The sequence below is a fragment of the Lepidochelys kempii genome, chromosome 2 (assembly GCF_965140265.1).
Source record: "Lepidochelys kempii isolate rLepKem1 chromosome 2, rLepKem1.hap2, whole genome shotgun sequence".
In the NCBI taxonomy this organism is placed as follows: Eukaryota; Metazoa; Chordata; order Testudines; family Cheloniidae; genus Lepidochelys; species Lepidochelys kempii.
This window is the reverse complement of record NC_133257.1, coordinates 208,061,083-208,133,171: the sequence shown is the minus strand read 5'-3', so window position 1 is coordinate 208,133,171 and position 72,089 is coordinate 208,061,083. Positions and strand designations below refer to the sequence as shown.

Sequence of the window (72,089 nt, the reverse complement as noted above, 5' to 3'; positions counted from 1 at the left end):
TGTGATCACAGGTGTGGAGCCTTGGACTGGGGTTTCCCATGTGTAAAGCCCAGGGGTTGAGACAGGAACAAGGATCTGTGGGGAAATTCTGGCCTCAGTGAAGCCAAAGGCAAAACTTCCATTGATTTCAGTGGAACTGGGATTTCACCCTCTGTTTTTGGAGGATAGATTCCAGAAAAGGCTGGGAAAGACAGAGGCCCAGCAGAGATTTTTCTTGGTGAAAGGGCTTTCCCTGAGGTTTCTGCAAGAAGGTAGTTGCCTGCATGCTGTTTGTGACTGCCTCTGGTCACGGAAGAGCGACCTCTGCTCAGGATTTGTGTCCATTTTGTAAATAAACAAATTACACTAAAAATGCCTGCTTCTGCGTCACTTATTTCTCTTCCGAAGGGAAAGACCCTAAATTTGGCTACTGTTTACTAAAAGGCCAACAATACAAGATGCACTTAAAAAAATAGTTCTCTTGTAACAAATATCCACTGAATTCTTGTTACTTGGACCAGTGGTGCATTTAATCCAGCATTTTGTTTCCGATAATAACAAATACCATTGGTTCCAGAGAAAGGTGCTAGAATCCCCTTAAGTGTCCCCAGCTGGCCCCAGGACCAGGAGATGGTAAATATTACTTCAAACCACCTTTGCTTCCTCCTCCCCCTCACTTGGCACTGGTCATAGCTTGGCCAGACAGAGTATCTGGCTCTTTATTAGAAAATCTCACCAGGTAAAAAACATTACAATTCTTCCCCACACACCTCCATCATGTTATAGCAGCAGATGCCCTCAGCCAAAGGGTCAATGAATCCACAAAGCAACACCCATTCTCAAGAAGCAAGTCGGAGGATCATGGTGTCCCAAAACACCTTAATATCTGGTTTCATGTTCTGTGACAGTAGGCACAATGGTGGGCTTTAAGGCGGAGGGTGATGATGACACAAGCTACAGTTATCAGTGTGCTGAGATGGTGGAAACATCCTCTATTAATAGTTACATGAGAGTTCAGGTCATTTGAAATCTCTCCCTGTTTCAAGGGGAAAGTGGCTAAAGGAATGCAGGAATTAATGGAATGCAGGGACACAGCTGGGATTTACAAGACACAGTGGATCTCCCTAAGCTGTCCAATTTGTTGTTTTCTTCCAGCTCCCACTTTGCCCATTGCCATTTTTTTCCAAGAGAGCCCCCTGACCCTATCCTCTGATGTTTTTTGTTTTGTTCGTACAATTACTATGTGGCTGAAGCAGTAAAATGATGAGTCCTGCAGCACGGCCCTTGAGCAAGGTGGGGGGGGGGGGTTGGAGGGGGCGGAAGAGAATGGAAGAGTTCGCTTGTCACCGCTAGCTAACTAAGGGCCCTAGCTCCCTGGCATTCACATCTGCTTGTGTTCCTACTCCTTCTTGAACACGTTACTTTATGTCACTCCTGGAAAATGTTATATAGTTCTATGGATCAGCCCCTGGCTACTTCTCCCATGTATAAGTGAGTCTAATCAGCCTCTTCGCTGATTGGAGAGACTCAGGAGGTGCGCTCATCCTTGAGGCCCCTTCCAAGCACTGGGACGAAGTCTGTACATACCGTCACTTCCACACTGGTGGGACTGCTCATCTGTCCTGGGCTAAACTGGTCTCAGTCTAGACTCAGAGTTGGTATGCTCCTAGTTCAGTTCTCCCAAGAATAGGATGATGATGAGATGGCTAGGGACAGGGGTCCCTTTATGTTTCTTTGACAATGACACCCTTTTGTAAATGGTGACTTTTGTGACATACAGAATGGTGGAGGAGGAGATTTACAAAGTACGGGTAGCCAGACATCTCCCTAGTGAATATAGATATATGGAGGCTAGACATAACAGGCCTACAAAATTCATTTACATATTCACCTATTTTGGATAGTTTAATGCAATTTAATGTTGGCTGTTGGCAAATATCAACCACTTTGGGTCAAACCACTTCCTGTTTTATGAACCTCCCACATCACAAACACCGATGACATGGGCATCTGAATAGTCACAGCTCCTGGCCAGCAGCTGCCACCATCCAGATGCCCAGCTCTGAAGGCAGCGTTGCCGCCAGCAGCAGCCCAGAAGTAAGGGTAGCAGTACCGCAACCCAACCTACAATAATCTTGTGACCCACCCCCACAACTCCTTTTTGGGTCAGGTCCCCTACAGTTACAACACTGTGAAATGTCAGATTTACATAGCTGAAATTTATGATTTTTAAAATCCTTTGACTGTGAAATTGACCAAAATGGACCATGAATTTGGTAGGGCCCTCCTTATGCATTTCACCATTAGGTGACAAGATGGCGGCATGCACACACATAGAGACAGACACATACATCATCCTCCATTTTAAGTATATTCTACACAGAGCCCAATAAATATTAATGTCAAAAATACATGAAGAGACTTAGAAGAAACTTTAACTATTTAGTGAAGAAAACTAGGCAAACAGTGGGAAAATATATTCAAACCATGACCATTTCAGTGAATTAGAAACCAAATTTCAGTTTGCCTTATTTGCATTGTTCTTGTGCACAAATACACCAAGACCATAATTATGATGATAACTAGAGGGAATAGTGATCAGCTACAGAGAAAGGGAGACCAGTAAATTAAATAATATTGTTGTGTGTTTGGTATATACAGTACACAAAAGATAATTCCAATATTAATACATTCAATCTAGTGAGCGTTCCATATGTACACAGAACTTTCAGCTGCATCTTGTAGTACCTAGAAATGATTATTTAAAAGAGGGTCATCTTTCATTACCAGCTCTATCAAAGCATTGCACTTTCTTCCTGTTGGTTAAGTTCTCCCCATGAACTATACACGTAACTTTGACTAACTTTAATGAGTGAAATGTATGCACATGATAAGAAAAATAGACGTATACTTCTTCAAATTAATCATGATCCAATCCTGCCAAGTATAAAATGAAGTTTGTTTTAATCAGAATGGTTAAACAGTGAGTTACCTCAAAGGTACATCTTTGTTCTAAATAATCAAAGGGTATTATTGTGTCTCTTTACAATTTGGCGTAATGATAGTCACTTACATTTATATAGCAGCTTTCATCGAGAAGAATCCCAGAAAGGTTTTCGAGTCTAGCAGCTGACTGACAAACTATCCAGGAATCATTTTGTCTAGTGCTGATGTGCAGCCACCCCTGGGGTGGAGCACAGTAGCTGTTCACATCAGTACACTGCAACAACAACAGTTTAGGGTAGGAAGTGAAGATTATATTATCCAAGTGAAATTAGGGCTGCAGTATTAGGTAGTCAAAATATAGTTACCCTAGGTGGAAACTGACTAGGGCATTATCTATTCTTGCATGAAGATCCATGGCATATTTAATGGCAGCCAAGTGGTCAAGACTTCTGCTGTCTATCACATCCTAAACATGGCACCTCCTGCAGCACACTCATTTCCTGAACAGCATTTTGGGACATTGGTTTGGTACTAATGCAGTGGGCAGAATGCTGCCTATTTGAATCACCAATGCTTTCTTACTGTAGCAAATGAGCTAATACTGGTGGTCTCCCATCCAGACACTGACCAGGCCCCCCATGGTAATGTATTAAATCAGACACGGTCACAGCCCAGAATGCTATTGCCACATAGTATACTGTTGTATACAGATTAGGAGTATTTCAGCAATAAAATAGACCAGTGCTTTTATGAAATGAAGACCTATTTTCCATGTCTCCAGTCAGAGAACCCTCATTAACATGAGAACACCAGTGAACTATCACGGGAAAGGCTGCAGAGTTACAGGAAAATTTCCCTAAGCTAGCTGGAGAGGGGGGTCCACTGGGGTTGAGCTAAGAAGAGATGGAACATCTGAGTTATAAACCATTACAATACAATATAACAGCAATACCTTAACAGTATACTGAAATACTAAGGGACTGATCCAAAGCCCATTATAGTCAATGAAACGATTTCCATTGATTTCAATGGGCTTTGGATCAGGCCCACTTTTCGGAGTGAGGAAGAATCAAAGCTGTAACTGAGGAGTGAGGATGAAACTTGTTCAGGAAACAGCCATTTGCAGGTGATGTTATTACTCATTACTAAAATTCTTCAGAGCTAGATGTTGTATGAACTGGATGCGGCTCCTTATTTGTACATGGGTAACTTATACAAAAGATCAACAACATGCACCCTTTCTAAAGAATACTTGAACAGGTAAACATCCTTTACAACAGGTTTCAGAGTAACAGCCGTGTTAGTCTGTATTCGCAAAAAGAAAAGGAGGACTTGTGGCACCTTAGAGACTAACCAATTTATTTGAGCATGAGCTTTCGTGAGATATAGATATATTCACATATCTATTCAGGGGACACCATCACAGGGCCTAATAACATCAGCCACACTATCAGAGGCTCGTTCACCTGCACATCCACCAATGTGATATATGCCATCATGTGCCAGCAATGCCCCTCTGCCATGTACATTGGTCAAACTGGACAGTCTCTACGTAAAAGAATAAATGGACACAAATCAGATGTCAAGAATTATAACATTCATAAACCAGTCGGAGAACACTTCAATCTCTCTGGTCACGCAATCACAGACATGAAGGTCGCTATCTTAAAACAAAAAAACTTCAAATCCAGACTCCAGTGAGAAACTGCTGAATTGGAATTCATTTGCAAATTGGATACTATTAATTTAGGCTTAAATAGAGACTGGGAGTGGCTAAGTCATTATGCAAGGTAGCCTATTTCCCCTTGTTTTTTCCTACCCCCCCCCCCAGATGTTCTGGTTTAACTTGGATTTAAACTTGGAGAGTGGTCAGTTTGGATGAGCTATTACCAGCAGGAGAGTGAGTTTGTGTGTGTATGGGGGTGGGGGGGGTGTGAGAAAACCTGGATTTGTGCTGGAAATGGCCCACCTTGATTATCATGCACATTGTAGGGAGAGTGGTCACTTTGGATGAGCTATTACCAGCAGGATAGTGAGTTTGTGTGTGTGGTTTTTGGGAGGGGGGTGAGGGGGTGAGAGAACCTGGATTTGTGCAGGAAATGGCCCAACTTGATTATCATGCACATTGTGTAAAGAGTTGTCACTTTGGATGGGCTATCACCAGCAGGAGAGTGAATTTGTGTGGGGGGGTGGAGGGTGAGAAAACCTGGATTTGTGCTGGAAATGGCCCAACCTGATGATCACTTTAGATAAGCTATTACCAGCAGGACAGTGGGGTGGGAGGAGGTATTGTTTCATATTCTCTTTGTGTATATAAAGTCTGCTGCAGTTTCCACAGTATGCATCCGATGAAGTGAGCTGTAGCTCACGAAAGCTCATGCTCAAATAAATTGGTTAGTCTCTAAGGTGCCACAAGTACTCCTATCCTTTACAACCTGATCAAAAGCATCTCTCCGTTCTACAATTTATGATGTTTCTAAGGAGGTTTATTTTAAGAAAACTTACAAATGAAAATTTAATTGCGGCATTCTTGTAGGTTTAATCTTAACCAAGACTAACATTCAGTCTTTATGTTTCTAAAATAATGTGTTAAAGAAGCAGAAGTGAAATAATTATCATACAAGTTGCTTCACCAAACATATGGCAATTGGGAAGAAATATGGACTAACTTTTCAGGCTGTATCCTTTCCTTCACAGTTGCCAGTTGCAAGGTGTTTCTGGAAATGCTGTCATTTTTAATCATGGCACACAATATGTGTCAAGTTTGTTAAGATAACCTATTGAATGACAAGAAAAGAGGTAGTAATTTAAGACTATATTTGAAACATCTGAGGCTCACAAAAATGATTAATAATTTTTAAAAATGACATACGAGTTACAGATTCCATAAACTAGCACCTATTAAATTGGTGGGCCAAACTTTTCCATGGTATAACGCCAATGAGTTCAACATGAATTCATCTGGCCCATTGTTTTAATGCTGCTTCAGGACATTAATCTAACTGAAAATGAACATTCAGAGGTTAAATAGGCAAAAACCAAGGTATGTTTCTTGTGAAAATACACTAGCAGCCAGTTCACAGGTCAGATTAAGGGCTCTTCTCCAAATCCAATAGAGTTTTTTCTGACCCAGAGGCCCACTGGTGGTGAACTACTCTTGTGTCAGCAACTTTTATCAGATCTGACATGCTCATAGACTCATAGACTTTAAGGCCAGAAGGGACCATCATGATCATCTAATCTGACCTCCTGCACTTTGCAGGCCACAAAACCTCACCCATCCATTCCTGCTCACTACACCTAATATATTGTCATGATATATGCCCAAAATTGGCATGTACTATATCATTAGAAAACTAATAAATCACTGATCATTAATATTTGTGTGTGATGTATGTACAAGGTGTGTACAAAGAGTTATGGATATGTGCTAGAATTAAGTTCTGAAAATGTGTTTGGCAAGCAATGCATAATCCCAGACTCCCCTAGACAAAGGAATGTGTATTTGCTTGTCATCAGGCACAGATAATGAAGGCATATTTACATAAAAGGTAAACAAAGCCATCAATCTAGTGAGTGGGAGAGTATCATAGAATCATAGAATATCAGAGTTGGAAGGGACCTCAGGAGGTCATCTAGTCCAACCCCCTGCTCAAAGCAGGACCAATCCCCAATTTTTGGCCCAGATCCCTAAATGGCCCCCTCAAGGATTGAACTCACAACCCTGGGTTTAACAGGCCAATGCTCAAACCACTGAGCTATCCCTCCCCCTATCTTGCAAGGGTCTGCACTTCAAATGATAATTAATTGAATCAACCGATTGTATATAAAATTACCATACTATACAAGTGTATCAAGGACTTTTCTGAAATCTAACGGCACACAGGTGATTGAAATCAATGTGAAATGTATGTATTCATACTAAATCTGGAAAGATGGATATTTAATTATATTATGCTTTACAGTCTCTGAGTAAACACAGGGAGAAACAGGTTTCTTCCAGACATGAGGGAAGGGAGCTATCTACGCATCTCCAATGAAATTAAGCAGAAAGTGTGACCAAAAACAATGGAAGCCCCATTTATATACGAATCAACAAAGGAATGGGAAATCCACAGGAAGGGAAGAAAAGTATTAGGTCATCCTGCGTCTGCGGACAAAAGAGTGAGTTTGGGAAGATATAAGGAGACAGAAGCAGTCATCTTGGCATCCACCACTGGACAAACACAAGGGGCCAGAGCTCTTGCAAGCTGAGAAAGATGGGTCCTTCAAACAACGGGGCTGAAGTCTTTGGGAACTGAATATAGTGAGAAACCTAGTTAGGCAAAGATCTTTCACCTAGGAAGACAAGGGAACCCAGGACCTTGTGATTCCATGGAAGGTCCTGTCAGAGAGATGGAACGAAAAAGATTAGTAAGAAATCTACCTTGAACCAAGTCTGTAAGTCTTAGCCCCTAGAAAGCATAGTCTACTTTTATTTGCTTGTAACCATTTTGTCTTTATCTCTTATACTTGAACTCGCTTAAAACCCCTCTCTTTTTGGTTATATAACTTGTTTTACTTTTGAATTGAAGTGATTATTAACTGTGTTTGAATTGAAGTGATTATTAACTCCAGCGAAAGCAACAAGCTGCTGTGCTTTTGAGCAATGGACCTCATGACTCTTCTGAATGTTTCAGGAGAGGGCTGGACATTTTAGGGCAGATAGTATCGGGGACATTCAGAACTGTGGGGGAGGGGTGGAGGGGGTTGCTGAGGTCACTTGGCTAGGAGTAACCTGGGCTGTTGGAGACCAGAGTGTGGCTGTGGTGTAACAACCAGGCTGCTGGAGTCAGTATTGCTGAACCAGGGCTGAGACAGACAGACAGGGCTTGTCTACACTATGCAGCTTTTAGTGACAAGGCGGTGTCAACACAGCCTTGTGGCTAAAAGTCAGCAAGAGTAAACGCTGTTTTTCGGTACTTTGTCGGCGCTTTTGCCAACAAAATACTTCCAACCCCGCAAGCGGCATTAGTTTTGTCGGCAGGAGAGTGCTCCTGCCGACAAAGCAACGTTCACACTGACACTTGCGTCGGCAAAACTTTTGTTTTTTGCGGGGAGGCTTTTTTAAATACCCGTGAAAGACAAAAGTTTTGTCTAAAACTTAGTGTAGTGTAGTGTAGTGTAGACAAGCCCACACTCAGCACATGGGCTTATATGCTGGCTGGGAGCGTCCAGACAGGAAGCTAGAGCAGCAGAGCATTTTAAGGCACTCAGGGCTACAGGACATTGAGGACAAGCAGTGACACAATCTCTCACTGGTCTGAATTGCACCCCAAACCGTGACAGTTTTTCACTCATCTGATCAAATGTGTATACTGATTAATGCCCTTGAAATTAAGTGGCAGATATTATGTATCATTAAAATAATGGCCAACATTTAATAAAACCATACTATAGCAACTAAATGGATGGCATGATTTTCAATGGTGCTCAGTACTCAAGGCTCTCATTGACGATCAGATAAACTGCAGGTGCTCAGGACCTCTGAATATCTGAGCACTTACTCAGGTTCCTAAATGTGGATTTAGGTGCCTATCCTTAGCCCCAGGTGGATTCTACAGAGTAGTCCTCCATGGTAGCTGTCTCTGTGACTTTTGGGGTGAGACAGAGGGTAGGCTGGTGGAGGAATGAGATCATGATCGGTGGGTCAGCAACAACGTAGAACCACTAGCTAAGCCCCCTCTCATCCCAAGAAGGCGAGTGCAGGGCCATGAACACCGCTATTGCCCTGACATTTCAGTAACAGCTGTGGAGTAACTCCACAGGGAGGGGGGGTTACATAGACAAAATACGGACAAAGGGCGCAATATGAAAAACAAGGTGACTGGTCACTTTTCCTTCCTTTTTAGCAATTTTGTTTCCTTTGTCTTACATTTTTAATGTAGACTACAAACACTGCCATTTCCTGACTTACTTTTTTTTTCTAAAATGAACACATCCCGTAACACGTCTGACTAGTTTGCTTTTCCAACTGCTCTGCTCAGGTGCATTTAAATTCGTGTGTGTTATCTTATACCCCCACAAAATTAGTTCAGTTTTTGCTTTCACCTATTGGGTGTGAAACTCAATACCAAAAAGTCAAAACATCCACAACACTGCTTTTCTTCTGATCTCTATGGGCAATCAGTAGACACCTCCAGAGAAGGGTAGGTTTTATTATAGTTATCAGTGCAAACCGCACAATTCAGGGGCACTTTGCTATAGAGCTTATATTCCCAAGTGATAACTATATTGCCATAGAAAGCAAGATCCTTTGCAGTCAAGCATGCCTGACATTGTTGAAGTTAATTTTAGCCATTTGCTCTCTCCATAAATCTGTAGTTAAGATTCTAAATCAAGCAATCTGGATTAAATCGATAACTGCTTTATTTCTCAAGTTGAAATAAGACTCACCACACCAGCAATCTCTATTGTAACTTTATAGCTGATTATCATCATTCATATTCACACTGAAGTTAGATATTCCCAGTTTGCATTTATGACCAAGCACGCTTCAGAGTGATGTATATAAATTGAGTTTTATTGATTATAGAACATCTGCTGGCACTTAAATATGTGAACATATAAGCATGAACATAAGATTTGCAAGTTCGCATTTTTTGATGCTCATAAAATTATAATTTATAATCTAGTACATTGTGTTATGTTTTCTTTATCACCTTCATAAAGATAAAGTAATGTAAGCAGAGGTTTTGGATTACAAAACCATTACAAGATTGCAAAGTCTTAAGGTTTTTATGATTTATGGAAGAAAAACTTCATTATTTTTCCCTTACATCTGACACCATTTAATTGCATTTTGCCTGCTGTGGAAGAAGAGATCTGCCAAACCATAACTATTGAAATCAGATCTGGAAATGTTATGAATACTGTTTTCTTACAGTACATTTATTGCTAAAGTTGGTGAGCAAACCGATTTTTGAAGATTTCAGAATCTGGTCAAATAGTTTTGGCCCCAGACTTCAAACAGATTGATTAGTTGATTTAGACTACAAGCACCTAGCCAGGATTCTAGGTGGAGGTGTGAATCCATGTATAGTCACATGCACTTTGGCACACATCTGACATGGGCAACTAACCCCTTCAGTGAAGGCATGAAGCTCAGGGAGTTGTTCACACCTACAGCATGAACAAAAATAGGTACCCTGACTTGCACATGCACATCAAAGGAGGCAACATGCATAAGGTGAGTGTTCATAATAAGGCATGAGCAATTATGCATCTGCTTGAAAATTTGGGTGTAAGTAACAAAAAATGTACCTGGAGATGAAAGGCCTTGTATCTAATTACAATTCTCCAGAGCTATCAAGTTCCCTCCCATCCACCAAAATTATAAAATGATCTCTCTTTCATTGCACAGTCAACACTGAGCTAAGACAATTACCCTGGCTGAATGTCAAGTTCTCTAAGGCAGTCATTTGAGCACCTCCGGGTTTATGGGCCAGACCTTTAGCTGGTGTAAATCAGCATAACTCCATTGATTTCCACAAGACTGCTAATGTAAAAACATTAATAATACCTAGTTCTTTTCATCAGTAGATCTCAAAGCACTTTACAAAGGAGATCAATATCATTGTTCCTATTTTACAGATGGAGAAACTGAGGCACAGAGCAGTGAAATGACTTGCCCTGGGTCACGCACCAGACAGAGCCAAGAACTGAACCCAGCACTCCTGAATACCATTCTACCAAAAAGCACTACCTTGATTAAGCATGTGCTTAAGTGCCATGTTAAATCAGGACCACAAGAGTGCTGAAAAATATTAACAACTTTGCAGTAAGGCCCTGAAAAACACACCAGTTGTGTGCAGCCTTGGGGTACTGGAAGTAAAAAAGGCAGAGGAGGTGTAGGGAAGGAGGGTCAGGAAATAAATGTAGGAAGCTGGAAGAGGACAGTTCACTGAAATGAAAATTAAACCTAAACACTTGGGGGGGGGCACCTGATCTCCAATAGTGAGCACAACTCTATCCTTGATTTGCAGACGTACAATAATTATGAAAACCTAGCCTATGCTGGTGCCCAAAGTATTAAAGAACTGAGTTTTTACTTTCAGTCAATATCATGACTATGCTAACAAATCCCTTCCCTCGCCCTCCCCCCTTACATCCAGAGCCTAGCCACTATTTACTGGGAATTAAAGACTGCACCTTTATTTACAATAAAACAAGCTAGACAAGTTAAAAAGCGTACAGGTGTGGACTCATGCACCAAGGTTACAGAGTGCATCACTAAATTATCTCACCAGAGGGCAGCCTTATTGACTTTAGGGAATAATATTTCCCAAGGAGATTGCCTCATTCCACTATGGGGAGTGGTGGCGAGATATAGGGTATAGTCTTCTGAAATTGCTCTCAATATCTATTTCCCCAATCCCCATTCATAATAACACCACCTTGTAAAGGGAGGTCAGTATCATTATCCTCATTTTACAGCTGGGGAAACTGAGGCACAGAGCAGGGAAGTAACACTTGCCCGAGGTCAACCGGCAGCAGCGCTAGTAATTGAACCTAGGTCTCTTGAGTCTCAGTCCAGTGCCCTATTCACTAGCTTTACTCACCTATTCCTGGATTACTTAGGGCTTGGCTCCAAGCAAAAACTGAAGTAGTGACTGAAGCCTTTGGATCAGCTCACCCTGCACATGCATAGACCCTGAACCTATGGTGGAGTTAGAGAAATCTCAGTCTCCTTTGGAAAATATAAAGGTGTGCACATGATCCTAAACAGGAGTCAGAGTCAAAACTTTGCTTCCTTTGTTTCTCTTTCTGACCATATCAGAAAGCATCCCAGCAATTTACAATATTTATTTCATGTCCATATTTTGTTGTATTCTCAGTTATTAGCCATAAAATAACTTTTTAAATAGTTATAAGCACTCAAATGTTCCACAAATCCTTCCATTTTTTTTCTGCAGCTCCTAAAATAAATAATAATCCCACATGTCTTCAGGTTCTATCATCTCCAGGTTCATAAATGCCTTGCATGTCCTGTTAAGCCAAAAATGTGCTAAATTTCTGACAGAAAAACAAGAGAGCAAGATCACAAGAACTTCCAGTCTAAATAAATTCCTTAAATTCCATATGCTCATCATGTAATTTTTTGTAAGGCCAGAAATACTCTTTCACCATTTTGTAGGGCTGTGAGTTGAGGTACAGTCTCTATCCACATATAAATGTCCTATTTACATGGCAGTTTATTGCACTGGCATACAAACAGGGTTTAGGCACACATTTTGAACAGACAAGTCCTATCTTTCATGTCTATCAAAACTAGTGCTTGAAAACAAACAGGTTCAGAACCAAATACCACTTGGATGTTTGTAAGGTACATTCCTCTGACTGTGACTGCTAAACCTTTTGCGTGATGGAAGCATTCATACGTTAAATAGTTTTGATTTTACAAGGCAACTGTATTAAGTCTGGTGTAATATCCCGTGCCCAAAGCAATATTTATGCTCTCAAAATTCCCATTGTTTTCAAAGAGAATGATGGCTATACAAAGAATGCAGGGCTGAGCCCCTGACAGGTCAACGTTCAGCTGAAAATCTTGTTGATGAAACAGAACTATCTGTAGATGTTAATCACAGAATCATAGAATATCAGGGTTGGAAGGGACCTCAGAAGGTCATCTAGTCCAACCCCCTGCTCAAAGCAGGACCAATCCCCAACTACATCATCCCAGCCAGGGCTTTGTCAAGCCTGACCTTCTAAGGAAGGAAATTCCACCACCTCCCTAGGTAACGCATTCCAGTGTTTCACCACCCTCCTAGTGAAAAAGTTTTTCCTAATATCCAACCTAAACCTCCCCCACTGCAACTTGAGACCATTACTCCTCGTTCTGTCATCAGCTACCACTGAGAACAGCCTAGATCCATCCTCTTTGGAACCCCCTTTCAGGTAGTTGAAAGCAGCTATCAAATCCACCCTCATTCTTCTCTTCCGCAGACTAAACAATCCCAGTTCCCTCAGCTTCTCCTCATAAGTCATGTGTTCCAGTCCCCTAATCATTTTTGTTGCCCTCCGCTGGACTCTTTCCAATTTTTCCACATCCTTCTTGTAGTGTGGGGCCCAAAACTGGACACAGTACTCCAGATGAGGCCTCACCAATGTCGAATAGAGGGGACAATCACATCCCTCGATCTGCTGGCAATGCCCCTACATATACATCCCAAAATGCCATTGGCCTTCTTGGCAACAAGGGCACACTGTTGACTCATATCCAGCTTCTCGTCCACTGTAACCCCTAGGTCCTTTTCTGCAGAACTTCTGCCGAGCCATTCGGTCCCTAGTCTGTAGCGATGCATGGGATTCTTCCGTCCTAAGTGCAGGACTCTGCACTTGTCCTTGTTGAACCTCATCAGATTTCTTTTGGCCCAATCCTCTAATTTGTCTAGGACCCTCTGTATCCTATCCCTACCCTCCATCGTATCTACCTCTCCTCCCAGTTTAGTGTCATCTGCAAACTTGCTGAGGTTGCAATCCACACCATCCTCCAGATCATTTATGAAGATATTGAACAAAAGCGGCCCGAGGACTGACCCTTGGGGCACTCTACTTGATACCGGCTGCCAACTAGACATGGAGCCATTGGTCACTACCCATTGAGCCCGACAATCTAGCCAACTTTCTATCCACCTTATAGTCTATTCATCCAGCCCATACATCCAGCCCTTGGTGAATCCATGCTGACTGTTCCTGATCACCTTCCTCTCCTCTAAGTGCTTCAGAATTGACTCCTTGAGGACCTGCTCCATGATTTTTCCAGGGACTGAGGTGAGGCTGACTGGCCTGTAGTTCCCGGAACTTCCTTCTTCCCTTTTTTAAAGATGGGCACTACATTAGCCTTTTTCCAGTCGTATGTGCTGTTCAGTAACAGCTAATAGAATCGAGTGGGAATCATTCACCATCAATTTATTCAGTGCATCAGGGGTTTTTTTATGCTTGCATAATGTCTGCATGCCAATTGTGATTTCATCAGATATATCATTACCTATATTTACTTACTGAATGTTTGTTTTTGAGGGTTTTTTTCCTTTTTTAACTGATTTGGAAAAATTCACTGCAAGCATTTGAGAGTATATATATATTTGAAATTCAAACTGTGCTGATTACTTGTAAGTTGTGATTAGGCAAAAGAGTAACATGGTATTATTTCTGTTCCCTGATTGTAGGAACATAACTTGTAGGCAAGAGGATGGCCTGAAGAAACCATTAAGGCTTCGAATCTCTCAGCAAGAGGGAGCAGTTTATGGAGCAGTAGCAAATAAAACATGATCAGGGAGCTTTAGAAAACTATATGCTTCCCCCCACCACCCTTTCTGAGTCCACAGACCTTCTTCAAAGCATCATCCTCAGTCAAATCAGACAACCAGAAGATTTGTTGGCTGGAAAAAAAGACAAATTCCATTTTTACTTCTTTTTTGCAGTCACACAAAATTATTGAGAGTCTGATTCTGAGGGGTAGATTCAGACCCTTACCTGGTTCATTCAGCTGCTTCTGTGATAGGGCACTGGCAATGTGTTTTGAAAACCTTGTACCTGCGCTTATGTCAAGCAGTGTTCCATCCCCAGGCCAGGTGGAGTCACGGGGGAAGGGTTAAGATTGTGGAATGTACAATGTGATATTTTACATGTGTGTGTTTATGAGACTGTAAAATTGAGGGCATTTGAATACTGTAATCATTTATTTTCATATTTTAAATGCTCAGGTTCTTGCTAACTGTAACATTCCTTTGGTAATACATCTATTTCAGATTTAATGTTAACTAGAAACTGTAACTTAAAGGAAATGGAGATGCTTATGTCCCTTTCATTTTAACAGGAGTACTTAAAGTTAAGTATGGGCTAAGGTACTTGTGACAAGAGTGCTGGGCAAAGGGTTGCTGATTCAGCCCTCTGTGTCATGCCAGTTCCCATTTAGGGGGATAGTTTAGAGCTGGCTGGAGATAACCTGACCCTAATTGGGGAAGCTGAGACAGTTGCTGCCTAATTAGCCTGGGCTGTATAAAAGCCTCAGAAGAAGGAAGCCAAAGGGGGAGCAGCAAGAAAGGGAAAAGGAAGGGGGGGGGAAGCAGCACTCCCCTCCTGCTGACAGTGAAGGGCCAGCTGTACATGGTGAAACAGTGGTAGGAACAAGCCTATGAATAAGCTGCACCAATGGTTACTAACAGTGGTGAGCTGGAGCCGGTTCACAGTGGTTCGTTGGAACCGGTTGTTAAATTTAGAAGCCCTTTTAGAACCGGTTGTTCCGGACAACCAATTCTAAAAGGGCTTCTAAATTTAACAACTGGCCAAAAGTAGCGCCTTAGGTGCCAACTCTCTGGGTGCTCCAGGGCTGGAGCACCCATGGGGAAAATTTGGTGGGTGCAGACCACCCACCGGCAGCTCCCCACCCAGCCTCACCTCACCTCTGCCTCCTCCCCTGAATGCACCGCCCCGCTCTGCTTCTCCGACGCCCCACCCCACCCCAGGTTTCTCGCAAATCAGCTGTTCATGGGGGAAACCAGAGAGGGCTGAGAAGCAAGCGGCGGCTTTGCGCTCGGGCCCAGGGAGGCGGAGGCGGAGGCAAGCTGGGGCAGGGAGCGGTTCCCCTGTGCCCTCCCTCCCCCCCCCCGGGTTACCTGCTGTGGTGCGGGCGGCCCTCCTCACGCCCCCAGGCCCCAGCTTGTCTCCGCGGGCCTGAGTGCAAAGCTGCTGCTTGCTTCTCAGCCCTCCCTGGCTTCCTGTGTGAACAGCTGATTCGCAGGAAACCTGGGGAGGGGCGGTGGGGCGGAGAAGCAGAGCGGGGCGGCGCATTCAGGGGAGGAGGCGGAGGCGGAGCAAAGGTGAGCTGGGGCTGGGTGCGAGGCGGGGAGCTGCTAGTGGGTGCTCTGCACCCTCCAAATTTTCCCCGTGGGTGCTCCAGCCCCGGAGCTCCCAGGGTGTCGGTGACTAAGGCGCCACTTTTGATGTGATTGGTGGGGGGAGCAGCCGCTCCCCTTGCTCCCTGCCAGCTATGCTACCCTGCCCCTAGGAGCCAGAGGGACCTGCCAGATGCTTCCTGGGAGCTGCCCCAGGTAAGCACCACTGGGACTCCCCACTTCGCCCCCCTGCAGGACCCTCTGGCTCTTTGGGGCGGGACTATTATGGTGGTCCACGAGACCCTTCTTCCCGGTTCTGGGGGAAGTCAGGGGACAGGGGAGTGGGGTGGATGGGGCAGGAGTCCCAGGGGGGCAGGCCACAACCTCCTCGTGGGGTGAGGAGGGAACCGGTTGCTAAGATTTTGGCCGGTCATCACTGATTACTAACCCCAGGGTCTCAGAGTGACTTTGTGGATTTAGCAGAGGCAGGAGGCAAGGGGGCCCTGCCATGCTCTGTTGCAGTACTGCATCAAGGTCAAAAGCCAAACCTTCCTGCCATTGAAATCACAGTAAATCTCCCAAGCATTAGGACCTAATCAATCTCCAGGACTATTTGTAACCTTTTTCCTTTCTGCCAACCAGCGCTGATTGTGGTGGGCTTTGTAATTTGGACACACATCCATTAGGAACTGAATAGAGACTCCCAAACTAATTTCACAGAGAACACTGAACCACCATCCCATGGTAATAATTTTAAACCAACTGCTTGCCGGAATTGGATTTGAACAGGTAACATAGAGATGAAAGGCCATACAATCTATTACCAATTCCCTGATTATTACAGTCCCCCAGACTTTATTTTTGAGATGTTGAATTGTGCTGCTGCTTATGTGCCTATGCTACACTCCAGTGAGAAATTAGCTACATACAATGCTACAGGTTGGAAAGTGTGAGATCATGAATAGAAGACCAGTGGTCAAATCCAGAGCCAGGAGGTGCAATGGCTTGAACCCACTGATCCCAGGTCTGCATCTGGTTCCAGGGGCTACATGAAACTTTTTCTCACTTTTATAAAATATTTACCATTAATTTCCATCCTTTGCTCAACAATCATTTATCTACAAATATCAGATTAAAACTAAAATTAGGAAAAGAGCCCGTGGTTAATGAGATAGGCTGCAATTCCTCAGTATCTAACTCAGGGCAAGCTGAAGGGAAACTAAACTGGGAAAGCTCTAATTAAAGGATTGCAGTCCAGATTCTCCTTTACTCTGCACCGTATGTGGTCATTTACAGCAGTGCGCCAGAGTTCTCATCTAGTTGAGTTTTGTAGGGGCATAAAAGATTACACAAAGCCTAAGGCCAGAGAATCTTGCCCAAGAGGTTTTTAAAACCTGTTTAAAAAAAAAAAAATCAAGAGAATTACTCCATGACATGACTTTATTTTTCTAGCCGACTTCATAAAACACCTGGCTAGAACAGAGCCACTGTCATAAATTGCATTTGTTACCAAATAAAAGTTAATAGCTGCCATATATTTGAAATCAATCCCCTATTATCATTATAGATTATTTACATAATGCTATAAGCATACATGTTGCTATATTAGGTTGCCAACCCTCCAGGAATGTCCTGGAGTCCCCAGGAATTAAAGATTAATCTTTAATTAAAGTAAAGATTATGTCATGTAATGAAATCTCCAGGAATTTGTCCAACCAAAGCTGGAAACCCTATATATAGTAGGCTAACGATGTTGTACAAAGTACCAGTCCTAAAGAGCTTACAGACTAAAGGCACAAATGGGTACACTACAACAGAGGACAAATACAAAGAGGGTGTGGTCATTATTGCTAGAATCCAGACCTGGACTGACAGATAAAGAGGCCCAGGCAACATATTTTGATGAGCCTACACAAAATGGTCCCATTCAAGTTTTCTGACCACTCTTTGTCCAGTCTGAACTAGGAATCCAGAGCTGCCTCCTGAGTCTTAATCATCCTTTCCTCGGCCCCCCAGCCCAACCTCCCTTCTTTTCAGGCCCTGTGTTTTGTGCCGTTCCACAAAATTCTACCCAGAATCCCCTACATTTAGCAGAACATTGGGGTATAATATACAAGGTCAAAAAAAAAGGGAAAAGTTACCCTGGAAAGTGAGACATGTCAGATTCCATGAAGTCCACAGGGACTTCACTGTTGCTATCATGGAAGGCACTCAGGTGATGGGCAGTAGTATACACTCTAAGACAGACAATTCTACACCAGCGGCGGTGGTAAATTAAGGGGAGTTATGGCAGAATGTTGTGGGCCACTCCCAAGATTGATGTACACGTGTACAAATGTTTGCTTTTTGTTGCAACGTTTTGGCATCTGACTTTACTAAATAAGAATATCAAATCATTTTCCCCAGTATCCCTTGCTTTTCTTCCTCCTCCTTTCTCTTTTCTGTTCCTGTCCACCAGCCTTCCTTCCTTCCTACTATAAGTGGCGTTGCTTTTCCTTCACTAGTTTCCATGTTCATTCCTCTCCTGCCTCTTCTTCATTATCCCCAGTCTCTTTCCCTGTCTCCCCCTGTACCTCTCCTTCTTCCTCAAACTCTAACACTGTCCCACCAGTCACCCCTATCCACCGGCACTGTGAGCTCACATTCTCAGTATCACAACCTCTGTTACCCACACACTGGTAATGCCAGAACTTCTCGCCCATACTTACACTGGTGCCCACATACTCACCCGTCATTTACAGGCCTAAGGACCTTCTCACCCCTCCTCAGCCCTGGATGGTCATTTCCTCCCCCCTCAGGCCACTGTGTGTCAGGAAGGGGTTCTGACCTGGGCTCCACTTGTTCTGCTTGATCTGAGATCAGAGCAATCAGGGCTCAGATCAAAGCTCCCACTCTGTACCAGTGCAACTGGCCCTGTAGATCATGAATGAGCCTGGTCCATTAGGCAAATGCCTGGTTGCCCAGCAACCCAGTCCAGGCCTGCTGGGGTGCTTCATGAAACAAGAGTGCTTACAGTTTTAGGGAGAAGATTGGTAGCTCGCACCTGTTAACTAGGAGGTCATGGGCAGCCACAGGACGCCCAGGTGCAGGTTTGTCGGGGGAAGATTTTGCTTTATTATGCTCCATGTAGGTTCCAGGGTGGCTGAGGAGGTGGTATGTGGTATTCAGCTTCCTGGGTTCATCAGTAATCTCCCTGGAGTCCAGAGAGATTACTGAAGAACCCAGGAAGCTGAGTAATACATACCACCTCCTCAGCCACCCCAGAACTTGCATGGGGCATATCAAAGGCTCAGGTTCTTCTTTGGGAAGAGATGCTGTCACACTGTGGCTTTTCCCAGGCGGTGTGGGGTCTGGGGCGGGGAGGTACGGCGCAGCTGTGGGTGGCCCAGGGCTCCTCCGGGCAGGTTGGAGGGGGCTCCTCCGGCTGAAGGGGGGCACTCAGGGCTCTGGCCTCTGGGGAGCGCAGGCAGAAGGGGCAGAGCCACGGGGTAGCCTCCCCAAAGGGGGGCTCCACCTGCCGTCCATGCAGGAAGTGATTTCAAGCAGAAGGGTTGGCCTGAAAGAAGGTATGAAGCCAGGAGTGGGCAAAGGAAACAAAAGGCATGGTCATGGAAATTTGAGGCAGAGCACAGGGAGTGGAAGGGATGAAGGCAGAGAGGAGGGCAGAAATGTAGGCAGGTGACGAGGTAGAGAGAACTTGGAGAGTGACACATGCCAGTTCTCTTGTTTTTCATTATAGTCTTCGTGTTGAGAAAGGAAATGTAACATTTCCTAAGAGGTGAGCACGAATGTCAAACTTTGATTGCGAGTGCTGAAACACTACAAATTCATGCATCTGGAGGCATGTCAAACCAGATTTGTTTTGTATCCACTGTAAGGGTTGTCCCCTTACTAACATTCACTGGGGGTGTTTTGGTTGGCTAGCTCCCCATACCAAAAGGGGAGAGGCTAATGCTCCAGATCAGCCTGATTGACCGGGTGGGCAGGCTAATCAGGGAGTCAGGAGGCCAGGGAGGTCCCGTCCTCCATATGAACTGGAATTGCCTGGGTCAGACAGAGTGGGGCCGAGCTAAGGAGAAAGCAGGGGCCCAAGCTGAGCTGGGGAGCAGAGCTGTGCCAGATCCAGAGAGAGCAGTCCCTGTTGCTGGGAGCAGAGCTGCAGCCCCAAAGCCAGAGACACAGCCCAGAGAGAGCAGACCTGCCCTGGGAGGAGAACTGTAGCAACCAGAGCCAGAGAAGCCAGAGAAGCAGCCCAGGGAGCTGGAGGCAGAGCAGCAGCAGTGCTGAGGCAGAGTGGAGCTGGGACTGGAACAGTATGGAGCCAGGTATGGTGAGCAGCTGGGAAGAGCGAGGGGGACCCTGGACAGCGGGCCCAGCGCAGGGAGATGCCCCGAGCCAAGAGGTCCTGCAGGCCAGACTTGGAGGGGGATCGTAACCCCGACAGAGTGGGGGCGACACTGGGAAGAAAGGTCCTGTCACCTAGAGCCTGAGGCCACTGCCAGAGCAAGTGTCCAACCCGCAGCATCCCTGCAGTACAGCCAGGGCCTGAGAAGGAGGCCGGGGACCTACAAGGAACAGACTGAACTGCCCTGACATTCCAGAGACACTGTTTGTAATGTTTCCTGCCACAGAGCGGGGTGATGTGTTTTCCTTTAACCTTTTCCATTTTTCCTTATTCCTTTTTAAACTAATTGCTGATTAAAGAAATTGTATTTGCTTTAAATTGCACGAAATGATCAGTGGGTCAGGGAAGTGCCCAGTGCAAACAGAGTACCCCAGAGTGGGGACACCCTAGCCCCTGTCCTAGGTGACCACAGCAAGGTTGGGGGTCGAGTCCCTGCAGAATCCTGGGCCCAGCCTTGTTGGGGTTACAAGGACTCTGCCAGACAGGAGAGTGGAAGGGGAGTCCTCAAGGACAGGGAGGCCTCTGGGTAAAGGAAGTGGGAGTGAGGACTCAGATTTTTCTGCTAGCCCATTTCAGCGGGGTAGTGCAGAAGCCAGGAAAGTTCTCCGCAATAGCGGGACCATTCCCCCACGTACATAATTGGCATCACGAACAGGATCCTATCCACAGGGTCCACCTCATTGGTTTACTGGTTGAGTTCTGGTTGCACTGTCCAGGCCTGGTCAAGAACCCTACCATGGCTGGAATTGAAGAACTATGGGCCCAGTTTGCTGAACTTCAGCACAGATTATCAGACCAAGCTGAAGCATTACAACAAGCTAGAACAGAACAGAGAGAAGCCTTATCACTGGCTAAGGCAGTAATAGACCAACAGGCAGCAGAAGCTAAGAAACCCACTACTATTTATGTCCCATGGGAGCAGAAGGTCATGGAGTTTGGTGGCTTCCCGACAAGACCAAGAGACATTACGGTAATGGAGTGGGTGAAGTCTGTGAAGGCAGCTCTGCGTGTGCTAGAGTACCTGAAGAAGATTGTGTAGACTTCACAGAGGAATACCTCAAGGGCCAAGCCAAGGTCACAGTAAAGTTCATGGCAGTGGCAGACAAGAAAGATGTGGAAAAGGTATTTGAACTCCTCCTAGAAGTGTATGGAGACAAGGTACCTATCGGAACTCGACTAAAGGAGTTCTTTGAGAGAAAGCAGGAGCCTGGTGAAACTATCCAGGCATATGCATATGACCTCCAGGAGAGAATGAGCAAAGCAGAACGGCGAGACCCTCAACGAGTTCCAGACCCAGATAGGGTTCTAAAAGAGCAGCTGGTGCTGGGGCTCTGGGACAACTCCCTCAGACGTGAAATGAAAAGGAGGTTTAAAGAAGAGCCCAGTAAGAAGTTCCATGAACTCATGCAGGCTGCCATTATGTGGTCCGAAGAAGAGGAAGTCCCCGTGGAAGAGAGAGCCAAGCCTAACCACTGTACAAGAAGTGGGGGCCACTGAATACAACTACTGGGGAAAAGACCCTGCTCCAAACACAGTTAATATTGGAAGGTTTAAGTGAAGCTGTCCAAAAACTGGCAGTCCAACAGGGGGAGATGCTGCAAGTGACGACCGAGTTGATGAAAGAAGAAAATCCAGTTAGTATGCCAAAGTATCCAAGGAGATTGGGATCCTGAAGAGCCCCACTGAAGGATGAGCTGGGAAGGTACCTCTGTTACACTTGTGAAAGGCCAGGGCATACTAGCTGAGAATGTCCACTGAGAAGGAGAGCAGAGTCCCAGGCACTGAAAACCAATGGGGTACCACAAGCGAGTGGTCCATCTACAGTAGAAGGTCAAGCAGTGGCAGAATGATTCCTAGGCCTGTCCTTGGTGGAAAATCACTCTGCATAAGGTGTTGAGAGGAATGTAGGCAGCACCAGCATATCTAGCAACTTCTGTAAGCGAGCATTTGGAGACTGTCTAACGGCTGACGTATGTATAGCAGAGGTGAGGACCAGATGTTTGTTAGATACTGGCTCAAAAGTCACCACCATTACGGAGTCACATTTTCAAAAATATTTGAAGGACCAGGAGCTTACCATGCACAGCACACGGTTTGTATGTCTAACAGCAGTTAATGGACTGGCAATCCCACTGGTGGGGTGCCTTGAAGCAGACAGAGTATATGGTCCAGACACTGCCAGGAAAATGCATCTTCATCCTGAAAGACAAAGTCTCAGAAGGGAGCCATATGGGAGAAGGAGTCCCAGGAATTCTAGGAATGAACATCATTGGTGAGCTGAAGAGGAGAAGGAATCAGGAGGATGAGCAGTCATGAGCACTCTATGAAGAATGCTGTGCTGAGTTGAGTATTGGCTTGAGCAGAAAGGCAGAGTCATTCCCTGGGCCCCACAAGGCGGAGTGGATATGTTAAAGTGGGAAGAAAACAGAAGACCATTATTCCTTCTTGGAGAGGGAAAATCCTTAATGAACGCTGCTGGATGCCAGGAAATACCAATGAATATTGAGTGCTGATAGAGCCTACATCTGGGTCAAGCCTGTGTAATGGACTTCAGTTAGCCAATGTACTGACTAGTGCCATCAAAGGAAGTGAGTCTTCTAAACTCAAGCGTGAAGGCTATGGAGTTGTAGCCTGAGGAGGTGATCCCTCAGGTGAAGGTAACATTTTCGGGAGAATGGAAATGAGCTTCAGGTGACAAGGAGGGAGAAGGGAGAAAGTTACCTTTTCTCAGAAAAGATGTGGTGGGAGACTACCAATTTCAGTTCCACCAACTTCCCAACTCACTTTCCTCTCCTGAACTTAGTCCAGAGAGTTCTTACCAATCTGGTCAAGATTTTCAAAGCAGCATAGGAAGACACGTATCTATATCCAGTGATGAGCTGCCAAAATCTTAACAACCGGTTCCCTCCTCACCCCACAAGGGGGTCGTAGCCTGCCCCACCCCCCAAGACTCCTGCCCCATCCAACCCCCTCCCCTGTCCCCTGACTGCCCCCAGAACCAGGCAGGAGGGTCTCGTGGGCCACCGTAGTCGGTGCCCACCCTGCCCCGCCCCAAGAACCAGAGGGACCTGCCGGGGGGCAAGGTGGGGAGTCCCGGCGGTGCTTACCTGGGGCGGCTCCCAGGAAGCATCCAGCAGGTCCCTCTGGCTCCTAGAGGTGGGGTAGTGGCTGCTCCCCCCACCAATCACATCAAAAGTGGCGCCTTAGGCACCAACTCCCTGGGAGCTCTGGGGCTGGAGCACCCATGGGAAAATTCCCTGCCCTGCGCCCAGCACCAGCTCACCTCCGCTCTGCCTCCTCCCCTGAACGCGCCGCCCCGCTCTGCTTCTCAACCCCCCCTCCCCCAGCATTCCGTGAATCAGCTGTTCGCGCAGGAAGCCTGGGAGGGCTGAGAAGCAAGTGGCGGCTTCGCCCGCAGGCCTGCGGAGATGAGCTGGGGCCTGGGGGCGCGAGGAGGGCCGCCGGCACTGCAGCAGGTAACCCGGGGGGAGAGAGGGTGCAGGAGAACCGCTCCCGGCCCCAGCTTGCCTCCGCCTCCCTGGGCCCGAGCGCTTGCTTCTCAGCCCTCCCTGGCTTCCCACATGAACAGCTGATTTGCAGGAAACCTGGGGTGGGGGAGCGTCGGAGAAGCAGAGCGGGGCGGCGCATTCAGGGGAGGAGGTGGAGGCAGAGCAGAGGTGAGCTGGGGCCGGACGGGGAGCTGCCGGTGGGTGCTCTGCACCCACCAAATTTTCCCCATGGGTGCTCCAGCACCTAAGGCGCCACTTTTGGCCGGTTGTTAAATTTAGAAGCCCTTTTAGAACCGGTTGTCCAAGACAACCGGTTCTAAAAGGGCTTCTAAATTTAACAACTGGTTCCAGCGAACCGGTGCGAACTGGCTCCAGCTCACCACTATCTATGTCCCTGAGACTGCTCTGAAAAATCTCAACCATCTATAGATCATCTCAGGCATTTTGATGTGCCCATCACAGTATCTAGGTGCCAGCCCAGTAAAAAGCACTAGACGATCATGACTGGAATGAGGAAATCTGTGTTAGAAGGACACTGATTTAGCATCCCAACCCAACCCCATGACAGTCTGTACTCTGGAGGAGTTAACGCTCAGAGATGGAAGAACCTTGTGGGTTGCAGGCATGAAATGATGAGGCCAAGCATTACACTTTACTTTTGGAATTCCTCTGTCCGTGAAGCATTCCAGCAGACCTGGACTGAAGACTGCTACAAACAGCTTTTAAACCTGTAGTAGAGTTCATCCAGGCCAGAGGCCATAATCAGCTCTTATTTACATCATGGTAAATCTGGATTAATTCCAGTAAACTCAAATGAGTTATTCTTATGTACACCATGGTACCTGAGAGCAGAATCAGGGCTCAGGGATGCAACCATGAACAGCTGTTACTCCCTGCTAAGGTTTATCATCATAATAAAGCAAATTTACTCTGAAGCACTAGAGTAGATGCACCCAGAGCTGGTACTGAGCCCATTCAACATGTGCATTGCCTTGTTGTCCTCTTCATGGCTTGCCATAAAGAAATTGCTCACTACTTTGCCAACAAACTTTAGGCACTTTTCACAAAGCTTTGGTTGAAACTAGGTATGCAGCATAATCCCTACTCACTGAAGCACAGAAGCCAGAAGAGGTAAAAGGCTTGTGCGTTTTTGGCTCACAAAGCAAACAGGGAAAAACTTTGTGTACCTGCAAATGTGCCCAAACCTTTGTTCCCAGAGCTCAATCATCACACTTGCTAGGATGTAGCACTCAAGTGGAAACATGTAAATGTTTCTCAAAGCTTGAATGAAAACTGCAACGTGGCTAAAACACTATATTCTGCTCATACAGACAACTGAGTGCTCTAACTACCACCGAAACACCACCCCTGGAACACACAAATGACTACAGGAAGCTGTTACTCAATGACATCTTTTTTGTAGTTGTCAGTGCTGAGTAGTCAGGGCACTGGATCCCAAGAGGCAGGTTATTTGTCTTTCATTAGAGAATATAAACTAGATCTAATCTGTCTGATCAGTCATGATCAGCATTGGGTTCATTAACTTCATGTTCTGACATGATACAATGTATTGAAGACAAGTTCTAAGACTCAGAGCCTGAAAGGGATTTAGCGGCCTAATTCCCGCTGATTTCAGTGGACGTGAGGTACCTAAATCCTTTCAGGATATGGGCCTAAATCACTTGCCCAAGATCACAGAATGATTCATTTGAAGAGCAGGGATTACAACTCAGAATTAGCCCCTGGGACCAGAAATTCCTGTGCACAGAGAAGCCTCACAGTCAGACCTCAAGTAATCAATATTTCCATCGGAGTCTTTATTCTATAATTCATTCTGCGTTTATGTGACCCAAGAACCTCTTAATGCCAGCTGAAAAGGGGTACAGAGGGATACAGGTATCTCCTGATTCTGATATGTACACTCTGGTTCTCCAAGGAATGTCATGTAAGGTATCAAATGAAAGCTGGTGTTACACAGGTCATCAGTATCATTGTGAAATGTATAAACATGTATTATGGAAGGAGTTACATATCTGTGGCAGAAAATTATGTTCTTTAAGCATGTAAGGAAAAAGTAAGTCACCAAAAAGTGACAACACCTTAGACCAATTCCTCCGAACAGGAGGTGAGAATCATATCGTTCTGTCAGGATGTAAATTAAGCATTGTAACATTGTAACAAACAGTGTTAACAGAGAGGTGTGATATCAACAGGAAAGGAGCACACAGGAAAAAACAAGCCACAGGGGATTATCCTGTCTAGGAGTAAAGACAATGAATTTGGGGGGGGGAGGGGGTATTTCTAGAAGGCAAAGACAACACCCTGTCACCTGCACTTAGGTAGTAAACAGACAGCGTGTCCATTCATGAAAATGGAGTCTCACCCAACCTTGGTTGAAAAGTCTGAAGAGGCCTTTGGGTGAGATAAAATATTTAACCTGTTTGTTAAGTTTAGCCTCTGGAAAGCACGTTATGATTTTATTTTATATGTAACCATTTGTTTCCAATATTCTTACTCACTATCTCCTGAATCTCTAGTCTTAGATAATAAACTTATTCTCAATTTCACCATAAATATATCTCGGTGTTGTGGGATTGAGCAAAATGTTAATCCTGGCTTGAGTTTTACAAGCCGCTGTGTACTGTGCCTTTGGGAACAGCAGGCCTGGTAATTCTATGGGGGTTCAGTGGCTAAGGAGCTGGACGCTGCAGGGAACACTCCAAGGACTTGGGGTTAGCATGTGTGTGTGTGAATCACTATCTGAAGAGAGAAAGGGAGCCTGTGCAGGCCTGGAAGGTAGTGCTTGTGCGGCCAAAGGCCTGTGGCTTTGGGGGGATAATCACAGCAGGCATAGAGAAGACAGATTCACACTAAGGACAGGTCGTGGTGAGGTGCCTCACTACTCTGGGTACTGTCCCAGGTTAATATTTTTATTCTGCTAGTCTGTATTTATTTATGTAATTTTGGAGAGATTTTCAACTAAGAACCAACTTAAATGGAAAAAATATTTTGGGTGCCTCCATTTTTCAGCATCTAACTTGATACACTTTAAAGGGGCCTGACTTTCAAAAAGACCTGAGCACCCACCTTCTGAAAATCAGGCCCTTCAAAAACCTGAGTCACCCAAAATCACAAGTCCCTTTTAAAAATCTTGGCCTGAATTCTTAATGTAAAAAAAACACCTTCTAAAAAAAATAAAAATCTTTCAGGCTGTCTTTCTGATAAAAAGCAAGAAAGGGAACAAATACTTTTTTTTCCCCTTTGGAGATCACCGGCCTGAGGGTTTTCCCCTCCTTAGCATGGTGTGCAGCAGCAGAGCTGCTCGTTTCCGAGATGTTTATTTTTGGAGCAACAGCAGTTTCTCTGAGTTTTATTCTGCACATTTTAGTTTCATTGGCTATATAATCTGAATAAATTAATCAACCAAAAAAAAAAAAACCCCAAAACACAGTCAATGTTTAAAAAAAGAAAATCATAATAATTTAGAAGGTTCCTATTTTCTGTTACATTTTTACTATTAAAAGTTTAATTTTTCACCAGCATTTTTCTTCTTGCAGTCTGTTGAAAACAGTAGTGAGCCATGAACAGACTCATATACTGCTGTTCCCATGTTCACTGATTCCGCTGCTTCAGAGGAGATCTGTGGTTGTGGAAGAGAAGCTCAAATTTATACACACACACACCCCTTACTAAATCACTTAGGAACAACATCTGTGCTAGTATGACCACTGTTTGTTACAAGCCATAAATAATATTTTAAATAAAGCTAAAATCTGCTTCTTTCACCCCATATTTACTATCTTAGACCACCTGTTTCCTTGCACCTGTTTTTGTTTTGAATAGTTTGCACGCCAGTCATCCATTAGTTGAAGAAACCTCTCCCCTTTGGAAAAAAAAGTAATCATTTTGACAACCTGTGTTCACAGGCTGATATCTCACATTCAATAGTGTTTTATTGGTATCTCCAGCAAAAGTTACAGAGAACATGGCAGGTACTTAGATTCATAGATATTTAGGCCAGAAGGGACCATTATGATCATCTAGTCCGACCTCCTGCACAATGCAGGCCACAGAATTTCACCCACCACTCCTAAAAAAGACCTCACACCTATATCTGTGCTACTGAAGTCCTCAAATTGTAGTTTGAAGACCTCAAGGAGCAGAGAATCCTCCAGCAAGTGACCCGTGCCCCATGCTACAGAGGAAGGCGAATACTTAAATAAGAAACAAGATGTAGTCTTTTCTCAAATGTCCCTTCACTTTAGAGGGCACAGGAGTGTTCTCTGACCTGTTGATTCCTTTAACTAAACTAAAATGTCACAGTATGTCCAATGACTACAAAGTGTTTTCACACATTTTGCTTTTCTGTTAGGGATTAATATATCCCATTCCTCTCAGTGTACATATGATTGTGTTTGCAACTTGTGGCACTCTGCCAAGGCATTGGTCTGAACCTGTAATTACAGGGTTTGTTCCAGGCTAGAAGAGAAAAACAAAACTTCAAAGTATAGAGCCTACCCCAGAGTCATTCAGACTCTGTGATCCAGACAGGTTGGGCAGGTCTGTCGCTCCCTGATAAAACTGTCCAGATCCAAGTCCAACATACAAGTGCCAAGACTGAAACTGGATCTGGAGATTTGCATAAACCAATGAAAGATCTGTCACCGCTGGGAGCACAGATTCTGAACAGATCCCAGAATGGTAAAATAGGCCGGGGAGAACCTTGACACCACTAGTACAATTTGGCATTACACAGCTGAGAACCATTAATACATCTGCAACCAATACCAATGAAAGAATTCTACCACAGCTGAGCTTTCAGTGATAATCCTTTTCATGCAGAAACATGGCCTAACATCAGGGATAGATTGTGTTAAGACGACTCACGACTAGAAAAAAGGAGTAAGATTCAGAGAAAAAATGAAACAAAAATATGGGTGAGCACAGGAAACTGAATGAGACAGAATAAAAGGAATGAAAATACAAAGGCTTGGAGTCTCCATTACTTTACACCATGTGGACTCATTTGCACCCATGCAAACTGAGAACCAAGTGGGCGCAAAACATTCTCATTCTGATTTAGTGGTATCTTACTTTCACTTTGAACAGGTCTAAATGCCTACCCATGTGGCACAAGAACCTAATGAAACACAGCATATGCAAAAAACTAGAAGGTGATACAGATAGTATGCGTGGAGAGAGTCTGGAGAACAACAAAGGGAAGAAAAAGAATGACAAACAATGGGGGAAAGGGAAACTGAAGAGAAGACCACCAGTGAAAAACTGCAAATAAATAAGACCCTTGAAATCGCTGAAATCAATGGAAGTTAGGAGCCTAAATATCTCTGAGGATCTGGGCCCTACTCACTGCAGAAAAATGTGTGGATGCAATTTTGCCCTGTAACAATGGAAAATTACATCTTTCACTGGGGTTTAATTTGTTAATTAATTACTAATTAGAGATTACAAATTACCCAATGATCCAGTTACTGGGTCATAACAATTGCCTGCCTGTACCTCAAATAAAAATTAAAAACTCATGCTAGATTATTTCAATTATTTTTAAAAACTGAATCAAGGGTAACTGGATGGCTCAGGAGCAATGGGATCTATGGCTGAATGAACCTTTCACTTCTAGGACACACTCAAATAGGGCCCAGTTCCATAGTGACCCAAGTTCCTTCCATTAGAAGTCTCTTATTAAATGAGCTGCTGGTTACAATCCATTTCTTGATGGCCACCTCCTAAAACCTAAACAAATTGCTATTAGCAATCTCCACAGAGTAACAGAGGATTGTCAAGGCAGAGACTAAATTAACCAATTACCTCTAGACTTGTTCCCTCCAAAACATGACTGAGACACACTAACAGGGCAAATGGGGGATCCTTGCACTGTTGATACCTTACTATTCTGTGGATAGAGGACTGCAGTCTTCCAGGCTATCAGTCTGGTGCCTATGGCTAGTAGATCTGTGCATGGAGGAATTGTGTACACAAGGGTTCCTAATAAGCTGTTTTGCATTTGCACAAACAAGTGTGATCATTGCAATCAGACTCACAATGGCTCTTCCCTTTTGCAGATGCAATTGTTCACTCAGCTTGTTTGACAATCTGGTCCTAAATTCCTATAGCAAAAATTCCATTCTACACGCAAAAGAGGAACACTTTTAGAGGTTTACTCTTCTCCATTACACCATGACATTGTCACAATAAGTCATGAGAAATATGGCAATGCTGTCAGGAGAGAAAGTAGCAGAACATGTTAAACCCTGTAATTAAAATGTGTTAGTTAAAAACAAGCTAGCTGATACCTTTTTAGACATGCCCTATGTCCTAGACCAGACATGTCCTAAGGTTATAAGAGAGGAGACACAGGACCATCAGCAAAGGGAATACGAATAACATGGATTCAAACCTTAGGTAAGGGACCAGGTGCTCAGTAGATAGTGTAGTCACAAAAAGAGAAGGAGTACTTGTGGCACCTTAGAGACTAACCAATTTATTTGAGCATAAGCTTTCGAAAACTTTTTGAAAACTTAGCTCACGAAAGCTTATGCTCAAATAAATTGGTTAGTCTCTAAGGTGCCACAAGTCCTCCTTTTCTTTTTGCGAATACAGACTAACACGGCTGTTACTCTGAAAAGTGTAGTCACAGCCACAGCCCTGATGCCTGGCCTATGCACATATTTCATACATACTAGTGTAACCAGTTCAGTTCTAGGTGTGGGTTTTTTTATCATAATAGTTATAAAGCTACAACCTCTAGTATAGACATAGTTAATGCTGGTATAAAGGTTTACCACAGGGTAGCTGGTCCCTGTAAATGAAGCAGCACTGGTGCCCCTGTGCCAGAACAGGAGGTCCCAATTTGGCCAGTTAAGAGAATGAGACAACACCTGGGGCTATAAAGGCTGGAGGGGAGGAGACCCTACACAGAGAGAGTAATTGAGTGCAATTGATCTGAGTTAGGGCTGAGGCAGTCTCTGGAGAAAGCTGCAGAGAGCTCTCCGCAGGCTTTGCCTGGGAGGAGTTATGAGGAAGCCAGCTAGCCTACTGCCTTTCCTGAGTAGAGCCAGGGAACCTTAAAAGGGGTAAGGGCTGGTCAGCTGTCCTTCCTGAGACAGAGATCTGAGGCTGGAGAGGGCTGAAGGCTAAAAGCTGCAGCGGGAGATACTTGCTAGTTCTTGGAGCAGGATGACAGGCACCACTGGGGCTGCTCTGGAGATCGGGGAGGGGGTGAGGGAGGTTGGGGCTTTACCTGCTGTACGCTCTGGACTATGGTTGTGGGACTTAGTGTTGGGACTCATATTCTTATGGCTTGTGTATGAGACTTTTATAATAAATAAATGAATGCCACAAGGGCTATATTTATACTTGGGGAGATTGTTTGGGCTATTTCTGGGGACTCTGAAAGGGGAACCTGGGGCAGGTGCACCTGATGTGCTGTGGCCTGCTGCAGGAGAGTGCTCCAGATGGAAGTGCCTCATCACAGGTGCCTCATGCTGGTATAGCTTATTCCCATTCCTACAGGAGAACAAGCTACACTGGTATAGCTGAGTCAACACTAAAGGATTGGTACCACTTAACTATACTTGTACTGATAAAGCAGTACAACTTGGAAGAGATTTTCTGTTCTGCCCCAGTCCCAGTTATGTGTACTCAAGCTTTGCAATGGAGATGAGAATTCACCCCCAAAGGCTTTGATTCCGGAAGATATTTATCCAACATGCTTTATTTTAAACACATGAGTATGCCCATGGAGGTTAATGGGAGTGCTTATGTATGTACCTTCTTGAATATAGCTTAGTTATTATGTCTTGTAAGTGAGCTGTAGTGGAAAAGGCTAGAAGTCACTGGAAAAACTATAGTGTTTCATTTTTCTTTCTTTGAACAGTTATACAATCTATTTATACAGCTCCTATATTTTCAGTTGATGGATGTGCTAACTTTAGAGGTGATAATAAAACAAAATTGGGATTGTGCTGAGTTTTGCTCCTTTATGATCCAGGCAGAAGGCCTGAAAGGTTTGGTTTTACATTTTTCAGGGTTTTTTGTTTTTTGTTTTTTTTACTGCTTGTTTTTTTACATTGAAAAATTAGAACTGGTTGAGTGCATTATAGTGAAAGGGAAAGGAAAGTTTTCCTTCCCTTGGAGCATCATATATTGATTACTGCAGGAGGCAGGACACAAGATATAGGTGTACCAAGTAGTTCGATTCCATGTGACAGCTGTTGGGTTTTTAATACTTAGGCTGATCTTCTAAATAAGTGAGTTCCCCCATAAGGTAAACAGTGACTGCACAAGGAGAACACTCACTGGAAGAAAACAATGTTTTATTGTTATATGTGAAGGAAGCTAAGAAGCTGCCTATAAAGAAATGCCTACCACACGGATATAAGATTTTTAAAAGGATGCATAATTAAAGGATTACAGTTCTTGACCTGCATCTTTTTCTTTGATTTCTTGTAAATCAGAAGTGTATTTAGGGGCTTTTGCTGTAAGTGAGTGTGAATTAACTATTCATTTCTGCATCTAGAGAAATCTTTCTTTGCCTGCCATAAATGTGTTGTGATATGCAATCTTCTCCCATTTACTGAGTGTTTCTCTCTTTATACAGATTACATGGGTGGATTTCAGATGGTGTTATCAGTGTGTTTAGGCTAGAACTGAAATGAAGCTGAAATTTGAGAAGGAATTTATTGCAGCACTTGGGTGTGGATTATTTTCCTTCACTTCTCTTCCATTTTATATAGCACATTGCTGCAGGCAGCTATATGCTGTCCAAGTTTTATATGCTAGTGCTGATGATCATTTATATAGCACTAGAGGAGAATAAATCCCTTTCCAAAGATGCAACAAGTGAGATCCCTGCCTCAGGGAGACTATAATTTAATATAGACAAAACTGATAAAAACAAAAGGCTCAGGCACAAGGAGGAATGAAGACAGGGCCAGAGGGTAAATTAAACTGTGCTGGCTACATGGGAAAAATATGTTGTTCAGGAAGGATTTGAAGACTGAGAAGGAATTAGTTTGTGCAAAGGCAGAGGATGGCTGTTCCTACCTTTTCTCAGGGTACCATTTGCTTTTGGAATTCAGTCAGGATGCAAAACGTAAGAGTTGTTAACCAGATGGTACCAAGAGTGGAAGAGGGAGATACAGAGAGCACGAAGGTGAGAGATCTGGGTAGAGCGGAAGGCCTAGTATAAACTAAAAAAAGGGTTGCAGGTATGGCTTTACTAGTATTCCAGCTATATTAGATCCAGCTTATACGAGCCCCCTTGCCAGTTGCCATTAAGAGGTTTTTGGATCACTGACACTACATGCTCAGCCTTCCCATCTCTCTGTCAATAAAAACTCTTTTTGTGACTTTATCCAACCTTTGCAAAAATACCCAGCCCCTCACCTCAGTTTCCTTTCCTGAGTCCCCAAATAAACCCCACATGTGGGGGTGGGGACGGTGTTCCAGTCAATCACAACAGCCCTCTTTAGGGTCCAATTGATTAACTTAAAGTTCAAAACTAAAAGTCTTTCCTCCAGTCTTCAGTTGGGCACAGCCCAGATTCCCCTAGTTTGGTCAGAGGCCTTCATGGCTTAGCAGGCTACTCCCAGCCCTTCCTAACTGAAGCAATTCCCCTGGTCTCAGAGTCTTCCCTGTAAGAACCTCACTCACTGCAGTTTTACTACAACTTCCTGCACAGCCCCACACCTTACAGCAGCTAGAAATTACCTGATTCCCCTCAGCGGGGCTCATTCTTTAACCAGGGGATTGGCTTATCCCCAGGCTCTGTAGCCCAAGGGCAAGCCACCCTGTTACATACCCTCTTTCTTTAGCAAAGGAAGCATCTGATTTGGAAACATATCTGGAAAATAAGTCAACAGCAGTGCTTTTCATACCATAAAGTTTTCATACCATTTTAATCTGCTGGATATAAGGACTTAATCAAATAAGAATCTAATAATATTTATGTATTTGTATTGCATTACCCCCTAGGGACATCAATCAAGATACTACACAGTTTAGAATCTGAATAGAATAAAGGATCAGGACCGCACCGTGGGAGGCACCACACAGAGACGTTCAGTCAAAAGATAGTCTTTGTCTCAAATAGCTCATAATCTAGATCGTGCATTTAATAGTAGTCATGTATTGTAGATTATGATGGATGCCCAGGAAACCACTTCACAAGTGAGTCTTCCTGCAAGCTATCATCAAATATCAGCATTATCATTTCTTTATATAGATCTCACAAGTATGTTAGGCATTTGAGTGCACAATGTGCAGAAACAGAGAGGATACAAAAAAGTTTTCAAATCTGACATTATCAGGAGCCATCCGTTCATTTTATCATGAGCCACAATTCCTCTTTGTCTCTTGGCCCTGAAAACTGCAAGATCTTGCCAGATACTACTTTGAAGGTAGTGAGTAAGAAATAATAAGTCAATTCAAAAGCATAAGTCAAATCAAAAGCAACTCTTCTATAGGGGGTTTCCCAGTTTGTCAACTGAGACAAACATGCATGAGTCCAAAACATTCCATTTGCTATAGAAAAATTAGAAATGGTTGTGTTCATAGATCATCATTCTGCAAACCCATCCACCAAGGCTGCATTTTTCTGACACAACATTAAGATATTTTATCAAGATTTTTGGTTGGTTGTAAAACAAGCTAGAGCAACAGAAGTCTTTAATCTTTAAGCCAAGACATCCTGCTGATACTGTAATTGATAGTTCACTCACCTATATCATTTGTTTTTATTCATGTAGCAGCATAGCACAGTTTACAGAAAGTCGATTACTGACGCTAACACACATCAGCTAGTTTAAAAGATTTTATTTGTTACAGTGTGTCACTTCACTACTTTTGCTGAATTTGAATTACTGTATTATAAAAAACTTGACTGACCCACCAATCACCGCTCACACACAAACATGCCCTGGGGTAAATTAAAACTTAATTGGCTAAAATATTTTGTGATGTGATTCAGCTGCCATCGGTGGAGTTAAACCAGAGATGAATGTGACTGATTTATTTCAATTTTATAAATTCCTAATACAGGTGTATCATGGTCAGTGAAATTGAAGTCAGAGGGCCAATGTTTCCGGGGGGGACTGTTGTTGCGGAGACAGCAGTGGAACAGGGAGTTAGGCTGGAAGTAGCTCAGTAGTTTGGACAGAGCAGTCCACAGGGCCAGGCAGGGTGGCCAGGCAGGGTTGCCAGGTGTCCAGTTTTCGACCGAAACACCCAGTCAAAAAGGGACACTGGCAGCTCTCATCAGCACCGCTGACTGGGCCTTTAAAAGTGTGGTCGGCGGCACAGTAGGGCTAAAGCAGGCTCCCTGCCTGCCCTGGCTCTGTGCGGCTCCCGGAAGTGGCCGGCATGTCCCTGCAGCCCCTAGGTGCAGGGGCAATCAGGGAAGCTCCGCACCCTGCCCTGCCCCAAGCGCTGCCCCTATAGCTCCCATTGGCTGGGAACCGTACCCCAACACCCACTCCTGTAGCCCAACCCTCTGCTCCAGCCCTGAGCCCCCTCCTACAGTACACCAAACCCCTCATCCCCTGCCCCACCCCAGAGCCCACACCCCCAGCCGGAGCCCTCACCCCCTCCCGCACCCCTGCACCAGCCCAGTGAAAATGAGTGAGGGTGGGGGAGAGTGAGTCACGGAGGGAGGGAGCTGGGCCTTGGAGAAGGGGCGGGGCAAGGGTGTTCAGTTGTGCGATTAGAAAGTTGGCAACCCTATCCACAGGGTTTAATAAAGTTCCATTTGTTCAACTTTAACCTGCATTCAGCGTCACACTTTGTGAATGAAACATGGTGGCAGCGTGTGGTAACTTGTAATGGCTGGCAATACACTGTTCATAACCCCCAGGGAGAAAGCAATGCACAGGCACTGGCCTTTTGCTCACAGATATCAAAGTGTAGGGCAGGGAGTTGTGCAGCCTTAAAACCCTGGTCAGGAGGGAGAGAGACCGAGTGTCTACCCAAGAGAGGTGATGTCTAGGAGCTGGAAACCTTAAGTGGGTGCCCTTGAGGGACCATGGAGCATAGTATGGGAACTAGAGGTGTGGGGGGTGCTGCAGCACCCTCTGGTTTTACACGGGGCTTCGGCTGACAGCCCTGCGCCCAGGCTCTGCTCCTCCTGACCCCGCACTCGGCGTTCCGGCTGCTAGCCCCACACCCGGGGCTCCGCTCCCAGCCCCACATGCAAGTCCCGGCTGCCAGCCCCACACCCAGGGCTCCGCTTTTTGCCTTGGAAGAATTCAAGGAATTTGCATGCAAACAGGAGTTTGACCACCACACCTCCTCCCTGGCATACCCACAGAGTTAATGGTAAATTGGAATCAGCTGTGAAAACAGTTAAGAGGCTGTTGCACAAAGCTGTTTCTGCTGGTTCAGACCTCTTGTTAGCATTTTTGGCACACAGGAACACCCCTTCACAGGGGTGCCAAAACAGTCCAGCACAGGCACTCATGGGACAAAGGACCAAAATCCTGATAGCAGTGATGCCTGTTGCAGCCAGAGGGATGGAGATGGCAAACAATCTGAGAAAGCAGGTACTAGAGTACAACAGGTCAGTCTACTGGCCCTGGAGACAGGCACTCCTGTGAGGAACCAGCCATTACAAATACCAGGAGTGGACTAAAGGAGTCATGGGGGGTGTAGTGGCACCCAAGATGACTACACAAGAGATACAAGTGAGCTAAAGGAGCAGAAGCCACTTACAAGCTAGCAGACATGGTACGCAGAGAGAGCCTACAGAGATCACCAGAGAATGGAAAGACAGAAAACCATCCAGAGGCCAACCCCGCAGGGAGGGAGGAAACGCCACAGAGAGAGTTTGCTAGACTGGAGACAGGTGACAGGGAGAAAGATAGGTCACTCCCTAGTTTGGTCTCTTCAACAGGCAATCACACCATCTCAAAGACTATGTAAACAGCTGAGTCTGTGGTAAAGACAAGACTCCAACACGGCTACATAATAGCAACCTCTGGCCAAAGGGATACAAGGTGGGGGTTTGGGCATCAATTTATTTGTTTTTAATGCTTATATTAATATATTTGTAAGATTGGGAAGATGTATCATGATCAGTGGAACTAGAGTCACAGGGCCAATGTTCTCTGGAGAGACTATTATTGGGGGCAAACCAGTGGAACAGGGCACATAGGGAGTTAGGCTGGAAGCAACTCTAGGATTACCATACATCTGTATTTTCCCAGATATGTCCGGCTTTTTGGTTCTTAAATTGCCATCTGGGAGGAATTTTTAAATATCTAAAAATGTCTGGGATTTTGCCGTTATTATTTTTCCCCAAAGAAGAGTTGATCATTCAAGAAAGAGAGTGAATGTTGATTATTCGAGAAAGAAAGTGAATGTTGATCATTTTAGAGAGTGCCCGCTTTTCCCCCCTAGCTCCCAGCGCTGGCGCTGCTAAACAGTTGTTTTGCACGGTGGGGAGGAGGGGGAACGCGGCACAATCAGAGGAGGAGGTGGGGCGGGGATTTGGGGAAGGGGTCCAATGGGGCAGGGAGGGGGCAGAGTTGGAGTGGGGACTTTGGGGGAAGGGGTTGGAATGGGGGCAGGGAAGGGGCGGGGAAGGGGTGGAGTTGAGGGGGGGCCGGGAGGGAGGGGTGCGAGCAAATTCCCCTCCCCCCGTGGAGTGTCTTCGTTTTTGAATGTTCAAATATTGTAACCCTTAGCAACTCAGTCACATGGACAGAGCAGTCCACAGGGCTTAGTAAAGTTCTAGCATTATACTTTATGAATGAAACAACAGGGAGGGAATGAGTAAAGATTTGGGAGCTTTTTTCACCGGTATCAAAGGAATTGACTGGTGCTGTGAAAGCGACAAACTTGGGTCCAGAGGAGGGCAGGTAAATAGCTTCTCGCTGCACAAGAGCCCCCTTCTGGCTGATCCATGGAGAAGTCTTATTCACCTCAGAAATGTTATATGGCCAACATTTTCAACATGGCTTCTAATTTGAGGGGCCTCAGATTTTGGGTGCTCATTAGGCTCAAGATGACTCAAGTTGGACTCACAAAACTAGTGGATACTTGAAAACGTTGGCCTACATAAGCAACTAGAGGCTTGCTATGGAGTATGGACAAAAGAAAGCTAGTCTTTAAAATAGGGGATTCAGAACAATAGGCCAGTGTTCCTTGAGACTCAACATTTTAACTAGGAGCAAGCATAGTAAGGGAGATAAGCTTATATATCTGGAGGGAAGGCACAACACACAAAAGGAGGAACGAAGGAATATTATGAAGAAGAAAGGCCAGTTGTGGTAGCAGACTGTGTAACACTGCAAGAGGCAATGTTGTTTAGTGGTTAAAACACACAAATGTGTCTGAACTCTGCTCCTGATTTTCTCACTGACTTACTGTGAGATCCTAGGCATATCACTTAACCTCCCTGTAGCACAGTTTGGCCATCAGTAAAATTCAAATACTTTTTGTCAAAAATACTTGTTCTCATTGAATATTAAATTCATGTCAACATGTAAATGTGTTTTTGAGATAGCTGAATGCAAAATGTGTCTTATTTTTAAGGGAAGACTCTTTTTTTAATCATGCTGCATAACTCAAAAGGGCTGACCAGAGGCCAAGTTACTGTACAAGTTACTATGGACAAATTAAATTCTATCAAAAGTAGGTTCCATCATGACACATCAGAGGTAACAATATCAGAAGACATTTTAAAAAAATCAGATCCATTGGAGGTTAAAATTCAGCCAGTTCAGAAGCTCCATAAACAAACTTAGAACCTAATTCTGCACTGGGATTCACTACACTGCACACTTCTTTTGGTGGCATGTAGTGTACATACCCATGTAACCTCGCTAGCATGGGTATAAAGAGCAATGTAGATGGTAAAGCACAGCTTAGGTGAGCAGAGTAAAGCCACACCTGAAGGGTGTGGGCATGTAGTTGAATACATACCCTACATGGCTTTCTACTTGCCAAGCTAGGCTTTCCCATCCATACTGTTATTTATAGCAGTGTAGTAACCTGCTGCCTCACCGCTGCTGGAGTCTTTCCCTGAAAAAGACTCCGGCAACAGGAAAAGGCTTTAGTGCAGGGAAAGGCCCTGGCAGTGGAGAAAATCTCCAAGAGTGGACGAAGGCTTTGGCAGAGGAAGGGAGCGGGGGAAGGCTCAGCCTCTGCTTCCCCACTGTCAGAGCCTTTCCTTGCCCCAGTGAAAGGCACCAGCAACGGGGAGCTGCTGAAGCCTTTCCCCCAGTGCCTCACCTCTGCCAGAGCCTTTCACTGACACATGTACCTACACACCACAGGGTGGACACAGTGTGCTTTCCACTGCGATATGTAGCTACACATATACTACACACCACCAAAAGTTGTGCGCGGTGTAGATGTAGCCTTACTGTCCTACTGACTTCACTCAGGTGCTGGAGTCCACACTAGTGACTCTGACTCTTTTATATTCAAAGTTCAGTTACATATTAAAAGGCAGGCAAGTGATTGGAACGTGACTGGATGAAGTAGAACACAAAGCTCCACGGAGAGAAAAATAAATGAAAAAATTTGTAAAAATCTACACTGCCTAAGCCAAATATCTTATAACTAGGTTAAAAGAATCCACTTCAAAAGAAGAGGTGGAGACTTGAAAACTGTATGGAAAAGTCCTATAGAATTCAATAGGATGGAAGATAATAGGGTTCTGGAGAAACTAAACAGAATTCTATATGCTTGACTTTAAAAGGGCTATACAATTTAGTACAACATTGTCTCCATGCTATAAAATGTTATAGTCTGGTTTAAACATTCTATAGGAAGCTTCATTCTTTATGACATTCTATAGGGCTTTTCCATAAAGGATAACCCACCAAACTGTAGTCATTTAAGAATGCTGGGATTACAAGTAACAGGAGCAAGAAGCTGTGTGGCAGGTCAAACAGACAGAAAGGGCTAGACCCTTGCAGTTTTGGGAGAGGGGGAAAAAACTACATTTTTATGTCTCAGCTACATTGACAGTTCTGGCCATATACTGTTCTTTGAGGTGAAGAAAAACACTTCTCCATGGATCAGCCAACAAAGAGCTCTTGTGTAGCGAGACACAATCTGATTGGCTCAGTCCCTTGCCAAAAGGGTTTGCCTCAAAGTAAATACAAAAAAAAAAGTGAGCTGTTTGCTCAAACTCTAGAGACACCCCTTAACACAACTGGCTCCTTCCAAGTCTCTCCCCAGTCTTTTGGGAAGACTCCATATACGTCCACCCCAATTTCCTGGCAGACCTTGCCAGAATCCCAGGCTACTGGCCCAGCTACCCTGGGAACTGCAATTCCCAGTAGCCTCTGAGCTAATTTTCTTCCTCACTGCTGAGGGGTAGGGCCCTACCAAATTCACAGCCATGAAAACCACGTCATGAACCAAGAAATCTGGTCTTTCGCTGTGAAATGTGGTCTTTTGTGTGCATTTACCCTTTTTACATTTACATCCTCTATTTTAGAGGTATTATTCCTGTAATTGAGTGGTACTGGTCCAGGAGAGTTCTCCTAATCATCAAAGGGTCAGAACACCTTGCTACAGAGGCAAACTTTTTTTTAATTGACTGTTTGAAAAATTGCCCTATAGAAAGTGGGTCTGTCCTATACCAAGTAGCAGTCATCGACTCATAACATCCCAGTACTGTGATCAGGCAAATATGCAGATGGCATAATGGGGGAAGATTTCTTGAGCTCCATTCCCTCCCTTGAGCACCAGGCCCACTGTTGGTAAATTACTTCCAGATCCGTTGGGATGAAAGGCACTAAATAACATGTTGGTTATTTATTTTCTCTCTGTGTTAGCATTTTCAAAGGCCTAGAGAATGCCAGTGTCGCAGAAGAAATAATGAAAACACAAAAGCAACTAAGATTTTTCTCAGGGTCACCATGACCTGCTTACAAAACAAGCACCATCCAATGTAGATTAGCAAGGTATTTCTACATATCTCATTTGGCTCTACTGCTAGAATGCTTGTGTGATAAATGGGAGATACAGAAGTACTTCATGCTCTCCAGAAGGTCCCAGGGTTTCCCCACAGTGACTTCATGCAAAGTGTCTTTATGTCCTTGTTTTATGTTGTGCAGGAGAAATTTTCTTAACAATTGACATATTGTAGTTCTAACAATCTGGCCAAAATGAACTGAAGGAAGGCAGAGTTTGGTGCTCTGCTATAGTGTAGGGTTATCAGAACATCTTCATTTGCATAACAGAAATGTTGCTATTCTGATGCATATTTTTTCACCTATTGTGGAATGTTATGCTCTTATCTAACTAATAAAACAGAGCAGAACTTCATTAATCCATACTCCAATGAACTTCATATTTTGTAACCTGCAGAAAAATGTGGCGGTCCCTCTCTCACCCTATAAAGATTTAATAGCAGACACTATTCTAAAGTCTCATCACTAAAATTTAATTATTTTACAAAATATATTATGTGGTACCATATTTACTAGTACATAAGGTCATCACTAAAATGTTGACACTCATTGTCTGAAAGTAATTAGAGCCACTGCAGTATTACAAAAAGAAAAGGAGTACTTGTGGCACCTTAGAGACTAACCAATTTATTTGAGCATAAGCTTTCGTGAGCCAGTGCTCACTTCATCAGATGCATACTGTGGAAAATACAGAAGATGTTTTTATACACACAAACCATGAAAAAATGGGTGTTTATCACTACAAAACGTTTTCTCTCTCCCCCACCCCCCACTCTCCTGCTGGTAATAGCTTATCTAAAGTGATCACTCTCCTTACAATGTGTATGATAATCAAGGTGGGCCATTTCCTGCACAAATCCTGGGAGACAAGCCAGTCCTTCCCTACAGACAGCCCCGCAACCTGAAGCAAATACTCACCAGCAACCACATACCACACAACAGAACCACTAACCCAGGAACCTATCCTTGCAACAAAGCCCGTTGCCAACTGTGCCCACATATCTATTCAGGGGACACCATCACAGGGCCTAATAACATCAGCCACACTATCAGAGGCTCGTTCACCTGCACATCCACCAATGTGATATATGCCATCATGTGCCAGCAATGCCCCTCTGCCATGTACATTGGTCAAACTGGACAGTCTCTACGTAAAAGAATAAATGGACACAAATCAGATGTCAAGAATTATAACATTCATAAACCAGTCGGAGAACACTTCAGTCTCTCTGGTCACGTGATTACAGACATGAAAGTTGCGATATTACAACAGAAAAACTTCAAAACCAGACTCCAGCGAGAGACTGCTGAATTGGAATTAATTTGCAAATTGGATACAATTAATTTAGGCTTGAATAGAGACTGCGAGTGGCTAAGTCATTATGCAAGGTAACCTATTTCCCCTTGTTTTTTCCTACCCCCCCCCCCTTCAGATGTTCTTGTTAAACCCTGGATTTGTGCTGGAAATGGCCCACCTTGATTATCACACGCATTGTAAGGAGAGTGATCACTTTAGATAAGCTATTACCAACAGGAGAGTGGGTTTGTTGGGGGGGGTGGGGAGAAAACCTGGATTTGTGCTGGAAATGGCCCACCTTGATTATGATACACATTGTAAGGAGAGTGATCACTTTAGATACGCTATTACCAGCAGGAGCGTGGGGTGGGGGGAGAGAAAACCTTTTGTAGTGATAAACACCCATTTTTTCATGGTTTGTGTGTATAAAAACATCTTCTGTATTTTCCACAGTATGCATCTGATGAAGTGAGCTGTAGCTCACGAAAGCTTATGCTCAGATAAATTGGTTAGTCTCTAAGGTGCCACAAGTACTCCTTTTCTTTTTGCGAATACAGACTAACATGGCTGTTACTCAGAAACCTGCAGTATTACAGGTATTCCCCACACCACTGTGCAAATGCTACTTACTTTACATTTGCAACCACACTGTACTATGAAGTTTTATGAATAATTAAATCCAAAGTACAGTTGGCAAAATAAATGAACAAACAATGTTTTATGATGCATTATGCTTATGGGTTTTTTTGTGTGTGTGTGTTTTAAACCCTGTTTGTTCATTTTTGGCTAATTCACAAAATTCAGTAACTTGTAATAGGTTGTCATTAGTGTAAATTAGTAAAATCGTGCTGGAGTCATTAATCTGAGAAAAAGATGCATAAATGCAAGCTAAGCTGACTCGTTTTGATTTGGCTCTTGCAAACGGCACTGAATTGGGGAACTATATGTTCGAAGTTCTTGGGAATCAGAAGACACTTAGATACCATGGTGATAGGTGCTGTGTAATAGTCAAGATTGGGGGACCTGCAGCGCGAAGTGCAGTCGCTGACCGAGTTTACAATCTAATCTAAAACAAGGCTCAACAAGAGGCTGTAACAGACAAAAAGGGGAACAGTGATACTAACTAGATAGATACACAACAAAGGAATATAGAGCCTCACATCTAAATTGTAACTTCAAATCCATCTCAGATCAGTAAAGTCCAAAAGCTCTGATCAACCGATTATCATTCACTGGCCTCTCTGATGTGTCTCAGATGCTCCCACTGCTGCTGTAGTTTTAGATCTTTCCTCCTCATCTACAGGATATAGGTTGACAACATTCAGTTTGCTAAACACAAGAGATCAAATTATGATCTATTACGCTGATACAATCCCACTGAAATAAAAGGGGTTACAGCAAAAGAATATGGCCATTGTATTGCCAAACAATCCTTAGAAATGTGTATCTATCACAGTGTGGTTATTTCAGATGCACACTAGTTTATCCCACAGCAGAATGCTGAGTCTACAAACTGCTTGGGTGGCACCAAACATTTAATGATAATGGAGGAGTTGGGGTGAGCAAACCACGGAGACCTGCTCACAGTTCATTAGAAATGAAGGTTAGGATAGTCACGGTTCAGATGGCAGGGATTCTACTGTATTTTGGGCTATGGAATCACCCAATTCTCCATTTTTGCAACAAAAACTTCTGTGCTTTCTCTCAAGCTGCCCTTCATGTTCACAAGTTGGAAAAGCTCACAGTCAAAATCTGTAAGTCACTATCCTGTCTTCCTACTAGTCTTTCCTCAAAACTCACCTCTTCTGGAATGCATGGAATGAAGTACAACCTGATAATGGCTAGGCAGGTGAAGAGCAGTTATCATTACTACTGGACAGCTGGGACTTGTGTACATCCAACTATTTGTCACCTCATCTCTCCCACCCCCACTTCTTGTTTCTTCTGTTATGTTGTGTCTCTTAGACTGTACGTTGTTTGGGGAAAGGACTGTCATTTATTATATGTTTGTACAGTGCCTAGCATAATGGATCCAATGTGGTTGAGGCCTTTAGGTGCTACTCCAACACAAATGTTGTTAATAATAAATAATGCTAATTAATAATAATAAAGCATTAATAGGTGAATGCCCATCTTGAAAGAGTGTACATTTAAAATAGCAGAAAGTAAGTGAAATAAAATGGACATGACTCATTTTGTCAGGGATCTAGATTGTTCTTTTTTGGGAGAACCTACTTCAAAAATTTTCATCCACATATTACAGATGTGGTGTCCAGGCTAGACCTGGACAAAATTTTTTGAACAAAAATTTTTTTCACTGAAAAATGCATACTTGGGTGAACTGAAACATTTTGCTAATTCCTGTAGAATCTGCTGATTTGTTTCAGCTGAAAAAAAATTCAGAACATGGTAAACCTTTCATTTTGTCATTGTTGAAATGAAATGTTTCGTTTTCCGTTCAAAATGTCTTTTCATTTAAAATTGTGCTTCACTTATATTTTTTTAAAAGGGTAAAAAAAACCCACCTAAAATGAAACAAAATATTTTGTTTTGGGTCAAATGAAACATTGTTTTTAGACCAAAATAAATTTTCTTTGACTTTTTCATTTTGCTGAAATATTTTGGAAAAAATTGTAATTTAGGGTCAACCTGATCTTTTTTTTTTTTTAATTCAGTCACTGAACCAGTAAATTAGCTATTCGCACAGCTCTTCTCTAGGAACTTGCCAGCTATTTTCAGGATACATCCAATCAGCCACTGATTGTTGTTCGTACTATCCTAGTGCCTAGGAGCCCCAGTCAGAGACCAAGACCCCATTGTGGAAGGCAGCGTACCAACACGGAACAAAAAGATCAATCCTGCCCCAAAGAGTATAAGACTAGGGATAATAGCTGGGTACAGACAGACCAGGGAGAAAAAGAAAACAATGAGATAATATTGGGCAGCATTTGAGGAGGGATTCGAAGGTGGCTAATGAGGTAAATTAGTGGATGTTTACAGGGTATAACTCCCAAGTATGAGGGGCAGTATGGGAGAATGTCAAAAGGTGTTTGTTTGAAAATTTAACAAGTAGGCAATGGAGGCTAACTTCATGAGCCAAATAGAGGTCAGCATCAATGGGTCAATAGCAAATGAAAGTGCGGATTGACCATGAAGGACCTTGGAAGTAAAGACAAGCAGATTATATTTGATGTAATAAAGGGGGAGTCAGTGAAGGGATATGTCAAGGTTCCTTCCCCACTCTGAACTCTAGGGTACAGATGTGGGGACCTTCTTACCAGCTTAGGTTAAAAACTTCTCCAAGGTACAAACTTTGCCTTGTCCTTGAAACCTATGCTGCCACCACCAAGCGTGTTAAACAAAGAACAGAGAAAGAGCCCACTTGGAGACATCTTCCCCCAAAATATCCCCCCAAGCCCTACACCCCCTTTCCTGGGGAAGGCTTGATAAAAATCCTCACCAATTTGCATAGGTGAACACAGACCCAAACCCTTGGACCTTAAGAACAATGAAAAAGCAATCAGAATCTTAAAAGAAGAATTTTAATTAAAGAAAAAGTAAAAAAATCACCTCTGTAAAATCAGGATGCTAAATACCTTACAGGGTAATAAGATTCAAAACACAGAGAATCCCTCTAGGCAAAACCTTAAGTTACAAAAAGACACAAAAACAGGAATATACATTCCATTCAGCACAGCTTATTTACCATCCATTTAAACCAAAGGAAATCTAACGCATTTCTAGCTAGATTACTTACTAACTTAACAGAAGTTCTGAAGAGCATTCCTGACCTGGTCCCAGCAAAAGCATCACACAGACAGACCCTTTGTTTCACCCTCCTCCCCTCCAGCTTTGAAAGTATTTTGTCTCCTCATTGGTCATTTTGGTCAGGTGCCAGTAAGGTTATCCTAGCTTCTTAACCGTTTACAGGTGAATTTTGCCAGTGGCCAGGAGGGATTTTATAGTTCTGTATACAGAAAGGTGGTAACCCTTCCCTTTATATTTATGACAGGATGCAAAGAAAGGACTGACATGGTCAAAACGACAGGCTAGGAAAATGACCTTGGCAGAGCATTCTGAAGGGATATGAGTGGGACAAGACTGCATTTGTCAAGTCCAGCGAGAAGAATGTTGCAGTAAGTGAGACATGAAATGATGAGAGTTTGGGGCACTGGAGAAAATATAGACTTTCTTTAAAGTCTCCAAGGCAACGTGTAATTTTTTTTCTAGCAAAGAAATCTCTTGCCATTCTTTTTATATCTGAATATTTCAGAAAAATAACCTGTTGCTCATAAGATAGCTCTTGATCACTTAAGTTATCCTTTTTACACTTTTAAATAATCATTATATTTTGCATTTCAGTGGGACTTGCTACTTTAGGAGGCCAGTTCTGCCAATGAGACTATTTACAGAGTGAAATGCTATTTAATGCACCAGGTTGTAATAGGACCATGTGATGGAACAGTATTGGGCCAAGAAGGCTCCAATCTTCAGCAGCTGCTGGGCATGCTCTCTATAGAGGATCTGCTTAAAAGGGAATTCTGGCAGCCCAGCACAGGGAAGCATGGAGGAGAGACTGGCTTCAAGAAAGCAGACAGGCTGTAGCCACTGAGGCAGAGCAATTTACAGGGAAAAGACTGGGACTGGGAGTAAGACTAGGCTGGGATCCCACTCCCCCTGACTAAGTGGGGGACAATTGGACACGGAGCTAAAAAGCATCCCCACCAGCCTCTTCAGCTGAAGCCCTGAACTACCGAGATGGTAAGCAGAAGGCTGGACCATGCCCCAAATTGAAGGGAAACAGGGAAGGTAGGAAGCGGCTCAGGGGAGGCTTAGAGAGGCAATCAGAAGGAACTGAGCCACCCCTCCCCTCTCTTCCCTTGGGCCCTGGGCCAGATCTGGTGGAGAGGGAGGGCCTGGGTCCCCCACCCTTCCCTCTTCCCCCTGCTTTCTGAGAGATCCTGGACTCTGGGGTGGGGGGGGAGGGGCGGGAGTGATGAACTGTGAAGTGGCTGCCAGGCCCCCAGACTGCCTGGAAGAGCCAGAGAGACTGTTTGGCTGCAGCCTGACCAAAAGTCCTGCTGGCCCATAAGCAAAGCCTGCTACAAAGTGGTGGTGAATGTGGGAACTGTATAAAGGATGAGTAAAAGGTGGATTTGGACAAGCCATTGAAATGGGTTGTGGAACAACAACAGCAGCAGCAGCAGATCCAGTTACCCTAGTAGCTGGTTGCCCAGCAACACCAGCAGCAACAACTCATCAAGGAATTAACAGCCAAGCAAAGCGACCAACAGCAACATCTTGTGCAGCAGATGGACACACTGTTTCACTCGCAGGCTATGCTGGGGAGTTCGGCAGCAGGCAGCTCTAGCCCAGGTCTGGACCTGAATCCTCTGCTGAAGCTAACAAAAATGGCACCAGGGGACAACCTGGAGGCATTCTTGGTAACCTTTGACAGTGTGGCCTTATTGGCTTGCTAGCCTGCAGAGAGCTAGCGCCCTACTTGACAGAAGTGGCCCAGATTGTGTACTGGGGTCTCGATGTGATAGTTGCACCCTCGACTGAAGGTGACCATCCTAGACATGTTTTGATATTTCCACCGAGACGTACCACAAGCAATTGGGGGGGGGCGGGGGAGAAGAGGTTCACACCCAGGCCATGACCACAGGTTGTGGCCCAGTGCCTAAGCGAACATTGCTTGTGGTGGCTCCAGCCCAGCAAAAGTAGGGAGCCCAAGTAGCCAAAAGAATTGTCCCAGAACAGTTCACACAGATTCTCTCAGCTGGAGGATGGGAATGGGTGATGTACCACTCTCCTGAAATCCTCTCTGAGGTCATAACCTTGGTGGAGAAATACCAGTTCCTCACAAGGCCCAGAGCAGAAATCTTTTGGGCCAGTCCAGTCCCACCTCAACTAATCCAGGCAACAGAAGAGACAGCAAGAAAAGGGTGGGCCAGAAGGACCAGGCTATCTCGGCCTAGCAAGGATGTGGGGGAGGCAGATCAAGAATGGCAGGTGGGCATGTGCCTCCATCAGGACCAGGACTTAAGAAGTGAAGGGGACCAAAGGGCAAGGTCCTCCCTGAGGCCAACAGAAGCAGCAGGAGACTAGATGGGGCCTGTGACACCCTGGCACCCCAATATTCACCACTGTCATGTAATTAGGATGTGTTTTGTACAAAGTATGCCTTGTGAGATATCATTCTAAACATCTTGATCTGCTAGACATTAATATCTCATTGGATGGTATGTGTTATCGTAGTATGTGAAGTTATGGAGTTTGGCTATGTATGTGATACTGAAACATGTTGTGAGGTTGAAAACACCCACAAGCGGCCTTTCAGGTACAACAGTAAAAAGGCCAAACAATGTTAATGGCTCATTGAAGAAATTCACAAAAGCCCAAGGATTACCCCATGAACTGTGTACAATAGAAACCTCTCAGAGATAGCATCATACAATGGGAAATGTTTGATCCAGCAAAAGAGCTTTCCAGCAAGAGGGAAGAAGATATAAAAGGGGGACAATGACATCATGGGTGAACCTCACTCCCCCTACAACAACACACCTGGAAACACCAGAGGAACAAAGACTGAACTGTGGGAAGTGATGGTCCCAAGCTAGAGGGATTTCTAGCTTGTGTATGAAAACCTGAAAAACCCAAGTTGCAGAGCCAAGACTGCTTGTGCCTTAAGAATCTGCCAGCCTGTTTATCACTCAGGATGAGGATTTGCTAAGTCATAAGTGCTACCTATCTAGTGTGTTAAGCTCAGTTTGTGGTTTTGTTTTTTACTAGGTAATCAGCTTTGATCTGTTTGCTATCATTAAGGCTATGGTTTAGGCACGAGTATTTTTAGTAAAAGTCACTGACAAGTTGTGACATTATTAATATGAACTGGGACAGTATAGATCATTGTTGCAACCACTGTTATATATTTGCAGCAAATATTATACAAAGGATGTTGTGTAAGGTGTCTAAGGAAAGGTTATGATTTGCTGATTATGATTATACTATCTGTATGGTTGTATCATTTTTGTAGTTGAAGTTATGAATATTGGCTATGTATTTGTATATCAATGTGTTTTGATTCTAAGTAGCCTTAGTAAAGCATTTGGTCAGCTTCTTGAGAAAGGAATTTGCAAATTAAGTGCCCAATCAAGAAACACTTAACTGACAATGGACCTTAGGAGACTCCAATCCACATAGGAAGTCTTCCTGGGAACGTTTAAGATAGCATGTGAGCAATGGCTGCCTCCTGTAAAGAACTGAGTCATGCATGGACATGTGATTTGCCCATGTGACTCCAAACTTCATTTTGCTGTAATTTTCCACAGTAAGAACAAAGAGGTGTCCTTACCCTGGAAGAGACTATAAAAGGTAGCTGCCTCATCTCCACCTTGTCTTGAATTCTGCTTCTTTCCTCTGGATGGACTTCACTACAGACTGAAGCTCTGAAAAAAGGACTAAATGACCCATCCCAGCTGTGGATGTACTCCAGAGACTGGATTTGAAGTTATAATCTGCAGCTTATTCCATCACTGCTACAAGCCTGAACCAAGAACTTTGCCATTACTGTATGTAATTGATTCCATGTAACTAATTCTAGCTCTCATCTGTATCTTTTTCCTTTTATGAATAAACCTTTAGATTTTAGATTCTAAGGATTGGCAACAGCGTGATTTGTGGGTAAGATCTGATTTGTATATTGATCTGGGTCTGCGGCTTGGTCCTTTGGGATAGGGAGAACCTTTTTTCTTTCACTGGGGTGTTGGTTTTCATAACCGTTCATCCCCATAACGAGTGGCACTGGTGGAGATACTGGAAAACTGGAGCATCTAAGGGAATTGCTTATGTGACTTGTGGTTAGCCAGTGGGTTAAAACTCAAGTCTTCTCTGTTTGGCTGGTTTGGTTTGCCTTGGTGTGCAAAGGAACCCCAGCCTTGGGCTGTAACTGCCCTGCAGTTAAGCAATTTGTCCTGAATTGACACTCTCAGTTGGGTCCCACCAAGGCCAGCCTGGTTACACAAGTCATAGGCAATAACCAAAAAGTCATCCATCACTTTTACTAAAAACACCCCTCACTAAATCTTTGGTGCTGTGTGGGGGAGGTTGCTCCAGTGGAGCTGCTGCTGGGGGTGGGTGTGCTCCAGTGGTTGCTGATGCTCCTTGAGGTGGGGGTGACCCAGGGCCCTGTCACCATTTGCCACTGCTCCAGGCAGGGGGCAGCCCATGGCCCCGCCGCCACCACTGCTGCTCCGGGTCCAGTTGCCTGGGGCCACCGGAGCAGCGGTGGGTGGGGGCTGGCGGAACCATGATGAAGGATCTGTGTGGCAGTAGCCCTAAATCTGGCATATCTGGTAATAATTGGGTGAGATTGGTGGTTTTCTTAGAGACCTGATGCAGTCTGAGAATGGGGAGCCCCTGCATGTGACTGACAGTGACACTGGAAACAAGGAGACAGCGGAGCCGCAAGCCTTAGCAGGCAAAGGCAAGGAGGAAGACCCAGGACAAGGAGCATGCCCCCTCCCCCCCCACAGATGGCACCTTGGCTGTAGTGGGACAGACTTTCCCCAAGGGGGACAAACAGAAGAAATTAAGTGAGCCGGCAGTGACCAACATATTTTTGGACAACATGGATTTTGTTGAAGAACAAAAAAATGACTCAACATTGGGATGAACCTATGAACAGCTCACCTGGGTCAATGGTGAGGTGGTAGAACTTCGATTCCAGAAACAATGGCCTCACTTCAAGCTAGAGAAAATATAGAGAACAGAGAAGGACCACCAGACAGGAGATGTTAAAATGCAATTGCTTGTTCCAAAGAAGTACCTCAGGGAAATACTATGTCTGGCATGTCACCCTGTGGGGGACACCTTGGTCAGGGGAAAATTCTCAACCAGGTGACACTTTGTCCACCAGGAGGTACAAGAGTACCGTGCCTCCTGCCCAGAATTCCAGCGGGCAAGTCAAGGGAAGGTAACCTGGACCCCACTGATACCCCTCCCTGTGGTAAGGGATTACATTTGAGGGGATCAGTCTGGACATAGTGGGCCCATTGGAAAAGAGTGCAGCTGGATTCTAGCACAGATTAGTCCTATTAGTCTATGCCACACGGTACCCCGAGATGATTCCACTACACTCCAGAAAGGCAAAAACCCTTGCCCTGGAGCTCATGAAAGTGTTTGCCCAGGTGGTGTTCCCTGGGGAAATAATCATAGATCAGGGCACCAACTTTATGTCCCATCTTATGAGGGAACTGTGTAGCTTGTTGATGCTAAAAGCTGTAAGAACATCAGTGTACCACTCCCAATTCTATGGTCTGGCAAAGAAATTAAAGTAGGCTGCAGAATTTTGTAGCTTTGGAAGCCTGCCCCTGGGACCAATTACTTCCACCACTCCTGTTCCCCATCCATGCAGTCTGTCAGGCATCGACAGGGTTCTCCCCATTCAAATTACTATACAGGAGACAGCTGAGGGGAGTAGTAGACCTCCTTTGGGAGACATGGGAGGAACTAAATTCCAAAGCTATGAACTCAGAACAATACATGCTATAACTAAGAGAGAAGTCAAAGGCAGTAGGAGAGTTTGTGAGAGAAAATCTACCCAAGGCACAATGGGGCAAGTGCAAGTGTACAATAAGGGAACCCATGTCCAGGAGTTCCAACTGAGGGACTGGATGTTACTCCTGCTCCCCACCTTGGAATCGAAATTTTGGCTAAATGGCAAAGCCCCTTTGAAGTGATCTGATGAATTGGGGCAGTAAATTATGAGGTTCATCAACCCAGCAAAAGGAAAGACATTAAGATGTACCAGGTCAATCTGCTAAAGGCCTGGAAATATTGAGAAGGGCTCCTGCTAATGCCATATCCTCCAGAACGCAGGCCTCAGGCTTCCATAGCCCCCAGCTCTGAATAAGTCCTGGTCGGAGAAGACCCTGCAGATGTAGCAAAAGTGGCAGATCCAAAAATTTGCCCAGTCCTTCTTGGCAGTCTTTTCCACAGTTGCAGAACAAACTCATCTAGTGTTCTATCACATAAAGACTGAAACAGGGAAAAAGGTAAGCAAGAACTTTTGGCCATTGCCGAGGCGCATATGGGAAACAGTATAGAATTAACTGCAAGCTATATTAGACCTCAGGGTAGTCGAGGAGTCACATTGTGAGTGGCAAAGCCCTATAGTGTTGGTACCTAAACAGTACAGGTTGACCAGATTCTTCAGAGACTTCCAGAAGGTCAGTGGGGTATCCAGATTGGAGGCCTACCTGATGCTGAGGGTTGACAAATTGTTAGAGAAGTTAGGGGCCGCCAAGTATATCTCCACTCTTGACCTAACCAGGGGTCACTGGCAGATCCCCTTGATTCTGGAGTCCTGAGAAAAGACAGCCTTCTACATTCTGTTTGGCCTGTACCAATTCCAGACAATACTTTTGCCCTACATGGAGCAACAGCCACCTTCCAAAGGTTGATGGACAAGGTGCTTCAGCCTCATGATCAGGATGCAGCTGTGTGCATCGATGATATCGTTATCTACAGCAAGTCCTGGAATGAGCATTTAAAACATTTTGCAACAGTCCTCAGGCCCTCCAGAAGTGCTGGACTTACAACTAATCCTGCCAAGTGCTGCCTGGCTAATTGAGAGGTGATGTACCTGGGGTATGCAGTGGGGAGGGGGTGCCTATGCCCCTTTGTGGTAGGACAGGTCCAAGCTCTGGTGGAATGTACTGCACGCACCACAAAGACTGTCCATACCAGGACAGTCCAGTGGTCTCTGGGCTGCACCACAGCCTTCAAAAAATTAAAAGATCAACTAACTTGGGAGCCCATCCTGTTCCACCCTGATTTTCTAAACCTTTCATCCTGCAGATGCCTCCGATATCAGCCTTGGAGCCATGATTTTCCAAGAGGTGGAGGGAGAAGAACACCCAATCCTTTACTTTAGCTGGAAATTGTTCCCCTGGGAAGTGGCATACTCAGTGATAGAGAAGGATTCCTTGGCAGTAAAATGGGCGCTTGAAGCAGTCTGCTCTTACTTATGGGGCCAGCCATTCCATCTCATGATGGATCATGCAGCTCTTCAGTGGCAGAACACCACAAAAGACCATAACTTGAGGATTATGCTCTCATACCTCTCACTGTACCTGTACAAGTTTGAGCTACTGCATTGAGTGGGATGTGACCACGAGAACATGGACTTCTTTTTGCGGGACAGAGGAGACCTATCCATACAGGCCGACCCTGCAGCACTCAGCCTGACAGGATAGGTGTGTGATGGGGCTTACAAACCCCACACTATGGAAAAAAGGAGTGGTGCAACAGTATACGGCCAAAAAGGCCCTGCCCCTAAGCTGAGCATGCTCCCTATGGAAGGCCTGCTTAAAAGGGAGCTCTGGTAGTCCGGCAGGGGGGAGCATGGAGGAGAGATTGGCTGCAAGTAAACAGGCAGGTTGCAGCCACTGAGGCAGAGTAATCTATAGAAGTGGTTTTCAAACTAGGGCCGCCGCTTGTTCAGAGAAAGCCCCTGGCAGGCCGGGCCGGTTTGTTTACCTGCTGGGTCCACAGGTTTGGCCGATCGCGGCTCCCACTGGTCGCAGTTCGCCACTCCAGCCCAATGGGAGCTGCAGGAAGGGCGGCCAGCACATCCCTCGGCCTGTGCCGCTTACCGCAGCCCCCATTGGCCTGGAGCGGCGAACCGCGGCCAGTGGGAGTCGCGATCGGCTGAACCTGTGGACGCAGCAGGCAAACAAACTGGCCCGGCCCACCAGGGGCTTTCCCTGAACAAGCGGCGGCCCTAGTTTGAGAACTACTGATCTATAGGGGATGTACCGTGATTGTGAGTAAGACTCGGCTAGGATCGCCCTTCCCTCTGACTAAGGGGAGGACACACACAACTGGACTCCGAGGCTATGTCTACACTATGAAATTAGGTCAAATTTATAGAAGTCGGTTTTTAGAAATTGTTTTTATATAGTCGATTGTGTGTGTCCCCACACAAAATGCTCTAAGTGCATTAAGTGCATTAACTCGGCGGAGTGCTTCCACAGTACCGAGGCTGGTGTCGACTTCCGGAGTGTTGCACTGTGGGTAGCTATCCCACAGTTCCCGCAGTCTCCGCCGCCCATTGGAATTCTGGGTTGAGATCCCAGTGCCTGATGGGGCAAAAAACATTGTCATGGGCGGTTCTGGGTACATGGCGTCAGGCCCTCTCTCCCTTCCTCCCTCCATGAAAGCAACAGCAGACAATTGTTTCGCGCCTTTTTTCCTCAGTTACCTGTGCAGGCGCCATACCACGGCAAGCATGGAGCCCGCTCAGTTCACTGTCACCGTATGTCTCCTGGGTGCTGTCAGACTTGGTACAGCACTGCTACACAGCAGCAGCAACCCATTGCCTTGCGGCAGCAGACACTGCAATAGGCCTGAAAACCATCCTCATCGTGTCCGAGGTGCTCCGGGCCGCCTTGGTAATGTTGGTCAGGAGCGCCTGGGCAGACATGGGCCCAGGGATTAAATTAGGAGTGACTCAACCAGGTCATTCTCTTTAGTCCTGCAGACAGTCCTATTGTACCATCTTCTGCTGGGCAGGCAGGAGATGAGGATGGCTAGCAGTTCTATTGCACCATCTTTACCGAGCAGCCAGGAGATGTGGATGGCTTGCAGTCCTACTGCACCGTCTGCTGCCAGCCAAAGATGTAAAAGATAGACAGAGTGGATCAAAACAAGAAATAGACAAGATTTGTTTTGTATTCATTTGATCCCCCCTCCCTCCCTCCGTGAAATCAACGGCCAACAATCATTTTGGTGAGATCTGTCAGGGGCACCTTGGAAACTTTAATGGAGATTCAGTCCTACCTGAACTACCAGACGGAGGGATAGCTTAGTGGGTTGAGCATTGGCCTGCTAAACGCAGGGTTTTGAGTTCAATCCTTGAGGGGGCCATTCTGTGTGACAGTTGTTTTTGTTTCTCCTTGATGTATAGCCACCCCCTTTGTTGATTTTAATTCCCTGTAAGCCATGTCGTCAGTCGCCCCTCCCTCCGTCACAGCAATGGCAGACAATTGTTCCGCGCCTTTTTTCTGTGCAGACGCCATACCATGGCAAGCATGGAGGCCGCTCAATCACTTTGGCAATTAGGAGCACATTAAACACCACGCACATTATCCAGCAAAATATGCAACACCAGAACCTGGCAAAGTGAAACCGGGCGAGTAGGCAACGTCAGCACGGTGATGAGAGTGATGAGGACATGCACACAGACTTCTCTCAAAGCACGGGCCCTGGCAATGTGGGCATCATGGTGCTAATGGGGCAGGTTCATGCGGTGGAACACTGATTCTGGGCCTGGGAAACAAGCACAGACTGGTGGGACCACATAGTGTTGCAGGTCTGGGATGATTCCCAGTGGCTGAGAAACTTTCACATGCATAAGGGTACTTTCATGGAACTTTGTGACTTGCATTCCCCTGCCCTGAAGCACATGAATACCAAGAATACCACAGTTGAGAAGTGAGTGGCGATAGCCCTGTGGAAGCTTGCAACGCCAGACAGCTACCGGTCAGTTGGGAATCAATTTGGAGTGGGCAAATCTACTGTGGGGGCTGCTGTGATGCAAATAGCCAACGTAATCAAAGATCTGCTGATATCAAGGGTAGTGACCCTGGGAAATGTGCAGGTCATAGTGGATGGCTTTGCTGCAATGGGATTCCCTAACTGTGATGGGGCCATAGACAGAACCCATATCCCTATCTTGGCACCGGAGCACCAAGCCGCCGAGTACATAAACCGCAAGGGGTACTTTTCGATAGTGCTGCAAGCTCTGGTGGATCACAAGGGACGTTTCACCAACATCAACGTGGGATGGCCGGGAAAGGTGCATGACGCTCGCATCTTCAGGAACTCTGGTCTGTTTCAAAAGCTGCAGGAAGGGACTTTATTCCCAGACCAGAAAATAAACGTTGGGAATGTTGAAATGCCTATAGTTATCCTTGGGGACCCAGCCTACCGCTTAATGCCATGGCTCATGAAGCCATACACAGGCAGCCTGGACAGTAGTCAGGAGCTGTTCAACTACAGGCTGAGCAAGTGCAGAATGGTGGTAGAATGTGCATTTGGATGTTTAAAAGTGCGCTGGTGCAGTTTACTGACTCAGTTAGACCTCAGCGAAACCAATATTCCCACTGTTATTACTGCTTGCTGTGTGCTCCACAATATCTGTGAGAGTAAGGGGCAGACGTTTATGGTGGGGGGGGAGGTTGAGGCAAATCGCCTGGCCGCTGATTATGCATAGCCACACACCAGGGCAGTTAGAAGAGCACAGGAGGGCACGGTGCGCATCAGAGAAGCTTTGAAAACCAGTTTCATGACTGGACAGGCTACGGTGTGAAAGTTCTGTTTGTTTCTCCTTGATGAAACCCCCCGTCCTTTGGTTCACTCTACTTCCCTGCAAGCTAACCACCCTTCCCTCCTCCCTTCAATCACCGCTGCAGAGGAAATAAAGTCATTGTTGCTTCATATTCATGCATTCTTTATTAATTCATCACACAAATAGGGGGATAACTGCTAAGTTAGCCCGGGAGGGGTGGTGGAGGAGAGGAGCATCGGGAGGGGTGGTGGAGGAGGGAAGGACAAGGCCACACAGCACTTTAAAAGTTTAAAAGTTATTGAATGCCAGCCTTCTGTTGCTTGGGCAATCCTCTGGGGTGGAGTGGCTGGGTGGCCGGAGGCCCCCCCACCGCATTCTTGGGCGTCTGGGTGAGGAGGCTATAGAACTTGGGGAGGAGGGCAGTTGGTTACACAGGGGCTGTAGTAGTGGTCTGTGCTCCAGCTGCCTTTCCTGCAGCTCAACCATATGCTGGAGCATATTAGTTTGATCCTCTAGCAGCCTCAGCATTGAATCCTGCCTCCTTTCATCATGCTGCCGCCACCTTTCAGCTTCAGCCCTCTCTTCAGCCCACCACCTCTTCTGCGGGTCATTTTGTGCTTTCCTGCACTCTGACATTGTCTGCCTCCATGCATTCATCTGTGCTCTGTCAGTGTGGGAGGACAGCATGAGTTCAGAGAACATTTCATCGTGAGTGAGTTTTTTTCGCCTTCTAATCTTCGCTAGCCTCTGGGAAGGAGAAGATCCTGTAATCCTTGAAACACATGCAGCTGGTGGAGAAAAAAAAGGGACAATGGTATTTAAAAAGACACATTTTCTAGAACAATGGGTACACTCTTTCACGGTAAACCTTGCTGTTAACATTACATACACAGCACATGTGCTTTCGTTCCAAGGTCGCATTTTGCCGCCCTCCACCGTGTGGCTAGGCCCTCCCCCCTCCCCGTGGCTAACAGCAGGGAACATTTCTGTTCAGCCACGGGCAAACAGCCCAGCAGGAACGGGTACCTCTGAATGTCCCCTTAAGAAAACCACCCTATTTCAACCAGGTGACCATGAATAATATCACTCTCCTGAGGATAACACAAACATACAATGATTCCCAACTACGTGCTACTGGCCTGGAGTGGTAAAGTGTCCTACCATGGTGGACGGAATAAGGCTGCCCTCCCCAAAGAAACCTTTTGCAAAGGCTTTGGGAGTACATCCAGTAGAGCCGCGAATGCCAGGGCAAATTAATCATTTAACATGCTTGCTTTTAAACCATGTATACTATTTTAAAAGGTACACTCACCAGAGGTCCCTTCTCCACCTGGCGGGTCCGGGAGGCAGCCTTGGATGGGTTCGGAGGGTACTGGCTCCAGGTCCAGGGTGAGAAACAGTTCCTGGCTGTCGGGAAAACCAGTTTCTCCGCTTGCTTGCTGTGAGCTATCATCTTCCTCGTCTCCAAAACCTGCTTCCATGTTGCCTCCATCTCCATTGAAGGAGTCAAACAACACGGCTGGGGTAGTGGTGGCTGAACCCCCTAAAATAGCATGCAACTCATCATAGAAGCGGCATGTTTGGGGCTCTGACCTGGAGCGGCCGTTTGCCTCTCTGGTTTTCTGGTAGGCTTGCCTCAGCTCCTTAAGTTTCATGCGGCACTGCTTCGGGTCCCTGTTATATCCTCTGTCCTTCATGCCCTGGGAGATTTTGACAAATGTTTTGGCATTTCAAAAACTGGAACGTAGTTCTGATAGCACGGATTCCTCTTCCCATACAGCGATCAGATCCCATACCTCCCGTTCAGTCCATGCTGGAACTCCTTTGCAATTCTGGGACTCCACCATGGTCACCTCTGCTGATGAGCTCTGCACTCACCTTCAGTTTGCCACACTGGCCAAACAGGAAATTGAAATTCAAAAGTTTGTAGGCCTTTTCCTGTCCACCTGGCCAGTGCATCTAAGTTGAGAGTGCTGTCCAGAGCGGTCACAATGGAGTACTCTGGGATAGTTCCCGGACGCCAATACCATCAAATTGTGTCCACAGTACCCCAAATTCGACCTGGCAAGGCCGATTTCAGCACTAATCCCCTTGTCGGGGGTGGAGTAAGGAAATCGATTTTAAGAGCCCTTTAAGTTGAAAAAAAGGGATTTGTCATGTGGAGGGGTGCAGGGTTAAATCGATTTAACGCTGCTAAATTTGACCTCAACTCCTAGTGTAGACCAGGGCTGAGGATGAGCTGGGAAACAGCCCCACCATCCCCTGCATCTGAAGCCCTGAACTTTGTAGGCTGTAAGCAGAAGGCTGGGGCCATGCCCTAAACTGAAAGGAAACAGGGAAGGTAGGAAGAGGCTCAAGTTGAGGCTGATCTAGGGTGGCAGCCCAAAAGGGCTGAGACACCCCTCATCTCTCTCCCTTTGGGCCAGGACTCAGTGGAGAGGGAAAGCCTTGGTCCCCTTACCCTTCTCTCTTCCCCTAGACTCCTGAGAGATCCTGGAGGATTCCAAGGGGGTACGATGAAATGTGGCTTGGCCACTGGAGTCACAGACTGGCCGGAAGAGCCAACTCAAGGTTTGGGGAGATTGTTTGGCTCCTAGGTGGCAGGGCCAGGAGGCTCTGTGTGCTGCTCTCACCTGCAGGCTCTCAGCCGCAGAGCCTGACCAGAAGGCCTGCTGGCCCCCAACTGAAGCCCACTACAGACCACTTGTAGAGGAAGGGGCTACCCATGGTGAGTGAAAACATCTGAATCAGCCCAATGTGAGCAAGAGTGACAAAATCTGGCCCTGGGTGTGCAAATTGGTTTAGAATTCCCAACAAGTATTTTCCTCACACCTTACAATGGGCTTGCTCTGAGTGTTGTGATTTTTAACACCATGTCTGTTCAGACTTTAGGTGTTGTATTAAAGCCTATACAGAATCACATACAAATGCAGTTCATAAAAAGAAATGTTTAGGGAAGTACTTGATTCCTCGATTAAGTCAGGGCATATGCACTAGTGTGGTGATAAATTCAGTATATGCACATTCAGGATCTCTGGTTAGGGCCAATGTTTGCCTGATTCAGCATAGCATGCTTTAATAATGTAATTCAATTCTTCCTCATTTTTAATATTATTTGAGCCCTTTAATATAATTTGGCGAGCTATTACAGTTGTTACAGCTGCTAGTTTTGCCCTTAATACTGATTTCACTTATGACCTCAGTCAGAACAAGATTTAAAGTTTGGGATGATGTAAGTGAATAAGGATTATTAGATTTATTCATATGGCAATTTAAATAAGAAACTGCCTGGCTTAAAATAAATGATAAATGAAAAATGCATGTGATTTATAGACCCATCCATTCTAAAGATTTATAAGTGGAGGAGGAGGATGAAGTAAGAGACAGACCTGATTACATGAAATATGTAATTTTCATAATGCAATATTGGAAGCAAGCTGCTAAACGCACCAGCATAACAATGATTGGCTAAGCAGTTCATTACAATATTACTGTACAGCTGGTATGCAGTGGCCATGCAGACCGCTGAGCATTTTTATTCCCTTTACCTCACAATGGGGGGAGAATATGTTCTGATGAAAAGGCTCTTCTTTTCACTCACTGCAATGGAGTCTCTCTCAGAGCATGCTCAGAAATTTGTGTCCCTTTCAAGCTTTGTTTATTCCGCCCCCATTTCAGAGCCCAGCTGAATCTTCTCTATTTTCCCCACTTTCCTATGAACAGAAATGCAGGCATCCTCAAGGCCACACGCCGTGATTCCTGCCCTGTCCTCTGCAGCTCATCCAACTGTCCAGAATCAGCCACAGAAGGGGATTGCAGTGCCCTGCGTGGCATTCACTCCTTCACAAGGGTGGAGCATGCTCAGACACACTGTTGTGGAAACTAGAGGACCAAAAATATTGTTCAGCTTTTCTACAAGTTATCAGATAAGAGCAAACTAGTTTGTTCCCTGCATTAAGCTTATATTATATTGCGTGTCATAGATTTTAAGGCCAGAAAACCTTTATGATCATCTGACCTTCTGCACAACACAGGCCGCAGAATTTTACTGAGTGCTTCCTGAATTTTATCTCTTTATTTTAGCACTGAATAGGTGCCATTGAAGGGCAAAACTTCTTTCTGTGAATACTTGCTCCTGATTAATGTGTTATAAAGCCTCATGGATTACATAGATTAATAGTACTTTGACATCTCTAAACCCTAGAGCCCTATTGTGAACTGCAGCTTGAAGAAGTGTGTGCAATCTAATCACAAACAAACAAAAAACAGTGCACCGTCTGATGATTGTGACTCGGCAATGCACACTCACCTGCAGCTTTGGTTGAGGGTTCCAGCCTATGCCACAGTAGAGGAATTAATAAACTTTTTATGGGGAAAAGTAACACATGCATTCAGAATGAAGGGGTCTTCAATAACATAATTTGCATGAAACAGAGTTGACCCAGAAAATACTAATCTAAATCCCAACCTGATTTGTATAGAGTAATTTAATTTCCTCCCTAGTAGTTATATGGATTTTATCAATTATACCAATTAAATTGTCAAGCAGATTTATTGACCAGTCATCCTCAAGACACTTTCTTTGATGTACTATTCTGGTATCATCAACTGGTCATGCATGTCTAATTTCAGGTTTTGGTGTCATTATGTGCATTTGAAAAGCAATCAGAATTCTCAAAAGGAAGGCTTGTAATAAATGACTGCTATGAGCCAAATTTTCAAAAGGGGTCGCTACATTTTTCACCTACAATTTTGTGCCTGCAATTAATGGGAGGTGCAATCAATTTAGATGCCTGATGATCTGAGTTGTGGGATATATGACAATTCTGACTACAAATCAGGCAGTTAGAGATCTGTATGTTAACAGCTACATTCCAAACTAGATTGCTTTTGCAAGAATGCATATGCAATTCATTGTGGATGCAAAATTTCAAGTACAAAATTAGAGGCCGCTTTTAAATTTGCCAACCTCTGTTTCTTTTTTACACTGAATTCTTTCTGTTCCTTGGTGTGCTAGTCAGTTGATATATTTTCTGAAATAACCTTGTTATCCACTGTGATTAATCTGACTAATAAAATAAATTTGAATTTGACAGAATGAATTAGAATCAGACACCTCATTTCCACGAAATGAGTTGCAAAAAATATATTTTTATGTGTTGCAGCTCTGGATTTCTTTTTAACCTATTTTAAAACATTACACACAGGCTTGCCAAGACAAGAGAAAAATGCCAGGAAAGTCAGCCACTGTCTGCTATTTGCAGTCAAAAAGAAATAAAGGTGCAAAATGGAGACCATTGCCTTGGAGAAGATTCACTAGTCCAACAGAAAAGAGCAAATCTAAGTAACAAGTAATCCATTCATTCGAATGTGTTTCCCGTCTCCCACTAGATGGGTTGCCGTAGACAGAGTAAGAGCAAAGCTTCAGAGTCAGTAGAAAGTGAAAGTAAAAGTATTCTGGGGTGTGATGCAGCCATTAGCCAGTTCTAGGGCAGACCACCACTTTTTAGAGTTAGGGAAGCCGACTTTCTAATCGCACAAAACTGAACACCCTAGGCCCGCCCCTTCCCCGAGGCCATGCTCCCCCCCCCCCCCCGGCTCACCATATTCACCCTCCCTCGGTAGTTCACTCCCCCCCACCCCATGCTCACTCACTTTCACTGGGCTCAGGTGCAGGCTCTGGGGCAGGGCTGTGGATGAGGGGGTTGGGGGGGTACAGGAGGGGACTCCATGTTGGGGCACGGGCTTACCTCGGCGGCTCCTGGTCAGCAGGGCTAAGGCAGGCTCCCGGGCTGCCCTGGCAAAGCGCTGCGCCCCAGAAGCAGCCAGCAGGTCCGGCTCCTAGGTGGCGAGGCCAGGAGGCTCTGTGTGCTGCTCTCACCTGCAGGCTCTCAGCTGCAGTTCCTGGCCAATGGGAGTGCAGAACTGGTGCTCGGGGTGGGGGCAGCATGTGGAGCCCCATGGACCCCCCCGCCTAGGAGCCAGACCTGCTGGCCTCCTCCGAGGCACAGCACAGAGCCAGGACAGGTAGGGACTAGCCTGCCTTAGCCCTGCAGCACTGCTGACCAGACTTTTACCGGCCCAGTCGGCAGTGCTGACCGGAGCTGCCAGGGTCCCTTTTCGACCGGGCATTCCAGTCAAAAAGTGAACACTTGGCAACCCTACGTTGTATTAAAGGATTGTTGGTGTTCAAGACAACGTGGAATCATCCTGTTCTTTCGGAGACCCCTGGTCCTATAGTATCGTCATGGTACGTGTCAGAGCTGTTCTCTGTATTTCCCTCCCCAAGCATTCAAAAACCATGAGTCAGGTCCCCAACCCCACCCCAAATCACGAGATTTGCTTTAAAGGTGCTTTTTTAAAAACACATTTAGGGAGGGGGGGGGGGGGAAATTTGCCTTCTAGTTACTGAGCCTTAAAGTACACTCTGGTCATGTTGTCAAGCTTTTCTTTCCAACCATGAGGACTAGAAACTTTCTTTTGTTCAATGGAAGATGAGATTCTCACCTATTCACATGCTTCCACAAGCTAGAGTTTAAGAAAAACACCTCCCCAAAATCATGACAGTTGGCAACACTATTGGGATTAGCTCCTAAATGGCACATTAGCAGGTAAAACTGCAAAGCGCTTTTAAACCAGATTACAAAGAAGTCAGTTTTTAGACAGTTTTACATGCTACTTGCCATTAATGTGGGTTATAAAAAGAATAAAAATAAATCAGGAGCAGGCCACTAGACAGTAGGGTGACAGTGATAGTTAGCACTCCTCTTGAACGCCCATAATTAGTGTAAAGATCTGATAGTCTCTCCAAAATTAACTCATGTCATCCAGCTGGGCCATTTCATCTTCAGTCACTGAAAGTCAAAGTTCCATAAATGCTATACCTACCTTGAGCCAGAATCCCACTACCGACTGTCTTTAGCATTGCAATATTGATTCTGACGGGAAATGCTAGTACAGAACTATCATCAGCTAAAGTGCTTTATGGAACAGATGAGCCACAGCTGCAATGAAAATTAACCACCTGGTCTAGGATCAGTCAGCATGTTATGATGAAAAGTGCCTAGTGAAATAAAGATGCTAGCCTGAAATGACTTGTTAGCAGAATTTACAACAATCCTTACAACACTGGCATTTTCCAGCCAAACGCATGCAGGTGAGCATGTGTACGTATCTGCAGCACACACAAAGTACAGAGCCAAACAACACTTGCCTCCGTGCCAATGTCCTTTCCCAAAATTCCCATGCACGAGGCAGCTACAGCTGGCACGTACTGAGCATGAGCAGTCGGGTGCTGCTGGTGTTGCCAGCAGCACTAAACACTACACAAGAAGTTCCCTAGGGGGGTGGTGGAATCTCCATCCTTCGAGGTTTTTAAGGCCCGGCTTGACAAAGCCTTGGCTGGGATGATTTAGTTGGGGTTGGTCCTGCTTTGAGCAGGGGATTGGACTAAATGATCTCCCGAGGTCCCTTCCAGCTATAATATTTTATGATTCTAAGCTTTTTACTGGGTGTGTTGCATGGCCATGGAACGGTGTCCCCTGTTCACTAAAAATCACCAGGAGCCCTCTACTGGAGGCAGCGTAGGGCTACATCCTTTCTACAGCTGTTACCTTCAGCACCTCCTGAGACATTCTGCCTAGCTCCTCTCCCATGCACTACCATTGCCGCTTCTCCATTCCAAAATACAGCTCTGGTTGTTAGGACCCTTACATGTGCCTCAGAATCCCCTTCCTCCTGAGGCTGTGCAAGAACAGAAGACTAAGAACCTTGATCAAAGGATGCTCGTGCAAGAAACAAGCAGATACACCTCAACAGACCAAGATGTGGAACAGGAATGCTTTTAAAACAGCAAAGGAAAAAGGTTTTTCAAAATGTTTAAAGAAATTTGTGAAATGGTTTTATTTCTTAATGCACAATAACCTCAAGTTAACTGACAGTTAGTAACGGAGACAGATATCAAGAACTATTGCATTGGAGAATGGTCGTAACACTAACATGATCATGGGATGCATAAATAGGGGAATCTCAAGTAGGAATAGAGAGGTTATTTCTCCTCTGTATTTGGCACTGGTGTGATTGCTGCTGTGACTTTGTCCCATCCTGGTGCCCACAATTCAAGAAGGATGTTGATAAATTGGAGGGAGTTCAGAGAAGAGCCATGAGAATGAGTAAAGGTTTAGAAAACATGCCTTTTAGTGATTGAGCTCTTTGAGACTATCTATTTAGCTGATTAAAGAGGCTGGGGGGACTTGATTGCAGTCTATAAGTAATTACACAGGGAACAAATATTTAATAATGGGCTCTTCAATCGAGCAGAAAAAGGTGTAACAATTCAATGGCTGGAAGATGAAGCTAGACAAAATTCAGACTGGAAATGAGGTGTACATTTTTGACTGTGTGGATAATTAACCATTGAAACAATTTGCCAAAGGTCGTGGTGGATTCTCCATCACTGACAATTTTTAAAACAAGATTGAAAGTTTTTCTAAAAGATCTGCTCGAGGAAGAATTTTGGGGAAGTTCTATGGCCTGTGTTATACAGGATTTCAGAATAGGTAATCACACTAGATGATTCTGGCCTTGGAATCTAGGACTATGAATTAAATATATTACCTGTAAAAATATTTTTAAAAAACTTAGGAAACTATGTAGACATCAATAATCATGTACTCTATTAAAAGGGCTTAACAGAGAGAAGTTAATGGTCCTTAAATATAAATATGGACATCATAAATGAAACTAAAAACTAGTGTTCTTGGCACAGTTGCTAAAGGGAAATCTCCAGGCCACAAAGACAAAGTACATTAAGAATTACGGGAACTAAAAACAAGCCCAGTACCATAGCTAGTGTACAAGGACTGGAAAAATTAAAGAAAAGTTTCATCTTGCACACAAGTTAAGAATAGCCATACATCATTCTAGGTTACATCAAGAGCAAGACAATAACATTTTGCTTAACATATTGGAGAAATGTAATTTCTTCCAGTTCACTATCATAGTACAGATAAAAAGTCATCTCCATGCAAAAATGTTTCTATGCATTTTTTCCTCCATTTCAACAGAAGCAGGGCCCATGTCATGGGGGGGAAAAAATCACCTTACAAGCAGGCTTAAATTATATATTTGAACTAATTTGTAATAAATATATATACACACACACACGAAACTGCATTGAACCGAGATGTTACAGAATGGAAAAATATGCTCCTTCATTCCCATTTAAAGTAATTTGATAATTGTGGGCCTGATTCTCTCATCACACTAGTTTTACACCGACTTCAGTGAAGTTACTCCTGATTAACCACAGTGTCGGAGCAGAATCAATCTCTAGAGGACAAATTCTGATCTTGTTGACACCTCTGTAAATCTGGAGTAATTCCACTGAAGCCAGTGGAGTTCCTCCTTGGCCTGCCAGCCACCCTTGACACAGCTGACTATGCTCTTCTTGAAATTCTTTCCACCCTTGGCTTCTGTGTCCCTGCCCTTTCCTGGCTCTACTCCTACCTCTCTAAATGCTCCTTCAATGTCATTTGGAGGCTCCTCCTCATCCACCCCCAGTTTTCTGTGAGAGACCCACAGGGCCCTGTCATTGGTCCCCTTCTCTTCCCCTCTACATCTTATCTCTGGGTAATTTCATCTGCAAACACTAATTCAACTATCATATATGTGCTCACAACTCACAGATCTACCTTTCTATTCCAGACCTATCTCCTGTCCAAATTAAAAGCTTGACCTGTCTCTCTAACATCACCTCATGGAGGTCTAGCTGCCAGTTCGAGCTGAATATGGCTAGACAGAGCTCTTAATCTCCCTCCCCGCAAAGTCCTCCCTCCTACCTCTTTTCTAGATCACTATGGACACCACCACCATCCTGCCTGACCTGTCACTCAGACCATAATCTGAGTGTCTTCTTGGACTCAGACCTCTCTCTAGGTCCTCATAGCCAGGCTATGTCTAAATTTTGCTGATCCTTTCTGCACACCATCTCTAAGATATGGTCTTTCCTACTCATCCACACAGATAAAGCTCCTGTCCAGACTCTCATCTTGATTACTGCATCATCCCTCTCTCTGGCATTGAGAAATGCAATCTTATCCCACTCATATTAATTTAAAATGCGTGCAAAGCTCATTTTCATAGTTCATCGCTTTGACCACATCAGCCCTCTCTTTGCAGCCTTCCACTGGCTTCCCCTTCTTTATTGTATCAAAAAAACTGATGATATTCATTTTCAAGGCCCTTCATAGTCCATCTCCACCCTAGCTATCTTTTCTTATTGGTAACAAGCTGTTGATTCTCAACTCCAATCAACCCGGGATGTCAGCATCCACTGCCCACTTGCTAAACTCTCAAATACACACCTTCATGCTTTCTCATGCTGCCCCATGCTCTTGGGAAGCACATCCCACAAACATCCACAAAGCCATCTCATTATCCATCTTCAAATCCTTCCAGAAACCTCTCCTTTGCCATGATGCCTGCAAAAAACTTGACATGTTAGTGTACTGGTGTGCTGAGACCACAGCCTGTCATGCTGACCAGTATTGTCTCATTGTTTCCTTGTCCTCCTCCATCTGTTTGTAGTATGGCAGAGCTCCAACCTTGTCCCCATGGGTCCCGTGCTTCTAGGCAGTTTATGCTAGCCTCAGAGGCTCACTGTGACCTTCCACGTAGCTCTTCTATCTCTAGGGCCAGGGTTGGTCTACTGACCCCTTTTCATCATAAGCCAGCAAGGAGGTTGGTGAGAGAACTCCCTCAATCTCTGTTGTCCCTATGGGCTTATTCCCAAACAGTTTAGCAGCCTGTCCTGACAGGGGCCTGTCTTCCCCTCCCAGGAGGTGTTTCTGTAGTGGCAGGCTGGGGGGAACCCGGGCCCGCCCTCTACCTAGGGTTCTGGCCCAGGGACCCTAATGGTAGCAGCTGTTGGCAGCCAACCTTTCCCTGTCAGAGTTGCTACATTTCACTGGGCCACTTCCCCACAGCTCTCCCACTTCTCTCTTCTTCACCCTTACCTTAGGGCACCCTTACTGATGGCTTGAGGGTGTCTTCATTAACCAGCCCTTCAGCCGCACTTCCTCTCCTCTGGCTCCCTGGCTCTCCTCAGCCTGACTGGAGTGATCTCTTGTCATAAAAATAGGTGGTTACCCTTCTCTTTTTCTGTATACAGTGCTATAAAATCCCTCCTGGCCAGAGGCAAAACCCTTTCACCTGTAAAGGGTTAAGAAGCTAGGATAACCTTACTGGCACCTGACCAAAATGACCAATGAGGAGACAAGATACTTTCAAAGCTGGAGGGGAGGAGGGGGAAACAAAGGGTCTGTCTGTCAGTTGCTTTTGCTGGGACCAGGTCAGGAATGCTCTTCAGAACTTCTGTTAAGTTAGTAAGTAATTTAGCTAGAAATGCATTAGATTTCCTTTTGTTTAAATGGCTGGTAAATAAGCTGTGCTGAATGGAATGTATATTCCTGTTTTTGTGTCTTTTTGTAACTTAAGGTTTTGCCTAGAGGGATTCTCTGTGTTTTGAATCTGATTACCCTGTAAGGTATTTAGCATCCTGATTTTATAGAGGTGATTCTTTTACTTTAATTAAAATTCTTCTTTTAAGAACCTGATTGATTTTTCATTGTTCTTAAGATCCAAGGGTTTGGGTCTGTGTTCACCTGTACAAATTGGTGAGGATTTTTTCAAGCCTTCCCAGGAAAGGGAGTGTAGGGGGGATATTTTGGGGAAAGATGTCTCCAAATGGGCTCTTTCCCTGTTCTTTGTTTAACACACTTGGTGGTGGCAGCATAGGGTTCAAGGACAAGGCAAAGTTTGTACCTTGGAGAAGTTTTTAACCTAAGCTGGTAAGAATAAGCTTAGGAGGTCTTTCATGCAGGTCCCTTAATTAGAGTCAGGTATTCACATTACCTTAATGGCCTCATCTGACTCTTTACAGGTTAATTGGAGTCAGGTGCTCTCATTAGCCTCGAGCATCCCCTGCTCTGGTCAGTCAGGGAAAAGAAAACTGCTAATCCAGTGGCCAGTATATCTGCCTTCTACTACTTCGTGGTACCCAACTGGCCTGGGTCTATCACAGTAGTCATCTGTTATTTCTAGATTCTGCTTAGATTGTCAGCCCCTTTGGGCAGGGGTCTTTGTTCTGTGTTTGTACATCACCTTGTACAATGGCCTAAGTCTAGGCCAGTCGTGAGCAACCTGTGGCCCGTAAGCCTGGCCGCCACTTTCCGCAGCTCCCATTGGCCAGGAACGGTGAACCACGGCCACTGGGAGCTGTGGGCGGCCGTGCAAATGTAAACAAATGGTCTGGTGACCTGCCAATGGATTACCCTAATGGGCCACAGGTTGCCCACCATGCTCTAGACACTATGGTAATACAAATTAATAAATAATAATAATAATAAAACTAAAATGCAGTCAGAATCTGGCTCTACAGTACTGGTCTGTCTTTTAGAAATGCTAAGCACCTGCAATCAACATCAATGGGAGACGCAAATATCCAGCTCATATGGGCTTAGCTATTGGGCCCCAGAACCTGGTGCTCTGTATCTCAACTGTGTTCTGTTGTTATAACCAGACTGAAGACTTACCTGTCATCTTTGACACAAATTTTGTTTCATGTCATAATTTTAAAACTGTTTTTAAAATGCTTCAGGACATGTTTGTCAAAAGCATAAATGGCATTGTATTGTAAATATGGGCTGACAAAAATAATTTAGGTAGAGCTTTCTGCATGGCAAAGATACCAGGACAGTGATGAAATGATTTTCAAAGGAGTCAGCTATGAATAGTTCATAGGCTGCTGCCAAAAATCAGCAGAAGACTATTTAAAATATAGAATTAAAATATAAGTCCAGTGATCATTAAGAACAGAGAAAGCTTCATGAGTTATTTTCAAATTGTCGTTTTGTGAATGAGACAACAATGAATTGTTTAGCTTTGCCAAAAAGGTACTATGAATTACTACTCTTAATCATTACTGAATAAGTTATAATGCGATAAATTTTAGGGACCAAATTCTGTTCTCTGGCATAAATTGGTGGCAACATACTGAAGGCAATTTTGGATTTATGCTGGTGTGACCAATAGCAGAATAAGGCCACAAGTGAATTAGATAAATTAGATGGAGTAGTTATACATTAAAGACCCAGGTCCTTTTGGAAAGAAAATTACTTTTCAAAACATTGAAAAGGTCATTTGAAAACTTAAGGAAAAACTTAACTAAAGGTTCCCAGTATTCAGTTTAGCAAACAGCTATTGTAAACTGCAATGTTACACTGTCATTATGAAATATCACTAAAATACAAATAATTAACAACTATTCCAGTGCTGCCTTACATACCTGATACTGGATGTGGGCAAAGTGTACCCACATCCCTGTCCCCTGTAATGGGTACTGTACTGCAGGTTTAAGTCCAGATGGAAGTTTGCCATGTTATACCCTCACACGCAGGCGCCTCTGGTTTAATGTTGCCCCCTTGTTCAATAGCAGTTTCAAACCTAAGGCAAGTCAGACAACCTCTAATTAAAGGGGTTAGTTAGAAACTTGCCCTTTGGGCAGGTCCTCCCATAATTGCTAATTTCAGCTTCCTGCTCCTTCCTATCAGCCAGAGTCAGGATCTTAGACTAGATGGACCATAGATTCAGTAAAACAATTCCTCTGTGCTTGCATAAATGCACTGAAGCCCAGATCTTAGGCGCATCCAAGCTATGCTCAGCGGAGCTCAGGAAGTGGGGGGCATTAAGCAACCTTTACACCAAATGGCCACCAGTTTGGTCCCCAGCATGAAGCAGAGTAGTTACTCTATTTTTCACCAGGTGCCCATGTCTCCAAAAGGCCATTGTGGCAGCTGGGGATGTCTGGAGTATAGCGAAGCTCTAGCTATCCCTCCTGCCACCTGAGCAAGCCCCCTACCCCAAGGGGTGGCTTAGGAGCCACTCGGGTAGACCTACTCCATCTGAGGATTCCCCTGTCTGTATCGGGAAGGCTGGTTTTCTAGCTGTGTTGCACTGCTGTAGGAAGTAGTGTGGTGACCTCCAGGGGAGACAGAATACCCGGCATTATTCAAATGACACAGGGAGTCGCAATGACTGACTAGAAGGAATGATAAGCAGGTGACCTCTTCCAGAGGACAGTCACTACAGCGCAGAGTCCTTGACATAATGAGGAAGTAGAAACAAGGGGGAAAACGAGGGTCTTCTATTGGAATAGAGGATCCCACAATGTGTCTTGTCCCATTTATGACAGAGCAACAGATACAGGCTGAATGACATTAGTTGACAGCAACTCCCACCTCATCCTCTTCCAGCTCCTTCCAGTAATAATGCCGATGGTTTTATATTAAAAACATATTCACACTGCCATATGGATATACATATTGCATGGTCTATGTTGCACTATCAAAAGCACAAAGATATGTGCATCAGCTAAAGGAGTAACTCCACAAGTCGGCCAGCAGATGTCTCTGTATTTCTTGTATGTACCAAGTGATAGAATCGTTTTTAATTGCTTTCTGTGAAGAACGGTAGAATTCAGACATTTAAATGCACATTAGAGTGGGAGACCAGGCAAAGCTCCATTCTCAAAATGGTGTCCATTGCTTTTATTTAAATTTCTCTTTGGATTATTCTTGAAGGCCTTTGTGGAAGAAGAGGGTGGGACTAAGGACAGGGGTTGAGCAAGATATGGATTACTAAATTAGGACAGTACATTTTTCATTTACATTTAAAAATTAAGAATAGATTTGAGACTCAACAGTAAATTTACTATATTATTACTAAGGCTTAATCACACAACCAGAGAGGCATGACATGAAAAACACCTTTATTCACATAAAATCTGATTTTAAATATTATAAAATTACAATCTATACATAGAAAGACACCAATGAAATAAAACAAAGCCCCTCTTAAGTGAGCATTAAGTATGTGTAACCCTTCTGCCCGTCAGAGTTGGCAGCAACAAGGGCCGGGTTCAATATCTAGGGGATCCATTCCAATAACACAATGCAAACCGGCTGGAGCCCCCACCCAGTGACCTGGGACAAATATATACCACCCCTGCTGGGCGCCTCCAAAAGGCATACTTCCACTCTCACAAGCACATAGTCTGACTGTAGCAAAAGCCTTTTAATAACAGAGAAAAACAATGTGGCATTATGTTGGGGAAACACCACCACCAGGATTCATAACACAACCCATGAGCAAAAAAAAACCCACCCCAAGCAAATGGGGGCATGCCCTTTTCCCTTTGGTTCTTGAGTCCAGCAACCCCAAATCACCCAAAGTCCCAAAAGTCCAATGCCCCAAAAGTCTCTGTCCCTGGTCAGGGCAGCCCCAGAGTTCGAAAGTTTATCTGTGGAGCTTTACCTCCCAACCTGGGTGGAAATGGGACGGGGGTAAGAGGCACCTTACATGATCTGAAGCTGACCGCCCCATAGCTGCGCTCCGCTCTGCCAGCCACCCCACAAACTCCTTCACTCAGCTCCACGGCCCACAAGCAGCTCCTGCCATCCACGAACTGCTCCGCATCAAACTGCTTCACCAGCCAGTCCACAAGGCACTCCAGCAGCCCCACAAACTGCTCCACAATATATCTTCAGGCTCCCCCACTACTTAACACAACACTCAGTGATTTCAGCTCTTAGGTGAATTCAGTTTGTAGTAAGGGAGCCCCAGTGCTGGTACACTGTCAGCCCAAAGTGAGCTCAGCAGCCTATAACTAGACTTCTAATGAAATCAAAATTAGCTCTGATATTCCACAGTGGAGAGAG

At 44.8% G+C, this 72,089-nt stretch overlaps 1 protein-coding gene and 1 long non-coding RNA gene across 2 annotated transcripts; one reads left to right on the top strand and one right to left on the bottom strand.

Moving 5' to 3' along the window:
* The first annotated feature begins 36,184 nt into the window (after nucleotides 1–36,184).
* LOC140906041 (uncharacterized) lies at nucleotides 36,185–49,558 on the top strand. Its single transcript, XR_012157029.1, has 3 exons — nucleotides 36,185–36,271; nucleotides 45,970–46,093; nucleotides 49,292–49,558. It is a non-coding gene; the product is annotated as an uncharacterized lncRNA (long non-coding RNA).
* A 2,418-nt stretch (nucleotides 49,559–51,976) lies between these two features.
* Nucleotides 51,977–58,080, bottom strand: LOC140906167 (uncharacterized). Its single transcript, XM_073329666.1, has 3 exons — nucleotides 57,626–58,080; nucleotides 56,876–57,101; nucleotides 51,977–51,998 (listed from the first exon to the last, which is right to left on the bottom strand). Exons 1-3 carry the CDS (start codon nucleotides 58,008–58,010, stop codon nucleotides 51,977–51,979), a joined length of 633 nt encoding a protein of 210 aa, XP_073185767.1. The 5' UTR covers nucleotides 58,011–58,080.
* Nucleotides 58,081–72,089: the final 14,009 nt, after the last annotated feature.

Excerpts from the sequence above, each read along its gene's own strand:
- LOC140906167 (XM_073329666.1), bottom strand. The coding sequence starts at position 58,010 with ATGAAGGACAGAGGATATAACAGGGACCCGAAGCAGTGCCGCATGAAA. Across the intron at positions 57,102-57,625 it reads AGGTGGAGAAGGGACCTCTG|CTGCATGTGTTTCAAGGATT; the intron begins GTGAGTGTACCT and ends TTTCTCCACCAG. Across the intron at positions 51,999-56,875 it reads GAGAGGGCTGAAGCTGAAAG|TCTTTATGTGATAGAACACT; the intron begins GTGGCGGCAGCA and ends TCCCTGTTTCAG.